The following is a 72,089-nucleotide window of genomic DNA, read 5'->3' as shown; positions in this document are numbered from 1 at the left end:
TTGCCATGGCAACACACTTTCAAAAAGAGTTATGTTCTCATTGGCTTTTTTGTTCAGTATGGGAATACGGATGTCCATGCCAAATTTCAAATGTTTTTGACAAAGTAAAATTTTTTGGATTCCATTCAAAATTTCAAGGGGTGCTGTGGAACAACGGATTGTCTCAGTTATGTAAATTATATATCATTAGGTTTAGATCATCAGTGTGACCAAAATTTATATTAATGCCGGTTTACAGGACACTGCATTTTTGAGTTAAGTGCAAGTAAATACTTTTTAAAAAAGGCCATTTTTGTTTGCATGTTGGCCACACCCACATTTAATGACGCATCAAAATCCAAAGAGTAGCCTATAATCCCACATGGGTCTAGTTCATTTTGACCAATTTGCAAGGTTCTTGAATGAACATCCATGGTGTAAAAAATTCAAACGTGAGAGTTAAAATTTTGAAAAAAATGGGTTCCGCCCACAATGGTCGACTTCCTGTAGGTTTTAGGGTGAAGTCATAGTATAATTTTTTACTTGTCTTGACATGTTCTATGTTTGTATCAAATTTCATTTGTCTATGAAGAAAAAGGTCTCTCATTGCCATAATGTTTTTTGATTTTTGACGTGGCACTATTGAGTGTTGCCAATCTTGAATTTTAGGCCATGGTTTGATTAGTGTAGAGCATCTATTTAGTCTACAACAAAGTCCAGTACTCTGAACCCCATTCATTTCAATGACACATTTATTATGTTACCACGGTAACATGGTTGCAGATAGAGGTATGTTCTCTTTTTGTTCAGTTTGTTAAGCCAGATGTCCATGCCGAATTTCAAATTTTTGAGTTTTTTGGTCCTATTCAAAAGTTCAAGGGGGCGCTGTGGAGCAATATAATGTCTGACCTATGTAAATTGTATATCATTGCACTCAGAACAAGATTTTGAACAAAATATATATTAATGCTGGGAAATAGGACACTGCATGTTTGAGTTACTTAAAACTTCAAAAAACATCTTTTTTCTTTGCAGGCTGGCCACACCCACATTTTATGACTTGAAAAATTCAGGAGAGTAGCCTATATTCTCACATGGGTCTAGTTCATTTTGACCAATTAGCAAGTTTCTTGAATTGTTTGTGTTGAAAACTGTGCGAGGAGATGTCCTGACTGCGAGGGTGTGTGCTTTTGTCAATTCCGGGTTTAATCCAATATGGCCGACTTCCTGTACATTTTTGGGTATGGCCATAATATAATTTTTGTCATGTTCTGACATGTTCTATTTGTTGATACAAGTTTCAGATTTTTACGTTGACTTTTTTCCAGGTCGGGCTCCCATTGGTCCAAAGAAAATGAAAGTTTGAGGGGGCGCTACCGAGTTGTCTTTTTGTTATTTTTTGTCAGGGTCTTCACTGATGAGTAGAGCTCGTGGAGTTCTAATTTTTGATACCACTCACGGCCATGTCGGGGCATGTTTACTACTTGATTTTTCTGGGCTCCGGATGCGGTTTTACTGATAATAATAATAATAGAATTTTTTTTTCCACCCATTATTTTTCTCCTAAACCAGTGGTTCTTAACCTTGTTGGAGGTACTGAACCCCACCAGTTTAATATGCACATTCACTGAACCCTTCTTTATTGAAAAATAAAATAAAAATTTTTTCAAATTCAAGCCATATGTATGTTTTACTGGTGCACAAAATAAACCGTGCATTAACATCACTGTGTTCAAAGAATAAAACCAATACAATGCATGAAATCACAACAAATTACATACATACCTTTTCACAAAGACATGACCTTTTTTAATACTACCACAGTGAAATTATTTTAATTTTGTATTGTATTATGTATCCCAATAATGAACTTATTGTATTTATGCATTTATTATTTTTAACATTTTAACACATACCTGTCACCTAAATCCATCACACTAGAATAATAATGAATATTTACTGCAAATCAGTGTGACTTCTGCTGTTGCCTTTGAGAGACCAGTTCAAAAATGCATGACTTCACCTTGACAAGTGCCACTCTCATGTCATTTTCACAGCAAAGTCTGTTCCTTTTCTTCGTTTTTATGTCATTTTATGTTTTTATGCCGTTCGAAGTGACAGTATTCGAAATGACAGTATTCAATGACCAATACACACTGAGAGGAATCTGTATCTGCACACCCAGCTGCTCTATTACTGTACATTTATATATCATATCAAAACACAATATATATATAATGTGTATTTGTAAATAAAATATATTCAAAACAAGTGGTATAGGTCAAAATAAATATATATTTCCAAACCACACACTGCAAACAGTGAATAAACACACTGGAAACTAAAAATACACTGTACATGTGACAGCATGACAGTCATTCTGTGACACAGGTTGGAGGATCGAGTCCCGCTCGGACCAACTTCTGTCATTGTGTCCTTAGGCAAGACACTTCACCCAAGTGGTGTGTGCGTGATGATTGGTGGTGGTTGGAGGGGGAGCGCAGATTGGCTTTAGCTAATGCTAATGATTACACATAATACACATTTGACCCACAATTAAGTCAATAGCAGAATAAACCACGCTTACCGTTCAGGAACAGCATCCAGTCCATCAAATCATAAGGTCCTCTGCTCCTGAGTCCATCATGAGATCTTCACTCGGTTCCACGAACCGCTCCGGGTCCGAGATGCCTCTAGTTTAACTTGTACAAATATCCGCAGTGTCCTCGGTCGCGTACTTCCTTTGTTTTGTCCGTTTCCTCATGTTTAAAACGCAAAATTGCTGTAAAACAGTGCGTAAAATTACGCAATTACAGATATTTGCCCCAGGGCGGGCCGTCGGAACGTTCAGGGGTTAAACACTTAGAATGTTTAGCGAGTCTTCACTCCATATCGGCCACATCGGCTAAAACACTGGGAGCGGCGCATGAGGACGCCTGTCAATGACGTTGATAAACTGCGCAAATACGTATGTGAATCACATAATTGTCTGGAGCAGCTCGTCCCCGGTCACACTCACTGACTCACATTGAAAAATAGCGCAGAATGAATTGTTGTGTGTTTATTTTATTTTCAACTCCAGTTCGATTTTTTTGTGTGCAGCACAGATTTTCTGTTCGTGGAGACCGTGTCAGCAGTGCGCAATTGCGCACGCGCGCAGCTTGGAGGGAACAGTGTTAGACAGACACAGCAAAGGGTGCATTTGTCGAATTAGGACACGGCCAGCATCTGGAGACACTCGCAGTCCGCAAATCATATGAGTCGGGTGCGTGTCTTGACCTCCGCCAAACCCCTGGGACTGACTCACCGAACCCCTAGGGTTCGATCGAACCCAGGTTAAGAACCACTGTCCTAAACCATAAGAGATAGAAAGATGTGACTTTCTCACATTGTGCCCCATCACAAATAAGGCCCCTGTGAATTTTTTTCATAAGTCCACGACAAATGGATTGTCTTCTATGAATTTTTGAAAATGAAATTTGAAGAGAGCGCTAGAGACATAAACGCTGTATTGGCGTTTTTCCAACAATAAATATGTGAAAGAGAAATATTTTACCATGACCACACCCAAAGTCATATTCAAAATGTAATTGATAATCTTTAATCACACATGAGTTTAGTGAGATTTGGACAAATTTGAAGTGGTTGTAATGAAAACTGTGCGAGAAGATGTCCTGAATGTGAGGGTGTGCACTTTTGTCATTCCCAGGTTTGATCCAATATGGCTGACTTCTTGTACTTTTTAGGGCGGGGCCATAGTATCATTTTTGTCATGTTCTATATTTTTATGTGACTTTTAGATTTTTACTTTTTTTTTTTTCCAAGTCGGGCTTACATTGGCCTCATGAAAAACAAAGTTTGAGGTGGCGCTACCAAGTCGTCTTTTGTTATTTTTTCTCTGAGTCTTCGGTGACAATTAGAGCTCGTCGAGTTCTAATTTTTGAAACCACTCACTGGCATGTCGGGGCGTGTTCACTACTTGATTTTTGCCATTTTCCGGATTTCAGACACGGTTTTAATGAGTCCCTCACCGAGACGATGTCCCAGGCTCGGGCCTAACAAGCTAACCGCTGTCATGGTAACCAGACACATTCCCTGTTTTCTAATAGTTGCATATATAAGCCCCATTCCGATTTTCTGCCATTTTCTCTCTGCACTCGGAGAGAGAAGCTAAGCTAAGCTAACTAGCTAATAGCATCAAGCTAATCGGGTAACTCTTCGTTTGTTTTTCAGCAGATCTTGAACTCAACAGGCCTCAAGTTCAACCACTTCAGCTCTCAGCATGTCCCAGGTCAGATGACTTTACTTTTTTACTATACTTTACCCACATTTAGACATGTAATTTATGTACAAAATATTAAATATATAATATATTCCATTTAACGCTAGTAGTTTTTAGCTAACTGCGAGAGTCAAATGTTGTTCTCTTGATGTCCCTGCAAATTGGGTAGCGTTGGCCACAAATTGTACTAATGAGATTAATAGTAACCCAAGAAATTTGTCAAGTAGCAAAGAGTATTTATATGAAGTATTTGGGGAAACTGCTACTGAAGAGCAGTGCAAGAATCACAAATGTTCGTGTTGTTAACATAAAGCTTTTGTCACTTGTTGACTGTTATTTCAAACTAAATTTTACTTACGTAGGGGTGAAGATATGTACTACACATCTCTGCTTATAGACTTCCTCACTGTGGGACGAGTAACCAAAACTGTATACTCCAGTACTGTTACTTCAAACGTTAGATGTGCTCATAGAAGTTTGTTTTTCAGGGGTTGTGGTCGTTGATGGATGTTTGGTCACAGGACGGACTGTTTACATCTCGGAGGAGCCGTCTGTCGGAGGAGCCTATAATCCCACATGGACCTAGTTCATTTTGTCCAGTTTGCAAGTTTCTTCAATAAAAATTTACAGTGTAAAAAATTCAAATGTGAGAGTTACAATTTTGAACAAATTGGGTTCTGCCCACAATGGCCGACATCCTGTAGGGTTTAGGGTGAAGTCATAATATGATTTTTGACTTGTCTTGACATGTTCTATGTTTGTATCAAATTTCATTTGTCTACAATGAAAAAGGTCTCTCATTGCCGTAATGTATTTTGATTTTTGAGGTGGAGCTATTGACTCATTTTGAAACATAAATATTTTTGCACATGAAAATACAAACTTTTGCCAATCTTGAATTTTAGGCCATAGTTTGATTAGTGTAGAGCATCTATTTAATCTACAACAAAGTCCAGTACTCTGAACCCCATGTATTTCAATGCTTTTTTGTTCAGTTTGTCAAGCCAGATGTCCATGCCGAATTTCAAATGTTTTTGACAAAGTAATTTTTTGGTCCTATTCAAAAGTTCAAGGGGGCGCTGTGGAGCAATACAATGTCTGACCTATGAAAATTTATATCATTACATTAAGAACAAGATTTTGAACCAAACGTATATTAATGCTGGGAAATAGGACACTGCATGTTTGAGTTACGGGCCATTTAAAACTTCAAAAAACGTCTTTTTTCTTTGCAGGTTGGCCACACCCACATTTTATAACTTTAAAAAATTCAGGAGAGTAGCCTATAATCCCACATGGGTCTAGCTCATTTTGACCAATTTGCAAGTTTCTTGAATGATAATCCAAAGCGCAAAAAATTTAAATGTGAGAGGTAAAATTTTGAAAAAATTGGGTTCTACTCACAATTCCAACTTACTGTAGGGTTTAGGGTGGGGTCATAATATAATTTTTTTACTTGTCTTGACATGTTCTATGTTTGTATTAAATTTCATTTGTCTACGATGAAAAAGGTCTCTCATTGCTGTAATGTATTTTGATTTTTGAGGTGGAGCTATTGAGTCATTTTGAAAGATAAATTTTTTTGAACATCAAAATAATACATTTTTTTTACCAACCTTGAATTTTGGGTCCAATAAAATTGACTTTTCCTTAACATTCAAGGGGTCAAAAATGACTTAAATCTGACAATAATAATAATAATGATAATAATAATGGATTTTTTTTCCCCACCCATTATTTTTCTCCCAAACCATAACAGCTACAGTCATGTGAATTTCTCACATTGTGCCCAATCACAAATAAGACCCCTGTGAATTTTTTCGTAAGTCCACGACAAATAGATTGTCTTCTATGAAAATTAAATTTCAAGAGGGCGCTAGAGAGTCATTTTGTGAGAGAGTGCCTTGATTTACACATCATTGCGTTCAGCTCACAAATGAACATAAATGCTGTATTAGCTTTTTCTCAACAAAAAATGTGTGAAAGAGAAATATTTTATTGAAATATTCCGAAAATTGTGATTTTGTTGAAAATTCACCCTGACCACACCCAAAGTCATATTCAAAATGTAATTGACAATATTCCATCACACATGGGTTTAGTGGGATTTGGACAAATTTGAAGTTGAAAGTGAGGGTGTGCACTTTTGTCATTCCTGGGTTTGATCCAATATGGCCGACTTCTTAGATTAGACATTTTAGATGTGTTAGATCTTTGATTTTTGCCATTTTCCAGGTTTTGGAAGCAGTTTTAATGAGTCCCTCGCTGGGACGTTGTCCCATGATCGGGCCTAATAATGCATTGGATTTATATAGCGTCTTTCATAGCACCCACAATGTAGTGTATAATTTATTCAGTCCACAGTCACCGGTGACACATTGGGGCAGACTGACAGAAGCAAGACTGCCAATCTGTGCCATCACCACCAACTATCCCATATACACCACATTCATACTAGGCCATGTCAGTTTCCACTAGAGCTATTGCTACCCCACTGTGGCACCTGGAATTCCCAGCAATCTCCCATCCAAGCACTAACCAGCCCCCGCCGTGCTTAGTTTACGACATCTGGCGAGATGAGGCACTGAAAGGCAGGTATTTGAGCTATTTCTAACATTTGAATAATAATGTAGTTAAATGGCCACTGTCAGTGATGTACAGTACCTTTCTTTTTTCTTTCTTTCTTCTGTTTTTTTGGCAGGGACTGTGTACACATTCATTAATCTTAGAAAAGAAAAGATGATTTATGCCAGATTTAGCTACTGCTGCTTTCCATCTGCAGTCCCTGGGCAGGTGAACACACATTAAAGATACACATTTCATTACAATTATGAGACTAACTTGGTTCATCATTAACATTAGCAGTAAAAAAAAATACAAAGTCACAATTTCCAATACAGTATGTTTCCTACAGTTCACACAAATATTAAAAATCATTGTGTGCAAGTTTTAACAGTGAACACAGAGCAGTGCAAATTAACTAGACAGATCATCTTAAATGTGCTTTTTCAAATTTCTAGTAAAACGATTAAGATCTACAGACAGTTTCAGACAGTCTGAAGCTGATTCCACTGTCTGATGGTTTTGAAAGAAAAGGCGACTGAGCAAAGGTCGAGGATCTTTTTTGAAACTAAGCGATTACGGTTCGCAGAGGAAGTGGATCGGGTAGTTTGTTTGAAATAGAGTTTAATACATGTTTACAAAGGAGGTCGAGCTGAATTATTATTAGTTTCCTGGGTTTGAATTCAGAATTATATTGTCAAAACTGATCAATTTGTATTTGTACCAATATCACAGTCAAGTGAAGCGGGTTGTGCGCACTCGGGAGATGCTTTACAAACACAGAAGGAAAAATCACCCCCAAAAAATTACATAAAGTTCAGTTTTGTTTTGTTTTGTTTTGTTTTGGACCATGAAACTAAAAACGGTCTAGGGATCAATTTAAGGAATTCAGAATCACAGAAAAATGATTTATACAAAAACATACATCTTAAACGTAGCTTTGTGCGGCTACATCACTCCCAAAAGGCCCTCGCCGTCTTCACCTAGGCCCAATTAGAGCGCAGCGCCAGTGACAAGTCAAGCATTACCGCCTTCCCAGGGAGCCCGGAAACATCCACTGTTGTTTATTTCAATTGCAAAAAGCGCATTAGAATTCCCTTTCAACGCTGCCGTTTAATAAGTGCCAAAACAATGTAAGCAGCATGGCCAATATATGTACAATTAGGATTACCCAGAGCCACTATTCACAGTTCAAGTCGCTGCGGCGCTTGTCAAACTGAGCCCCAACTTCCACGAGGCTTTTAAAAGATTTGCAATTAAGTCAAGCCATGGCCATAGGAAGAACAATGCTCCAATGCCATCTGCCCCCTCCTCCCAAGTCCTTTCCATTATTTTAACAAGCCAAACAACAGCTATGTGGTAATAGATTTTTCCCTAGTCTTCCGGTGCTCAGCTTGTTGTCAGCCCGTTGATTAACAGGGACTTAATTAGAAACAAATGGCTCTTTAGCATTGGTATTCTCAGCGCTGATAGAACTTATAGTGTCATTTTGAGGGAGTATTGCCGCTATAGTTTTTGTTATAGTAATTAAAAACATGATTTGATCTCTGTCTGTGTGTTTAACCATTAAATATGTGTATTATTGTGCAACCGGATAAAATGCGTTAATGGTTGGAACTAAAACCTCAACCCAGGCATCGAAAACGTGTCAACTTAAAAAGAGGGTATTGGCAAATTGGACTTTTTGGAACTTTTTCATCAAAAACGTGCCTGAAGAGGTTGTATATGTCATCCATTGCATGTTTGAGTCATCTTGTGATCTCTCTATTTGAGGGAGTCAGAAGTGAAAGTGAAACTAATAATTAATATGTTGGCTTCAAAACAATTAAAAGGTAACATGGCGATCTAAATGTGGTATGTGTTAGCAATACCTTGTAGAAGTTTAAGGACTTTTTTTAAATAAAGGAAAAATAACTGTATAAAGACGTGGGCTAAGGGAGTGTGACGACGCCTGCAGAGTCGGCTACAGTTAAATGAAGCTACTCGAGGCTAGTGGTTATAGCAGCGAATTTGGTTCCTTTTTGGAAATTCCGACTGCATCATCATAGTATCATAGCAACCAAAGAGCCAATCTGGGGCGAAATGGTTGAAAGTAACATCCCTTTCTGCCCACATCGCTGGTTTAGCAGGGAGTGGGCTCTTAGCAACGCTGTCAATCAAACCTGTTGTTAATGCTAACAGGATCATCCTCAGGGAAAGAAGGCACCTGATTTATCTCTTGTTAATATTCATATCTTGGGTTACGGACACAATAATGAAATAAAAATACCGGGATCATGTTAATACAAACATTTTAAGGCCAAAGTGACTAAACAGACAGTAGCAGTTACAGAGAGAGTGGCGATAGTTTTGCAATAGAAAGTGAATTGGAGCCAGAATCAATGGAGCCCAATGCGTGGCCATGCTCCCTTCCTAGCTAAAAACGTGGTGGCTAGCAGTTTAGCTATGTCCATTTATATATACAGAAAAATGTTGAGTCACCGTCATAAGATAATGTAGACTTATTTTGGGAAGTTGTGTTATGAGACTGGCAGAACAATAATGAAATTACGTTTGTTTGTTTTCGTCTGTTGGGCTGTTTCATAGATAATTACGCTGTAACCTTCCAGTCAAAATGTTTTTACAAGGCTCATTTCTCTCAACCAAAATGATTTCAAAATTTATCTCGTCAGTGTATGCTTTTGAAATGTAAAGTAGGCTAGTGTGACTGTCCTGAACAGATAAAACTGAAAAGGGATATTAAACACATACACATTTTCAATCATTTGCATGCATTAAAAGTTTTCTATAAAATCATCCATTAGGGACAATGTAAAGGTCTCTTTTGTGAACTTTAAGCCATGTTTGCGATGAAGAAACAACATTATTACATAGATGAGAAAATAGTGTAATACAAGCTACATGTTTTTTCATTTGTTTGTTTTTATTGATTCCCTGATAAACACATCTGTTAAATAGGGGGGACATAACACTTTGTATATTGCATCTCTTGTAATTAATATGTATGTGATCATTCAGGAAGCAAACATGTTTATATAACAGGATGCGCACAGAACCAGCAGATGTTTGTGCTGTAGATGTGTGTATAGATTTCTTACACTGTTGACCAAGAGACGCTTGATTCACATCGACAGACAGTAAATGGATCTGACCATTCCAGTGACCTCCCACGTTTTCCCGTGAGGCTCAACCACCACTATACTTTTAAATGTCAATAAAACCCAATAGTACGACTCACAATGTATTTCTACCTGATATTTCTGTGCCTTTGTCAACATCAGCTCCATCCGTCATCCAACATCTTCAAAACCTGTATAAGTGCGAGACAGCATGTAAGGGCCCTTCTCCTGATTAATTGTTCTAAAGGCTCTTACCAGATTTCAAATACCTCCGTCTTCTCCAGACCTATCAGGCTGCTACCTTGTCAAACAAATTGCCTCTGTAGCTATTAATATAAACTCTAGGGAAGGTCCATTAGACATTTGTACGCAGCCAATTTGATGTTTGTTTTGCAGCCGGGGTCAAAAAACAATTTGTCAATACATACATACGTTACAGAGGCAAATTTGGAGCCAAGTTCCATATTTGGAAATCCGACCTCGAGTATCATAGCAACCAAGGAGCCAATCCGGAGTGAGGCTGTTGAAGGTAATGGCAGCACTGGTTTAGCAGGGAGGATTTTTCAAGTGGAGGGTCTGCAACCTGTCTCCATGGAGAAGTTACTGTGTTGTAATCCTCAGTATAGCTTTTAAATGATCTGTCTCCATGGTGACAAAGCAGCTGACGCCACCCGGCCAAGTAATAGGTCAGATCTGGGGATAGGCGAGCTTGCTTCTAATAATGCATGTTTTTCAAGGTATTTTGGCGCAGTAAAATCACCCAACATTCAATAAATACAAGATCGATATGTGTAATGCCATACTGTGTAACATTCCAGACAAAGCAACAACATTTTCATATAGGAACCTTGAAGCCACAACACTCATTTATTTGTGTCTGTCTCCTTTTGCAATAGTTTTACCATATACCTCAGCAATATACCTTAGCAACTCTGCATTAGTTTTACGTTGATTTGAATGAGATAAACTTATTTGAGGTTTTAAATTATGGAGCGCAGCAGGGTTTTTTTTATGATGAAGGCCTGTTGAAAATGAAAAGAGAGACGTGCGCTGTTCCTCACTGACTGCTGGTTCACTCCCACGCACTCGTCCCACACAGTTCTAATCTATTCAGAGCTCACTATGTGATAATATCTTCAGGACCTGCCAGTTAATGATACACTTGTGAGTCTGAGCGCATTAGAGACACACAGTGAAAAGAGCGTATACCACCATTTGGCCATCAGAAATGTCCTACTTTATATCACACCTAAATTAACACATTTTTATTCATATAGTGTGAATTTTCTGTCATGTTTTTTTTTTTTTTTTTAAGATGTAGTATGTCACTTGTCTGGTTGAGGGTTTTCCACTATTTATCTAGGGCTGAAAAATACATTGAAAAACAGGCATTCATGGAGTATGTAGGGCAGCCTTTCCAAAGACCTGACCTGTAATTTGGTTTAGTGAGGTCACCTGTTTGACTCCATGGACAGTCTCCATCAGAAAAGTTACACAGTGCACCTTTATGTCAAGAGCTGGTGATTATAGATGTTTAAACTGAAAATATATCTCCATATCTCCAGATCTTGAGTTTGGATTATTCAGAATTACTTTATCTGGAGGATTTTACTTATTGTATTGGTGGTATTAGTATGTCAATATACTATGTAGCAGATGAGGTTGTCTGTTTAACCCCAGCTCTAGTGCAGCATATTGTAGTTGTGTCTTTTGGCAAAACACTCCAACCATCTATGTGAATGTGATATGTAGACCTGTCACGGTAATCACTTTATTGACTAGCTGGAACTATATTTTTTGGGGTTAATATTTACATTTTCCTTGCACTACTGGGACATTTTAAACAATTTTTTGGTTATATGATAAGATTTGAGATGTAATAGGTAGAATTAATAACTTCTAAGACTCATTTCAGACGTAAACTAAGTATTTAAGTGTTCCTTTCTGCTTTTTATTGTAGATTTAGAATAGTTTTTGTGGTTTAAATCTGCTCTTGGGTGGTGTAAACTAGTTTCAGTATTATCGTTTATCATCTATATTTACTCCAGCCATTTATCGCACTTGAAAACGTGTTATCGTGACGGGCCTAGTAAGTGTTGGTCAGAAAGCTCATTGGTTTGTCTGGTTTAGCTGTGATCACGGAAGTATGGAGAGTGATAGAATAATGGCTACAGTTGAGCTTTGAGAGACTCGTCGAGGTTGTAAAGAGCGTGATAAATCCAATGCTTTCGAAGTATTATTGCTAACAGTGAATGTAGATTAGCGCGGCTTACCTTTGTGGCACAGACGTTACTCAGTAGCTACAGTAATTGAAAAAGTTTTACTCCACAGCAAAAGTCCTTTTTAACTTGAGCTGTATCTTTATTCGCTCATATTTAGCGTTTGATTTGAGTTTTTTTTTTTAATCCACCTACTCCAGTTGTGAGAGCTCTTCATCATTAGGCTGTAAGTGACTCTTTATCTGATTTGTGAGCCAAGTTCACTGAGCAATCACGAGATTAAAACTTCGGGGACATGAGGCCTTGTCGCCCTTTCCCGTGTAGGAGTGGTGTTTTTGAAGTCGTTTTGGCCTTCTCAGAACCTTTATTCTTTAAACAGCATCCTATTTAGAAGGTTTAGAAGAACCACTTTGCATAATAGGCCATTTCATTTACCCACGCAAACTGCTTTCCTTTCATCTGCATCAATCACAGGATAATCTAGTTTAGTCGCTATTTCAAAGACTTAACAGCAATTTACGGCATCTAACTAAACCTTCAGTAAACGTCCTTAGTGATTTTATTGTCCAAGAAGTGTTCATTTCGAGATTTGTGACAGGTTTTTAATGATAATCATGAGTTACCGCCAAATAAATCAAATCAGTGTGCGACTGGTTCACTGTGGCCCATCCTAAACTTAAATTTAGTGACTTTAAAAAGCAATTCTGTGAGATTATGAATTTTAAAAGGCCCATATTACTCTATTTTCTGATTTATGTTTTAATATTGTTTCCTCATCACAAACATACCTGGACTTTCATTTCATTTTTCACTTTTCTCAAACTGAAAACACTCTGTTCCACCTTGTGATGTCATCTTGTAAAACAGGAAGTGCTCCGTTGTGTTTTTAAACTCGCATATATCTTAGAGTCATTTGGATGATTTCAGCCGTGGAATTGCCGATCTCTACTGAACAAAAGTTAAAAGGAGCTGTTAATTTGAAAACTACCACTTCATGACATCACAAGGTGGAACGGAGAATTTTGAGCTTTGGAAATGTAAAAACACAACTTTAGGTACGTTAGTGATGAAGTAACAGCGTTCTAAAAGGGGTTAAAGGTCACAAGAGTCAATTTTGCGTAAGATAGGACCTTTGAGGTAAGCTACGTAACTTTTAACCACCTTCTTGTCTCCATAAAGATGGTATTACTTTGTCTGAAATGTTTTACAGTATAGCATTAAACTTATCTATTGCATGGAGACAAGCAGGTGACACCACTACGTCAAGTTACAGGTCAGATCTATGTAGTAGCGATCCTGCTCACAGAATGCACATTTTTCACAATATTAAAAACAACCATTATTTTAAAAGTCAAGATGCCAGTTTAATGCCATAGTGTGGAGCATTCCAGGCAAAGCAATAACAGCTTCATCATTCAAGCAGATGACAAATCCTCCACTAGAAAAGCTACATATTACACCTGTGATGAAAAGGTTTGAGAAAGGTATTTTTTCTTTTGGTTCTGAGTTTTATTCAACACCTTTTTAGTCTGTAAGATCCCACCATTTTCAAAGCTAATTTCCTCCACTTGGCGCATTAGAAGTGCAGAAATCTCTGTTTCAGCAGTGTGCCCGGGGTGGTGGGGGACCTGTCTGTTGCCTGCTGGAGGACCTCCTCACAGCCCTGTATTAGCGTCAAGGCGGTCAATACTTTCCATTTAGACGATGAATAGATTTAGGTAATTGAAGCTCTGGGGTTTGCCTGCTCTGCTCAATCATTTATCTAAACAGTTAAACACCTGTTGTAAGTCTCCCCGGCGACATGTAAACACAAGGTTGTTAATGAAAAAGAGACAGAAAGAGAAAGAACTAAGATGTTTACTATGGTGCGCTGTCATTTTTTACATTTATCATACTTTCATTAATAGTATATGACATAAATACAGACAGATGACATTACTGAATGTTTAATCTGGACTTTAATAACAATATGTCTACCCCACAGACTGTGTATGTGAGTGGACTTGGCTAACCTGCTAGCCAGTTATAGCGACTCCAAATCTGATGCTATAACTGCTAGTCTCGATGAGCTTTGTATAACTGGAGCCAAACGCTATGGGTGATGTCACACTCTCTTAGTCCACTTCTTTATATAGTATCCAAATACTTGACCTCTTCATGAAGAAAAAAACATGTATCCATGCTTGGGACAAACCCAAATTGACTCCTTATGGCCTAATCCCAGTTTATAGACATATACTATTGTCAGCTATTGTTGTCCCCTCCTCAAAAAATATACCTGAATACCTGAAATATACCTGTATTTTGCTTTATTCACACTTGTTTTATTAACCCTGTTTACAAGGTTGTGCTGTTTCAATTTTCCCTGGATTGTTACATCATAGATCAGAAAAAAAAACTCATGCTCAGTTTTTAAACAATCCATCATCAGACTCAGGCATTTCTGTCATCAAAATGTGTCCACAACAAATGCATGGCTCTATTAGCATAGCAGCTACATAGCCTAATGACAGCAGAAAGTTTTCCCATTTGACATTATATTAAGTGTGACAAAAAGCATGTTTAAAAGATAATTAAAGCCACAATAATGCATAATGTGTCCGTTTTAAACAAAAATACAGCTGCAAATTGTGCTGCAGTGGCTCAGAGGTAGGGCACAGAATGTTTGTGTGTGCTTTTACATGGAAGATGAGTGACATAATTTCAATTACCAGATGCAACAGAGTGGTCAGAGTGTATAATTAATATGGATGGGACAAGATCTTGTGCCACAAGATTCACAAGACAAAATTGCCACAAGATTGTGCAAACATGAGGAAATAATCTTGTGAGATGTTGTTTGCATTTGGTCGTCAAGTCTATGGTGGACATGCATTTAGAATTTCTGTGGCGTGTTTTCAAATGGCAGTGTGGCGTAAATATGCATCTTGAGTGTTGTAGTAATAAAAAAGTGTAACTCAAACGTGCGTGAATGAAACAAAACACAACTCCGAGTATATTTTTGATGAAGTAACAGCATTATGACATTGCTTAAAAATCACTATAGTCCATTTTGCATAATACGGGAGCTTTAATGATTCATTCGCAGCAGGAAAAAATAGCCAACATGTACTACATGTATCACTTATTTGTATCCTCCATCATTTGCCTTCATTACGGTGCATGCTTCTGACGTAAATTCACTGAGGTTTCATGAATTAGTTAGTGATTTTTCTTCCATCCCGCTGTATTTCTATAGCACCTGCAGCCTAAGCCACGCCCCCCAGTGCTCCCCTTTTCAAGCTCAGTGAGTGACTAAAAGCAGCAATTAGCTCAAGTCATTTCCATCTCCTGGCTTTATACGTGGCAAAGAAACGTCTATATCCCATCTGCTTGTTTTATCAATTGCACTTTGTGTCATCCTTTTAACAAAAGAGCCAAGTATCTGTCTTGTTTCTTTACTTTTTCTAAGATAGATATGAGATGGAGAGAAAGTATTTTTATGTGTAATTTGGTGAGTGTTTAACGCCTTAGAGAAATGGGGTAATTCCACCGTGATGCTATAAGCTAAAAGCTCTAGACAGTTTGCTTTGATCCTGCAAAACGTCCTTTTTGTTGTGAGAATCCCTCCAAGAATTACATAAAGATGACAAGTAGATGCCTTGAGATTAACATAGATTTTTACTGAACTCTTACAAATACAGTGTTTCTATCCAGGAAGTTGAAATACCAGCTAAAACTGCCTTTCCAAACAACAGGCAGATAATGATGGGAAAGTAAAGTAAACAGACTTTGTAGACTGTTTTTGCTTGTTTTGAGCTGGTGTAAAGTTGAAATATCACTGGTTCAAAGTTAAATGTTTTTGAGCCAGTGAACCCAGTTACATGAGATTGGATATGCTATGAAAAAGAGACAAAAATCTTTGAGGGTTTTGAGGGATTAAAGGGCCCATATCACGCTATTCTCTGATATATGTTATAATGTTGTTTCCTCATCACAAACAGACCTGGAGTTGTGTTTTGTTTCATTCACACATGTTTAACGCACAAACCCTGCATATTTAACCCAAGTTCTTCACTTAAACAGAAAAACACTCTGTGCCACCTTGTGATGTCATGTGGTAATACAGGAAGTGCTACGCTGTGTTTGTAAACTCCATACACCTTCACTAGAACCATTTGGATAATTTCAGCTCTGGAATTGCCACTCTCTACGAAACTAAAAGTAAAAAGAAAAACTACTATTTTATGACATCACAAGGTGGAACGGAGCATTTTGAACTTTGGAGATGTGGACAGACTAATAATAAAAGGTTACTTAAACATGTGTAAATGAAAGGTAACAGCATTAGAACATGTCTTAAAGCTCACAAGAATCAATTTTGCGTAATACAGGACCTTTAATCTACTTGAAAATTCGCTTCCTAATGTGGAATCTGACACTACCATTTCTGTTCTTGCGGATTAGGTGACCATATATTGTCCTGTTATATAAATACTTGAAAAATGAAATGAAAAGAGGTTTAGTAAATACATTGTTGTTGAGTCCCACAACAACATCTGTACATTTTTGGATTTCTTGATAATCCACCTATAGGTAACAAGATGTTGTATTTGATATAGATACATTCTAGACACAGATTTTGTTTTTATGTTCCAAAAAGTCTTCAATAAATCAACTAATGACAGACATAAACCAGGTCTTTGTTGTAGAATCCATGTTTACGTGTATACTGAGAGTGCTCTATACCCACAGACTGACGCACTCTGCATTTCAAACAAGCAGAAAGTGGCCACAGACGCAGGCCATTGTGACGAGTGGTCCGTCATGTTTGACAGAGCCTATTTTTACATGCAAAAGTCATTATTATGCACACTCATTGTTCTAACCTGAATCAATGAGTAACACAGGCGGAGGTGAATGAAGAGAGAGCCACCTGTTGTGTGACATTTGATGGTTCATAAAACAGCCTGTCGTTTTCAAGTTTACCTCACTTCAGCGCTTGGTTAATGGGTAGTGTGGTATTTATGGGGCACTGCGTAACTTCCTTGGTGCGGGGTATGCCTTGTTTCCATGGAGATGGTATTGCTTTGCTTGGAATATTCCACATTATGCCATTAAACAGTTCTTTATTTATGAAAGGTCCTATATTATGCTAAATGTACTCGTGTGAGCTTTACACCATGTTATAATAATGTTACCTCTTCAAAAACATACCAGGAGTTGTTTTTTGTTTCGTTCACCCAAATTTTAGGAACTTTTGTTATTAGTCTGTCTACATCTCCAACACTCAAAATGCTCTGTTCTACCTTGCGATGTCATGAAGAGGTAGTTTTCAAGTTAACAACTACTTTTTACCTTTTGTGCATGAAGTCATCCTAAATATGCAGGATTTGTGTGCGTGTGAATGAAACAAAACACAACTCCTGGTATGTTTGTGATGAGGAAACATTATAACATAGACCCTGGGCCCTTTAAATTGCAGATGTTTTATTGCTAACAATCAAACTTGTGCAAACACGCATCCAAATCCAACCTAACTCTGTCTACTGGCATCACACCTGCTCGTCTTTAGGCAGACAGATGTTTAATACCATACTCAGGAACAGCAGTAGCATCTCCATGGAGACGAGCACTTGATCTACCCTCCATCCAAAAATCTACATCACGCAACTTTACAATTCTGTCATCCAAAGTGCCCAAAAATGGACTTATGTACTTACTTTTTTTACTTTTTATTTTTATTGAAACAGCGCACCCATGAAAAGGCGACTTTGAGTACTCTCTGAGAGCTCTCCCTGTATAAAAAAGAGAAATAAAAATAAATAACAGTGAACTAATGAAAAAATGTTCTATGTTATGGGCAACTTTTATTAAACTGCATACAACCAGCATGACAGATTTGCAGTATCATTTCATCTCAGTGTGACGGCAATAGCCCCATTAAACATAACTGCTAACACACACTTACAAACGACTTCTTTTACCAAACTTTCACGACTCGCAAAATTATTGAAAAACAGTATCTGCGTCCCGTTATGACAAAGCACATATACATCGGGAATAGTTTTTGCGCCCAAACGAGCTGAAATGAAAGTGCTCCTAGCAAAAACTATTAAAGGTAATGTTTATCTTCCAATGGGCACGTGTCATTTGAGTTTAGATTTTAATTTGGCCGCACAAAAACGAGGTGTACGCCGCAGGATGTATGGTTTAGTTTGCTCATTAACTTAATTAAAAGTATTCAAAAGAAAAATCCTCCAGGCGGCTCTCATTCATTAGCTGCTCCAGTGAATATTGTCCAAACTGGGATCTGTGGCGATTGGTCAATTAGATTTTAATTACTTTAAATTTACTACATATGCTGCTTGGGTTGGTTTAACCTGTCAATCATCTTACTAGTACTAACCAGTGAGTCTCGTATTATTAATGAGTTACGCCGTAGTGACTTCTGCATATTTAGTTTTCAAGGTTGGATGGATTGAAAAAAACTGTGCACAAGATGACAGACAGAGACAGAGATGTTGGTAAAAAGAGGAGGATGACGAATTATAATGAGTCAAAAACATCCGTGTGCATTATATAAGTATTTCGATCACCGTGTTACCGTGTTTTATTGTTTTGAAAATGCTATATTTGCCAAAAATAACGTATTAAAATGAGTTAGTTTCAGTTTTGCTTTTGACACTCTGAACCCCCTTCCCCTTGCCTTTCCTCTGTGCTGTGTCACTCCCCCTTCAGAGCGCCATCACAACACAATCGGCGTACATCCCGCTAATGAAATTCCTACACATCGCGTCAGGTTTGTGAAGTTGTAGTGTATCGACTGAACTTTTTTTTTCTGCACTCTTCTCTTTTAATGTAACTTTTATGATGATTATTTACGTTTGATTTGTTTTTTTATTCTAATTTTAATGTCTGTCTTATTCTCTAAAGCACTTTTAATGAATTAGTGCCGTACAAAAAAACCTGCCTTATCTTGCATTGCCAGTATAACATAAGCATGTGGGCGGAGCTTTGTACAAGAGGTATGGGCTCGTACTGCTAACAGTAAGGAGGGTTTGAATAGTGCCTAGGAGAGATCACTAAATTGCTCAGACATGCATGGATGACATATAAAACCTCTTCAGGCATGTTTTTGATGAGGGAACAACATTATAAGAAGGATTAAAACTTAAAATCCACCTGAAGAAGAAATGTAAATACCAATGGGACGTGAACCGTAGTTTTAGAATCACTGGTGAAGAAACATGCGTCCAAAGTCTTCACTGCTTTACTCTTTACTATATCAGACCATACTGGCACATGATGTAACAAGAGGAAACGCATTTACCATTTGCATCAGCTCCAGGTTTGTGAAGTTGTAGTATAATGTTTTGTATCCTGCTCTTGTATATTGTGGGCTGAGCTTTGTACACAAGACCTGGGCTCGTACTGCTAACCATAAGGACAGTTTGAATAGTGCCTAGGAGAGATCACTAAATTACTCAAACATGCATGGATGACATATAAAACCTCGTCAGGCATGTTTTTGATGAGGGAACAACATTATAACATGGCAGAACGCTCCAAAAAGTCCATTTTGCATAATACCCCCTCTTTAAACAAGGACTAAAACTAAAAATCCAAATGTAATTACCGATGGGACGTGGACGATAGTTTGAGGAGCGTTGATGAAGAAACATACGTCCAAAGTCTTCACTGCTATACTCTATACTATATCAGACCATACTGGCACATGATGTAACAAGAGGAAACGCATTTACCATTTGCATCAGCTGCAGTTCAAAGTGCAATGTTAAGAAGGATACATGGTCAAAAGATTATGACAACACTCATTTCAAAATCTAGTGGTTATTCTCTTCAGGAGATGCTTTACCCTCTGCATGGATATTTCAGAGTGTTCTTGTCCCTATAGTCACTTAACAGTTATTACTCTTTTGCTGCTTTAATTTTTAATCTGTGCATCATTAAATATGTATTTAACTGCACATTTTCTGAAGACCTAGCATTTTGGAGTAACTTCTATTGCAAAAAGAAATTAGTGAGAGAAAAATAAAAGCTTGGAATTACGCTATGCGTCAAAAAGCTGGTCCCAAAATTGCACACACACTCCTATTTTTTAATCAGAGTTTACATGGCAATTCTTCAGACTGAAAGTTTCCATTTTGGAGTAATCGAAGCAGCCACACCTTTTGCTGTAATAACGTTCTGTAGAAATCAAATAGCAAGACAGAATTTCTTTGTTAATGTCACACAGATGAGCCCGGCATGAGTAAAGACTTCATAACTTTACAGAGAAAGAGAGTTTAAACTTTAAACAGTCCCAAAGCAGAAATGAATGTAACATATAACCCAGAAGATATATGTAATGTGATTTGTAACATTGGTTTTCTTCATGGGGCAAACCAGGGCAGTGGTGGAAGAAATACTCGATTTTGTTACGTGAGTAAAAGAACAGAAACTGGAGCAAGAAATACTCAAGTAAAAGTAAATGTATCACATGATCTTTATCACAAAGTTTTAAAGTGCCTGTTTAAAAATGTACTTAAAGAGTAAAGAGTAGATTTTGAGATCTTATAAGGCTTCAGATGTAGTAATTTTGATAAAAATTTGTGCTGAATTGAATCAATCATTTTTTCTAGCTTTTTACATTTGTATATTTTTATTTGCTCAGACTATGAACGTGCTAAAAATAAACCCCTCAGCCTTTTCAGCAGGTCTCAAACAACCATAAAAAATACTTTTACTTTTCAGTCCTGTTCAACAATGCAGTGAAGGAGAAAGTACAGATACTTGGTCTCAAATGTAGTGAAGTAAAAGTAAAACATATCCAGTTTAAACTTTACGTAAGTGCAAATTTTAAGTTTTAGGCTTCTTTCCCTGAGGTCCCTCTCCCTAGCGTTAGCAACAGGTTTGATTGACAGCGTTGCTAAGCGCCCGCTCCCTGCTGAACCAGCGTATACAAGTGTTTAATTATGCCTTAAATATATTTTTGCTCTTTGTTATTATATTATATTGTGATGTGGGAGCTACTGTGTCCAAATCATTCCCCTTGTGGATCAGTAAAGTTAGTCTAAATTTAAGTCTAAGTATCTTAAATTTGCAATAAAGTTATTCAGTTTCCTCTCCATTTCAATCACTATTACAATCATGCTTCTATAATTCTAGGTCCAAAACTTCATCTCTACTTCCCATCTTTAAGCCATGCAGACTTTCCTTCCATTCTCTCTATAGTTTTGTTTTCTTTTTTGTTTTTATTTTGCTTTTTAAAATTGTATTTCCCTGCACTTCTAACCATAAAATCACAGAATTCTCAAACACCAAGCCATTAGTTTAATTGCTAACACCATAGTCCGCACTTCCAGTTTACAGTTTTTCAGTTCTGGAAATGGTTTAAAAAACAAACAAACAAACAAAAAACCAAAAAAAAAAAAAAACCCAACAAAACTCAAAATGCTATGAACACATTCTTTGAGGACATAATTATACATTGTAATGAAAGGTTTCTTGGAGATAAAAGCCTCCTTTGTAGTTTGTGTTCTAAATATGCCAGATACACACATGCAGGCCTTAGTGTTGTTCTGCAGCTGGCGAAGGATTGTGGGAAAAATGCCTGACCGTTGACCTGGATTGGTTGTTTGATGCTGTTGGCTCTGCTTCGGGAAAAGGGACATCGTGTGCCTCAGAAGATGCCATTAGACCAATAGCTGTGCAGCATTTCTAAGTAAAATATGGTAAAAATTGAAGAACACAACTCTATCCTTTTAACCGAGCGAAGGGGGTTCTTGTCTGTTTGAATCAAGGAAAAAATTTAAGTTGATGTGTCACATGCAGGCAACGTTACGCGTCCCAGATAGGCTTCTTTGCAAAAAACACTACAGTATGAATGGGGTGGAGACAGGGCAGAGACGTTCGGCGAGTTGTGTCCATGTGAGACGCGTTATAAAATTAATTTGACCCAAGCAATTTGAATTTTGACTCTTAAAGAAGACCTATTTAGCTTGTGTCTGCTGTATAGTTATAATCTATGACCCTCGTGGATCATTATGTTACAATTTGCAATAAAACAACTACGAAAACTGCAAAAGTGTCCAATGGGAGCTGACGTCGCCATAAACGTCATGACAACAAAGAGTATGGACAGCTGCAGATCACACTAGCGAGCATTTGTACCAAAATAACTACATGACTCTGCCAAATCCTGCATGTATCACCGATTAAGAAAACAAAATTAAAGAACAAAGTCAATACATCACACTGGGCGTGTGGTGTGCAGGTAGCGGTGAAAACAGGGCTTGATCGGCAAAACGGCGTCTTGAAAATAAGCGATTTAAAGATTGCTGAAGCATGCACGAATCACTCCAAAAACAACTTTAAGAAGCTAAATGAGAAACACAACTATAACATGGCTAAAAGCTTTGAAAGCTTGATTTTGCATAATGGGAATGGTTTAAAATTTCTCAAACATTACATTTTAGATATCTTGCATACAAAAAAAGTAAGAAAAAAAAATCTCAGAACTCACTACACATGGCTTTTTGATGACTGCTTATAACAGTTGTGAGGAATTTAAGCTGTAAATATACTGTAATGATCTGATATTTTGTGATTTTCTGTTGTTTTGCTTGTATTTTGGCGTGGGTTACGACCTACAGTAGCTCTTGTGTTCAGAAAATAAACAACCAGAAGAAATTTGTTGCGTTTCCTTCCACCAGAACACTACAATATTCTTATCAAGGTCTCATAAAAACATTTCCCACTTATTTTTAAAGCCTTATAAACATTTCTCTAACCTTATTTTGTGTGTTTTTTCCATTCATTTGAGTAGTTTGTATCACACAACGCTGCGTTCGCTTTGCCGTTTTGGTACCCAACTCACTCACCCCCGCGTCTCTCTCATTGTCTTTCTTTCGTTGTCAGGCGTTCATTATTTCGTATTTTGCAAACTATTTTCGATTAAAACTGAACGAAATTTGCCAAAGAGTTGCAAACTTGAATCCATAATCATAAGTTATTATAAACCAATTATATTTCCAGATGCATGGCGGGCATTACAAACCTCTTCCGTGGTTCAAATAATAAGCTGTCTTCAGAAATGCATTAGACTGTGACACCTTGAAAATTGCTCGAGTGGAGTAGATTTGTTTTTGACTGTCCCGCTGATAATGGCGTTACCCATCCATTGTCACCGCCATGATTGCGTATCCACGGCGACGATAGAGACTAAACTAATTTCAATTTTGTTATGGATAATGCCACCTGATTTTCAACCGCTGAATCTCTGTTAAAAAAAAACAAAAAAAAACATCGATCAAGGCATTCACATAAATCATCTGTGACAGGATCATGAAAGCAGAGCGGGTGGTGAAGTGCGGCCATTTTAGGGGCCAGAGACTGTATATAAATGGAAATAGGTAACCCGCAACACTAGCCGCCGTGTTCCAGATAGCAAGTGAGCGTGGATGCGCTTCCAGCTCCATCGAATCTGGATTCAATTCACCTTCCATTGAAAAGCTGTTGCCCCTCTCTCCGTACCTGCTGCTATCGGGCTCATCATTTTGGTCTTAAAATGTTCATATTAATCCACTCTACATGATCCTGGTGTTTTTATTTCACTATTGTGTCCGTCGGTCAAGATATAAACATTAAGAACAGACAAATCAGACGCCTTCTTTCTCCAAGGTCGCTCCAGCTAGCATTAGCAACAGAATGAAGGACAGCGTTGCTAAGTGCCTGCCAGTAAAGTACTGTATTTAAAGTATAAATTTTAGGTATCTTTACTTAAGAAGATTTTTAAAGTGGATACTTTTTACTTTTACTTCACTACAGAGAAGGCATCTGTACTTTCTACTCCACCACATTTTTGTATTTTTTATTATTGTTTCAGACCTGCTGAAAAGGCTGTGGGTTTATTTTTAGCATGTTCATAGTTTGAGCAAACAAAAAAAAAAAAAAAAAAAAAAAAAGATCAATTCAATCTTTTCTGGTGAACAAAATTCAGCACAAATATTTATCAAAATCACTACATTTCAAGCCTCATAAGATCTCAAAATCTGCACAAAATACTTTTACTCTTTACTCTTTAAGTACATTTTTCAACGGGTACTTTAATACTGTACCTAAGTAGATTTTTTCATGTGATACTTTTACTTTTACTTGAGTATTTCATTGCTCTTGTGGCTGTACTTTTACTTAAGTAATAAAACAGAAATACTTCTTTCACCAGTGCTTTTGACAACATCATCTTCTGCTCAGCTGCCCTGAGGGAGAAACACAAAGCTCATGTGGCGGTGCACATTTTCTGAAAATGTGTGATTTTTTGAAAAAATGCTGTTGGCAGAATATAGATAAATGAAAATAGAAATGTTCTCAGCTTCAAATGCAGCACAATGCAGAATCTGTCAAACGTGTATGAATCTATCAAAATACAACTAATACAGCCAGTCAAACCATTAGAACACAGCAGCTCATAAAAGTGTGTGAAGTCTCCATTTACATGAACTTATATGTGTGTAAACAGACCGGGACATGGATGGACTGAGTGTGCGTCCTGTGTTAGAGATGCTGGAGAGAGAGAAAACAAGAGAGTCAGAGGGAGGAGGGCAGAGACAGACAGAGACAGAGAGGCAGAGATAGAGGGAGAGAGAGAAAGAAGGAGAGAGAGAAGAATGAGATTGTGAACAAGATACTGTACAGGAGAAAGAGAAACTGAGAGAGGGGCAGAGACAGACAGAGACAGAGAGGTAGAGACAGAGAGACAGCGAGAAAGAATGAGAGAGAGAACGAGAGAGAATGGGACAGCACACGAGGGGAGAGCGGTAGAGATGGAGGCAGAGAGGAAGAAGGAGAGAGAGAGAACGTGATAGCGTACAAGAGGTGGGAGTCAAAACAGTGTGTAAGAGAGAGAGAGAGACAAGGAGAGGAAGGGAGGCAGAGACAGACAGAGGCAGAGTGGTTGAGATAGAGGAAGAGAAAAAGAGAGAGAGAGAACGAGATAGCGTACTGGGATGGATGGAGTGAGAGAGACAAAGGAAAGGGATAGTGTACAAAGGTGGGAGAGTCAGAAGGAGGTGGGGCATAAACAGAGACAGAGGGAGCAAGAGAGACAGAGGGAGGAGGCCAGAGACAGACAGCAAGAGTGGTAGAGGTAAAGGGAGAGAGCGAATAAAGGAGAGAGAGAATGAGATAGCATACAAGAGGCAGGAGTCAGAAACACAGAGAGAGCGAGAGAGAGAGTCAGGGAGAGATAGAGGGAGAAAGGGGGTGAGGGAGAATGACAGAGGGAGGGAGCAGAGTCAGACAGCAAGAGAGTGGGAGAGATGGAGGGCGAGAGAGAAAGAAGGAGAGAGAGAGTAGGAGATAGCGTACACGAGGGGGGAGTCAGAAACAGAGAGGGGAGGGCAGGGAGAGAAAGAGGGAGAGCGGGGAAAAAGAAAGAGACAAAGCCAGAGAAAGAGAGAGCTGGATAGATATAGAGAGACAGAGAGATAGATACGTCACGCTTGTTTGAATGGGATCTGCTGTGAGCGCTGATCTGCGGCTGCCTCCAGGGCCCATCTCCTGATTCATGAAAACGCACAGGACGATTGGTCACAAAGAATCAATGCTGCACCTGCCATGTACTTACTCAAGTTGATTCAGACCAGGACATGCTGCGCTGGCCGGACACAGGAAAGAGTCTGACCAGTATCAGGATCTACTACAAACAAACAGCTGATTTAAAGAGTTAAGGGCCCTATATTACGCAAAATTGACTCCTGTGAGCTTTTAGCCATGTTATAATGTTGTTAGCTCATCAAAAACAAAGCTGGAGTTGTGTTTTGTTTCACTCACACATGTTTGAGTAACCCTGCATTATTAGAAATAGCCTAATATGGCCCCTTTAAGTTCAGTGAAGTGGCGTAAGTAGGTTTGGTTTGGTCCTGCTCTTGTCCTGGTTTAGTCCTGGTCCAGGTTTAGGTCCCAATTCACCACATCATCCTCGTCCTCCCACATCTGCTCTGGCTTCCCATAAAACAAACAAATCAGCTTCTCCTCACCACATTCAAAGCTATTCTTAACCTTGCTCCACTATATCTCTCCTATCTCATCCACACTGCCACTCCCTCTCGTTCTCCCGGCTCCTCCTCCTCTCTCCATCTCTCTGTTCCGTCCCACTCGACCTCCGCAGCATCAGCTCCCTTCCTCTCTTCATATCCCGACTCAAAACTGACCTGTTCACGCAATTATTAGTAGTATTATTATAAGGTCCAAAGTGCTGCTTTAAAAAGTGGTTTCTTGGTAGATATTATCATCACTAATTAGATGCTTTGTGTGTCCTACAAGTCAGAGCTAAAGTTACTGTGTAAAGTTCATGCTTAATTAGAGACCTTTGTAATAATTATAATTATAGCTGAGGTAAAATGACAGATGTAAGCATTATGCAAGTGAGATTTCATTTTAAAACATACACTTTGCTCCAATTGAAACTGAAACCATTCACTTAATAAAAGCTTTCTACTGGAGGGTTTGTTACCTGGGTCTGTCCATGGAGAAGTCATTGCTTTTGCCTTAAATGTTCCACACTATGACATTAAATCATCCATCCATCTTCTTTTGCTGATTCGGAGCCGGGTCACGGGGGCAAAAGTCCAAACAGGGACTCCCAGACTTCCCACACCCCAGACACTTCCTCCAGTTCCTCCGAGGGGATGTTCCTAGGGGTCTCCCTCTGGTGGGACATGCCCAGAACTCCTCCCTTCTCCTCGCATCACTCGTGAACAAGACCCTCCCAGACTCCCACCTTTTTCCAGTCGAGAACCATGGCCTCAGATTTGGAGGAGTTGATTCTCATTCCAGTCGCTTCGCATTCGGCTGTGAACCTCCCCAGTGCATTTTGCAGGTCCTGGTTCGATGAAGCCATCAAGACAACATCACCTGCAAACAGCATGAGATCCTGTGGTCCCCAAACCGGACCCCCTCTGGCCCCTGACTGCACCTATAAATTCTGTCCATAAAACAATGAACAGAACCGGTGACAAAGGGCAGCCCTGGAGGAGTCCAACCTGCTCTGAGGTCTGACTTACTGTCGGTAATGTGAATACAGCTCCTGCTTAAATAATATCTATCGCAAATATGAGCTAGATATGTTTTAATGTCATATTATGAAACATTGCAGGTAAGTAGCAGACCTTTCAACTGAATTGTAACATAGTGCACTTTTAAATCCATCAACTTTTTAATTATTATTGTGAGAATTCAGCTAGAATTTAGTCAGCAGGCTGGTATAAGTGAGCAGTTTGGTCAACCACATCATTGGGGATGAGTTTGGACACTTGTTTTGGACACTTCTCTGGAGCATTCTTAGGGGGTATTTGAGCATGTCCCACAAGAAAAGGAAGAACTGCCAGTTCTGGACACTGGTCTGGCCTGGGACAGTTTGATTTCTCATGGAGGATGTCACTGGCAAAACAAAGTCTGAGCTCCAATAGACAGCTGCTCAACTCAGAGAAAGACTGAAACTCTTAAAACTCGCCATTATTACAGTCCTATTCATATGTTCATATTCTCTTGTTAATAGATGCCATTTTGAGGACTTTTGCTCATTCAAAATATACAGTATTTTGCATAGTTAATCATCTAGTTTTGTTGTCTGGTTTAGTTAATCATCATGGATACTTACTTCATAGTATTTTTGCATTTGGTTATTTCTTTTTAAAATCAACCCTCAAAATATTCCATAGAAAATATATTTTGCATCTGGGTTACAAAGAATCTGCTATAAAGAAATAAAAATATGAAAATAAAACTGAATGACATTCATTAGCTGTATCCCTGTGTTCCAGTTTCTCATTTACAGGCGCCATTTTGAGGACTTGCACTTCATAAACATAGATTTTTCATCGCTATGGCAACAGTGCTAATGATCCATCCCCGTGAAACTCATGTATGCTTAACACCAACGAAAAATGAGCATATGTTTAGTGTCTCTGATGCAGTAGACCTCATTCATAATCACGGTGGCACCTGCCCTTGAAGAACACAGCTCCTAATAGCTCTGTGCATTGATACAGTGGTTCCTTTGCACACCATCATCTCTTGTTTATTCCCTCATCAGTATTTTTCTGACGTTATCGACCTCATTTGCCTCAATCTGAAGCGATATTGACTAAAGCTGGAGGCATTTTGTTATCACCGTGACGACCGGCTTTATAAACTTTCACCCTAGAGTAATAATGCCACAAATTAATATAGCAAATCATGTTTCGGTGCACAACATTTCTTCACACAATGCCGCAGAGCCAGAGGAATAGGAGGAAAAAGCTTCTTATAGTCAAAGAGGCATGGGGACAGGTTTTAGCAACAACAATGTAAAGTAAATTGAAGCCCCAGAGAGGAGTCTAGGAGCTTTTTCAGTTCAATTGGTCACATTGACAAAGGCAGCACCTTTCTAAAGATTGGAGATGTAATGAAACAACTGTGCTATGGCTAGACTGGTTAAGCTGAGCAATACTGCAGTGGGTTTTCATGTTTTTGGATGGGGACAGGGACTTGTTACTACTACAGGCTATGGTCTAGGGATATGCGGTACTACTGAGCAATGAAACTAATCCTTTCTCTCCGTACTGGATTATGGGGATGTGGTACATGCAGACTTCAGACTACTTTGAAACCATTGGATCCACTCTTTCATTCTGCCCTTCGTTTTATTACAGGCGACGGATTTCAAACTCATCACTGTATTCTGTATGAAAAAGTGGGTTGGCCATCGCTATCTGAGAACAGCACTGTGATGAAATGCATCTATAAGGTGCTGCTTCAAAAACTGCCAGAATATCTCACCTGCTTGTGAATCACTGATACCGGAACATTTTATACCAGATCACCTGACTGCATAAGACTAAGGACTAACACCAAAGCTGAGACGGGAAATAGGACTTTTAGCTGTTTTGCATCACAAAAATGGAATACACTTCAAGGAAAAGCAAAACTAGAGTCGCTGGTGACACAATCAGAATTTAATAATATCATAACAAACTTTTATACACATATCTGCAGCTGTTTTTAAGGTGTTGTATGGACTTGTTTTAATTTTTTTTGTTTTTTTCTGTACACCCTTGAAAAAAAGAGAGGGGGGCTCTCAGTGTGTTCCCCTGTATAAACAAAAGATAAATAAATAATTAGTCAAATTAGAGAAACTATAGAGAAGATAGTATATTTATTTGTCCCATAATTCCAATGTTGCAGCCATAGACAGTAGTGAGTGGACGAAAAGAGTGTGGCGTCACCCACAGCGTTTCTCTCCTGTCAAATGAAGTTCATTGAGGCTAGCAGTTATGAGGCAACTTCCATACTTTGAATTCTGACCGCAAGTATCATAGCAACCAAAGAGCCAATCCAGAGCAGGGAGTGCGTGCTTAGCAACGCTGTCAATCAAACCTGTTGCTAACACTAGTGGGAGTGACGTTGGGGAAAGAAGGCATCTGATTTGTCTGTTATTAATGTTCATATCTTGATTTATGGACACAACAGCAAAATAAAAATACCAGGATCATTTTAATATTAAAATGACCAGCCTGACAGCAGCAGTTACATAGAGAGGGGTGACAGTTTTTCAATAGAAAATGAATTGGAGTCGATGAAGCCGGAAGTGCCATGCTCACTGTATATATACATTTATATATACAGTCTATGGTTGCAATGCACAGTTCAAGAACAGCAAGACAATAGAAATAGGCACTCAAAAATCAACATATGTATTAAATATGTGTCATTACACTTCTTCAATATTTTCAGTGTTTTATTTAGTTTTAATTATTTGACTTGTGGATCAAAGTTTTTGTTTTTGAAAGGTCATATGTCACTCTTCAGCAGGTGTGTCTGCCACCAAAGAGAAGTTTTTGTTTTGCATGTTATGATCCACAGTATGGCAATAAAATGATCTATCTCCATGGAGACAAGCAGTAGCGTCACAAAGTTAAGTTACAGGTCAGATCTGTACATAGATGAGCCCATTTCTTTTATAAATTAATGTATTTTGGACCAATAAGAACACCCTTAAACGAAAAAAAGATAGATATGTTTACGTAACACTGCGGAACATACCAGGCAATACTACAATATCATGGAGACCAGCAGGTGTCAGACTTTAGCGCACCTAAAGTTTATTTTTCTGTTGTCTAAGCAAGGATCAAAATGACATTTCAATATTGATCCTTACAACCCAACAGAAAAAGCATTTACCCTTGCATTTTACATTCAAACAGGCGATGAATAAGGAACAAGCACGTAAAATGAACAGTTTTCAAACATGTCACCATGGTTACAGCAATGTTTTCAAATAGCATTATATTGTGATGTTTACAGTCTCACAGAGCATTGTAAACAACACACTGTCTGATTTATACAAACTACCAACATGGCCGACACGCCTCTTTGCTCCGCCCAATCATGAAACGTCTATTGAACCGGCCTTAAAAGCAATGCGTGCATAGGTTCCTGGTAACTATAAACTTTAATTACCTTGTTTAGAAGCTGGCAATAAACATTTGAAAGAGGTAACCCAGAGCGGGGCCTTGTGCAAACCAATCCACTTTTTGAAGGAAGTCATAAACGCGACACGGTCATTGGAGAAGCACCATTGTATTTGGGACCACTGCGTTCATGTTCCGATGGGAAATGGTGCTGTAAGTAGGAAGGCTCTGTCAAAAGAAAAAAACGTCTGCATCTTATTTATGGAACATCAATAATATAGATGTTCCGTCAGCGACTTGCTCCTTTGATTAACTCACTTCATTCGGATGGGCTTGTTTCGGTCCCAGCTCCGATCAATGACCGTTCTCCTTGTGTTAAAGAGTCACATGATCCTCGCCTGTGTTTTTGTCACATGAACAAACTCATTCATGGTATCGGAGGTTTAGGTTGAGAAAATGTATGAAGGGGGGTATTTTTCAGGAAACATTTAAATTTCTAAGTCATAAAATGAGTTTTTCTCATATTAGTCCCTAGTAGTTTCCTACCTACTTGTTTTCTATCTTAATATTTCTATTTGTGATTTTGTAGCGGTTTGTTGTTTGTTTGTTTTTTTGTTGTTTTTTTAATTACATTTTTTGTTTGTTTTTTTAGGATACATTTAAATTTCTAAGTAACAAAATGTGGTTTGCTCAAATTAATACATGTTATTTCCTAATCTACTTGTTTTCTACCTTAATTTTAACATTCCTATTTGTGATTTGTAGTGATTTGTTGTTGTTGGGTTTTTTTTGTTTTTTTTAGGCAAGGCAAGGCAAGGCAAGTTTATTTGTATAGCACAATTCGTACACAAGGTATCGGTAATTCAAAGTGCTTTACAGAATAAGAAAGACATTAAAATCACACAAATCAAACATAAATAATCACAAATAATCATCATAAAATTAACATTAAAAGATACATTTAAATGTGTACGTAATAAAATGTTCTTTGCTAAAATTAGCTTGTGTTCTTTCCTACTCTGCTTCTTTTCTATCTTCATTTTAATGTTTCTATTTGCAATTTTGTAGTTATTTGTTGTGTTTTGTTAAAAAATGCTTCTTAAAAAAAATCAGAATACATGATTTTTAGCAATTATTAACTGGCACTGTAACCAAAATATTTCCCTTAAAGCAAGAACAGGTGTTTTTCCATATACTGCACACAATAATCGCACTTAAATAAACTTTTTTTTTTTTTTTTTGGTAATTTTTATGTTCCAAAGTTAATCGCTCACTTTCAGATTTGACACAAAAAAGGCAATAAATCTAAAATAAAACACGCTGATTTTAAATTAGACTAATAGTGTCTTTGCAGTGTCTTTTATTAAACAAGTATTGCGTGTCACTTGGACAGTATGTGTGAGGACCTCGTCATAATGATCCATTCTTCTCAGAGCAGGAGGACGGGCCGCTCATAAGGCTGAGATACACAGGCACAGCACATCTCCTGGGGATAGTTAAGCTCGGGCTCTGACAGTGATTGTCAGTTACAGTTAATGTGATGGATGGGTGCAGTCCTGAGAGCGACCAGAGAGGCAGCGACGAGAGGCATAGACCGCGCTTCAAAGTCTATTTAGTGGTAATGAGCCAACGCAGGCTTTAGGAAGGCTCCGGTACGGTGGAAAATACACAGGATGGTCATAAATCAGTGAGGGAACAACATATGTAACAGGATGTGTCAGTGAATCTATAAGAACGCAGGGACTGATACGAGCCAAGAATTCATCAGCTTTATATTGGAAGCTACTTTGTCAACTTTATAAGAGTAAAAATGTGAAGTTGTACGTCTTTAAATATTCCAAATTATAAAGTTGAAAGATGCAGGGCGATGGCAGTGGCTCAGTGGTTCAGCATTTGCACTCAAACCTAAAGTTCAGTTGTTTTATCCACACTACAGCCAGAAGCATATGGTCGTGTCCTTGAGCAAGACACTTCACCCACAATTGTGTGAATTTATTTATGTGACGGAGATGTGTCTCGGTGCTGCGCTAGACCCACACTGTCGGCTCAGTCCTTGTCATCTTGGCCTATGATATGAGTGGTATAATACTCCCTACAACAGAAGCATAGCCAGACCAGACTGGACTAGACTGAAATGGACAGTACTACACCACTGTCGGCTCAGTCCTTGTTATCTTGGCCTATGACTATCAGCGGTATAATACTCCCTACAACAGACCAGACTGGACAAGACTGGCATGGACAGTACTATACCTCGACTCCAGGCTCATACCTCTTTTTCAAACTCTCAAACCACTTAATTTTATTCTACAACAGACGCTTGTTCAGAACTAGGGCCAAAGGCACAGATTGGCTGCCACACTTCTGTTTTATGAGTTATCACCACCAAATGTTAATATTTATATTTCAGGGTGGACCAGACGGGGTATTCATCACAAACTTTAAAGATGACATTATCTATTTAGTATTTAACTATCATCATTACTTTACATTTCTTTCACTGTAATCCACATATTGATCTGAGGCAGTTTTGATAATAGAAACGGCCATTGACTTTCTGTTCAAAACTGTGGAACTAAGAAACCCAGTCTCCTTAAAGTGGCATTTCAACAATCAAGCAAACAGCAGATTAACTTTTTTTTAAATTTTATTAAATAATTGCATGTACGTACAGAGTAGTTAGCAGAGATAGGGGGTATTTGTAAACAGACCTTTGCAGGGCCTTCAAATCTTACATACAGGTGATTACTCATGATTACTCACTACATGACTACTCAAACAAAAGCAAATATGCGTTAATCAAAATACAACTTACTTTTCTTTCATTAATAAAATATAAAAACAATGCCATCAAGTTAAACATACAAGAAATGAATGGAAAGGCGCAGAAAGAAATGGTACCTTATGTTATCTGCCCCCTTTTCTAAACAGTACTTTAACACTGAGAGTTACTTTAAAAATTTCATTTATATTACAAACATGAATCCAACTTTGTTTTGTTTTTGTTTACTGACTTAATGAGCTGGTTTTATGTATTTCTTAAATGTCATTATTGACCCTTGTCCAGACTATTCCATAAATGAGCTCCTTTCACAGCAGTGTTTCATTCCATAGACTTAGTTCTGAATCTGTTGGTTTTTTTTTAACTGCTTCTTTTAGATTGTAGTGACTTGGTCTTATCTCAGTCTTTGAATGTTTACAGGTAAATACACTGCACTTTGCTTCACACAGTACTTTGAGGATACTTAAGTCAACAATATCATGAATTTTTAATACTTTAACTTTGACAGATAATGGTTTAGAAGGCTCTCTATCATGACTGCTGTTGATAATTCTCATAACTCTTTTCTGCAAACTAAATCATGTTGACTGATGGAGATCCACCATTATAACACTATACAAACCTGTTAAGTCGGTTTTACATATGCGAGAATGTCCTCTTTAGTAAAAAACATACGGTAAATGGTCAGATATAGCACTTTTCTACCTTCTTCTAGGCACTTTACTTGATGTAAAGTGCCTAGAGTGCCCATCCAACCTTCGGATCAGTGGACAAACACTCTACCAACTGAGCTACTGTCACCCATTGGTACACTATATGGAAAAGCCTGAAGTTAAAAGATGTTTTCGTGTGCTTTAATGGCTTCGGGAATCTATGTTTACGCAGTTTCAAAGCTAATGATGCAAATTTCTTGACACAGCTCCTTGTTACTGTTCATCGTTGTTTGGAAAACCCCAAAACTCAGGTAATCGTTTCCTGTGCGTGTATCTTTTTGGTGTATAAAATAAACACAATATAGATTTACAAAAATACCTTGGTGAGGGAAAAAGCATTCACTAATAGGCTTTTCTGGGTTTTGCTATGTCCAAAGGCGCCTCATCCATTTATCCAAGCCCAAACTCTTCTCAACAGAGGTCAAATATTCTTGCTTCATTAGTCACCTTTTCTTTTCCTTTCACACTCAAAACACGTCCCCCACGGAGGAGACACAGCCAGTTGTTCCACATGACCACAAACAAATACGAGTAAAAATTTCAGCTCCTTCACGGGTCATTTCACCTGTGCATGATTTAAAGGGAAAGGAGCCAGGAAACGGCGTGTGCTTTTGGATGGCTAATAGATGGATTTTTATCTCAACTGTTGCAGCCTGCTCGCATGTTGAGGTGGTCCCTGGCAGACTCATTATTGGGAACAAAGCACAACTAATATTGAAAACCGCAGCGTGTTATCTTGTCACAACGTATTAACACCAGATGGCTGTGGGTTATGAAGCGCATCACGGTGGATATCGTTGGGGTGAATAAGTAGAAAGAAAAAAGTAAATTTGGGGTACTAACTTAACTCGCTCTTTATACACATACGCCCTCTTGTGGTCGGATGTGTTCGCAATTTCCATGTATTTTAGCTGTTTTAACTATACTTACACGGCTGCTGCTTATCCTTGTTATTCTGATCATGAGAAATACCTTTAATTTATATATTTATTTATTATTGGGCGACAGTAGCTCAGTGGGTAGCCGCTGGTTTGTCCACCGATCCAAAGGTTGACGGTTCGAATCATTGCTTTCGACATAAACATCATTATAAAAATAAGTAGAAAGCAAGTAGTGAATTTGGTTTGCTAAATTAACTCGCTCTTTACTCACATACGCCCTCTTGTGGTTGGATATGTTAGCAATTTGCTTGTATTTTAGCTGCTTTAACTATACTTACACATCTGGTGCTTATCCTTGTTATTCTGATCATGAGAAATACCTTTAATTACTTATTTATTTATTATAGGTCGCATTTGTCCACTGACCCGAAGGTTGACAGTTCGAATCCCATTCTTGACATAAGCATCATCGGTTGAGTGGTCAGATCCACTGATCCACAGGTTGGCGGTGTGATTCCAGCTCCCACAGGTGACTCCTGTCGTTGTGTCCTTGGGTAAGACACTTAACCCACCTCGCCCGTACTGCCGGCGTGCATATGTATGAATCGGTGAGCGGTTCCTTGCTGTAAAAAGCCTTGAAAGTGGAAAAGCGCTATAGAAAAATATGGTAATTTAGTCACCAACACCAACATTGTTACTAAAAACACAGGCACATTAAGAGTGAAGGGTGATTGTGCCTCAAATGTTCCAGAGTATGGCATTCAAATAATCTTTCTCCATGGAGACTAGTAGGGAGCACGTGAAAGCCAAGTTGCACGTCATGTTTGTTCAAGAGATTTTTGAGCAATAAATACACATGTGATAAATATAGTATAATAGTATGTTTAATGCCGTACTGTGGAACATTCCAAACAAAGCAATACCATCTTCGTGGTGTTAAGCAAGTGGCAGACAAATAGGAATTTGACACAGCCTGCAAGCTTGGGGGAAAAAAGAAAATAATGCACGGTATATAACAAAACCAACAGGATGCTAAAAAAGACAGACCCAGAAAACCAATTTGAAATATTCAAATTCACCCCTCAACTGGGAGATTTCGCATTTGTTTTGGCATCTAAAACAATTCCTGTTGATTAAATATTAAAATTCACTGTGCGGTATCTATAGCAATTGAACTCATTAATTATAAATCTTATTCTAGTATTATAATGCTGCACTCGCTCTGCCCAGGATGTTACCCAGTACGTCCTGTAGAAATACAAAATCAACCTTCCTAATGAGTGCTTTGTAGTAGCTGCCTTGAGCAACTGTTCCTTTCCTGGACCTGCGCTGCATACAGCCACTAGATAAGGAGACAGGAAACTCAATGCGCCACATGCCCTAAGCCCGATAGCGTCCATTAGCATACGAGCTAGGATACGTCCATGTGAAAGGACTTATTGGGCTATAGTGGAGACGGAGATTTGTAGTCACATAGCAATGGTGCGTTCATTAAAAATAGACTGACAGCTCAAGAAACTTTGCAGTAGATCTAGTTTTGCAGTGAATGAATACTTTACTTTCATTTCAGAGATAGCATGGACTGAAGCAACCGATAACTTTGGCCACCTTTATTTTGTTTAGTACACGTTTACATAACTATGGTGAGCAAATAACATAATAACATCTTGCCAATAATAAAAAGACACAACCAGAAGAGCTGTCCTAGTACAACCTGAAGGAGCTCGCGTACCACCAATAGAACATGTACCACAGTTTGAGAAACACTGTGATAAGTTATAACATCACTGGCTGGTTATTATATCTTTGGCCTGACAGGAACAATTTTCTCTGATAATGTGGAAAATGCAGCCAATAGTATAGTAATAAAGGTTATTACATTTAAAATTAGCCAGAATTGTTACGTCATTGGTTGTTATAAATATACAGTATGACGTGGGCAGAGGGAGTTAAATTTACCTTTTGAGTCATTTTTAATGAAATTGTACTTTTCTAGAAGCATACTTTCACTTCTACTTGAGTGATATTTTTGAAGTGAAGCAAGTTTTGGTTCCGTTTCTCTCTTTGTCACTGTGAGCAAGTCTAAAAGTGACAAAAGCTTCATGCTGACAGTTTTAAATGATTTAACCATCTGCGTTTCTTGCACTATATAATATAGTATTTTTTTGTTCCTCTCATTTTTGTGTCCATCCTTTGAAAATACGAAATGGACTATAACTGGGGATAATGTTCAAAGGTTTTCCCAACATGCTTTGCGACAAATGCAAGGGTAAATGAAAGGAGGACAGGGTGACCTATCCTCACGGTGATGAAATTATTTCACTTAAGGAGATTGGTAAAGGTGATTTTCACTATTAAGTTCCATTAGAAGGAGTTTAATACTTTATCATGGGAATTAGCATTACCATTATGTCCTACCACGGGTTTATGAAGAGGTTTGGTGGAGATGCAAACGCTGCACGAATAGAAATAAGAGACAGTGTGTGGTTTGTGAACTGTATTATATGTGACACAAATACAAATGTGTATACATTACTATATGGAAAAGTAATGCAAGACAATCAAAACCTTGTTCTCACTATAATAATAATGACTGTTGGCCCGTAGAAAAATTCATATATAACTTTCTCCATGGGATGTCTGGTACCTGCTTGTCTCCATTGTGATGCTATCGCTTTGCCAGAAATGTTCTACAGTATGGCATTATACATATCTCTGTGTTTATTTAATTAGAGCTGTTTTTTGTTGCTCATAAATAGCTTGAAAAACATATTTTTTTAGTGTGAGCTTGGTCCCTTCTCAACCAGATCTGACCAGTGTGGCTCAACATCTTCTCTCCATAGAGATAGACAAGTGTAATGCCGTACTATGGAACATTACAGGGTAAGCAATCACATCTCCATAGAGATGAGGTGACATACCGTCCATCGGAAAAGGAGATACAGTGGTAGTATTTGTTGCAGAGGCATAAGAAGTAGTAAAATAGTAGTATTACTAGTAGTACAAGTATTACAGGTATTTATAGAAATTATAGTGGCACATTATGTTTAGCAGCTTGCCCACTAACCAGGGGGAGGTAGGTTTATTCTGCTTTGACTAGTGCCTATTGCTGTCAAAGCAGTAGCTCAGTTGGCAGTGTTTGTCTAGTGATCTTAGGTTGGCAGTTTGAATCCCGCTCTCGACGTAAACAGCATTGGTTCAGCTGTCAGATCCCAGCTCCCACAGATGAATGCTGTCGTTGGGCAAGACACCTAATCCACCTTGCCTCCTCCAATGTATGTGTGTGTGAATTGGTGAGAGGTTCCTTGATCTAAAGTGCTTTGAGTGTTATTTGGCTAAACACTTCACCTGCTCATAGCTTCAATAGTTGTTTTCCAAGGTGGATAGTGAGAATAATTGGAAAATCTTGAAATGTCCTTGCAATAGATTCATAATGAAAGTAGTAGTAGTAATGGGCCACAGTACTTTCACTTGCACAAACATGTTTCATTGAACTAGCTGTTTCTGACACGGGCTTGACGTATGCCCTTTGAGTCACCCTCCCCTCCGTATGCAGCTTTAATGAGGCCAAATCTGACATGTTTCAATTAGGCCAGTGTGGAGGCATGAATTATGGACAACACTAACATAAGCTCTCACATCCGTGTCAAATAAAGCCCCACTCTGATGAAAAGCATGTAAATAATATATGACAGGCCATTGTTAAGAAGTGAAGAGCCCAGCAGACGGACTGATTACATCTGATTAAGAGCAGCTTATGCGCTAATATTCACAAGCCTCTATGTGTAACAGTTAGCTCGAACCGGACGCTGTCATTGGACGAGAGGCGGGAACACTAATAAACTGCACAGATGTTTTCTGTTATAAGCTAATTAGGTCTTTGCATTAGCTTTACATTTGCTAATAGATGCTAACTATTATATCCGAGGCTGTTAGAGGTATTACTGTAAATAACATTAGACGGAATGGTTGTTAGAGGATGTGGAAAACAACATAAGGCTGTCTATTTTGCTATTAGCTATATCTTTAAAATTCCATTTATAAAGACAATTAGAAAAAAGAAATAACATATATGACAAATTAGACAGTACTAAAAGTATATTTGCCAGACCATTATATAACATAGTCCAATGAGGTTCATCTGGTCTTCTGTTAATTTGGAGGGGAGGCAAAGAGACATACGGAAAGATGCCCACGGGACAATGAACTGGGACGAGGGGTTTTTTTTACTCTCACACACCTGGGATACTGTCATGAAGAAGTCAAACTGCAGATGGCGCTGTTGTTCTGCCTCCTAACATGTTTATTTTCTATGGGGGCAACAGTGGAACAGTTGGCTCGGTGGTCTATGCGAGCTCCGGCCAGTGCATATACTGTTGCTGTGTCCTTGGGCAAGACACTTTACCCATCTTACCTATAGGGTGACCACGTGTCCCTCTTTTGATTGTCCTACACACCCATTTAGGTCTCTGCCCCCTACTCCACATATTTGGAAAGTGCCCCAGTTTTTCTTTAGAACTTTAACATTTCTATAAAAGGATATTCATGCAAAGAAAAGAATAAATAAAATGTCAAGGTTTTTTCTACGCGTTCCACCAAATTGTAGCACTTGTCCCACTTTTTCTGCGTTTCAAAGTGGTCACCTTACTTGCCTGTGAAAGTCATGAAAATGTGAGTGAATCCACAATGTAATACAAAAGCCTCTTAATGTTCCAAAGAGCGGTCAATGAACCAAAAGCATTAGCATCAAACCTAACGCACTCAGACTATCAATGTGTAACCAAGTCATTGTGTGTATAAACCTGTATATTTTCACTTCGAATATTCGTTATGAGCAGAATTTGGACAGGTTCTCAAAGTTAACCACTCCATGTGATGAGATTGACCTTCGTATCCTGCAAGCAACAATATGACAACTTTTCCAACTTCTGACTAATGCTCTCTTCCCTGTAGCTGAACAAAAATCAAATGGAACTCAGACAGTGTCATCCCAGGACCATTTTCATGAGGTACAACTCATAAGCCCAGTAGATGAACCCACCATATGGTAAGGCAGTGGGGATAGTGGACCGAGTGCACAGAAGGACACACAAATATAGAAACTTAATGGGACTCAGGTGCTGCTCAATGTTTCATCAGACCCCCCCATCTCCCTCCCCACACCCGCACACACGCATACACCCACCCACCCTCACCTCCGCCCTCATTCGCCCTTCGTCCCTCACCGAACGCCAGACCATCTCACTCATGTTCTCTACTCGTACTGGAATATTCAGTCACCCGACGGTATCCGCAGTTCATTTTATAAAGTAGCAAGAATCAACTGAGTGCATTTACAAGTAGCAGGAATTATGACCACTTATGTAAATAGGTAAATAGCAAGCCAATATTACAATTTGTCATCCAAATATATGGAAAAAGAGGTTAAAAGTTGAGCATATTTTATACGAGCAAATTCGGTAGATTAGAGAAGTCTTTTCAAAACTGCAGCTCCATAGACTGTATATATAAATGGACATAGCTAACCTGCTAGTTGTTGCTTTCCAAATAGGAAGTGAGCATGGGCGCGCTTCTGGCTCCATCGACTCTGGCTTCAATTCACTTTCTATTGAAAAACTGTCACCACCCTCTCCATAACTGCTGCTGTTTTAGTCTTAAAATGTTCATAAAACCCGCTCTACGTGATCTTAGTATTTTTATTTTGCTTTTGTGTCTGTAACCCAAGACATGAACATTAATAACAGACAAATCAGGCGCCTTCTTTCCCCGAAGTTGCTTCCGCTGGATTTAACAACAGGTTTGATTGACAGTGTTGCTAAGCACCCGCTCCCTGCTAAACCAGATTGGCTCTTTGGTTGCTATGATACTTGTGGTCGGAATTACAAATATGGAAAGACTCTAAATTAACTGCAAGCCTCTATGGGTGACGTCACACTCATTTAGTCAACTTCTTTATAGTCTCTATGCAGTTATTGGTTACTTTTGGATACTATGAGAAGTACAGTCATGCACTTCATACCTCATATTGTTACACTTGATTAATGCACATGTTCAGATGTCGTAATTGCACTATTTTAAGCACAAGTTTTGGGAGAAATATTGAGACCAAGCGTCTAGCAGCTGTTTTCAAATTGCCTAGGATGCAACACTTGTGTGGGAAGAGGAGAAGACAAAGCTATTCTTTTACAAGCCTGAGATCTGGCTATGTTTGGATGAAAAATACTAACTAAATCTAAATTGTTTTTCTGTGGCATGAAAAGTCACAGATATATTGGAGATTTCAATTATGTCAAATCTGTTCCATTGAGCTCATGGGCCTGTTTTTGTGTTGGTCCCAGGACTGAAAAAGTGAAATTGAATTTGGGAAGAAATAGCTGCAGTGTACCAAACAAGATTAATAATGTTATTTGTTATTTTCACTCTTCAAAGCCTTTTTGAGAGCACGAAAAAAAAAAAAAAAAAGAAAAGATAGTAATCCTTAGGCCAGTCATACTTATACTGTACCCCACTGTATTAAAATCCCACATGGCAGTATTCCATGGAGACACGTTCAGATAATGGAGTCGTACTGCATTTGAGATGAAAGAATTCTACAGGAAAGTAAGGAAGTTTTCTTTGGATGCAGTATGTTGTTTGTCTCTGAGCTTATTGTCGCAAAACAGCGGCAATGTAAAACACCTTTACAAAGTCCTCCAAGATCCTTGAGAATTATGAATATTTAAAATCACAGCTTGAACAAGCAAAACTCTAATCTGGTAACAAGTATAATTCCTCCCTCTTGCATGACAATGAGGACATGTTTTTCCTCTACAATCATCAACCACCCGCTGATCTCTTCTCTATGGGTGAATGTCAGATGCCTTGCCAAAAGAGTCTTGTCTTCTTCACTGACTATTATAGCCTGACAACGCCCCCTGCAGGTGAGGTTGCACACCTTCCACTGATTCAATTCGATTTCAATTTTGTTTATTTTGTGTAGCCCAAAATCACAACAGCAGTCGCCTCGCAGGGCTTCACGAAACTGCTGATGTGACCCTTCAGGTAGAGGGATACGTGAGCACGTTTCCTGTAAGAATAAAATGAATAAAAACACCCGTAATCGGATGAATTTTAGGTAGATATTTTTAATGCCATATTGTGGAACATTCCAGGCAACACTACAACATCGCCATGGAGACACGTGGTGATAGATTTACTGGTAAAGCCCCTTTAATTAGCAAGCAGTGAAGTAGTGCAACATTGGTCAATAGTAAACAGATTAACTAACATCACAGGAAACAACTGTCCCAGAGCGCCCCCTGTCCTTAGACGCGCCTTCTCGGCAAAGGAAATTGAATAAAAAACAGTTGGAAAAAAAAAAACCTTGAGGAAAACCACTCCTATGAACTAAAATGGCAATGAGTCAGTTCTAACGCTTAATATTGGAAGCATCTTTACACAGTTTGTGCCTATAATCTGTCTCCCAAGTTTCTAAAAGCCGTGTTGCCGTATCCAAACTCTATATACAGCGCTGACACAGACCCAAGGGGTAGCCACTGTATAACCCTATGTCAAGCTAGGCCTACAGCACATTTAGAAAGATTAATGAGCGAGCAAACTCCAAAACTCTCCCCAGTCTCCACCCGCGCTGCTAAGTAATCCACAGGGCTTTCTTGTTATTACCTGTGATGCTAAGTGGGTGAGTATATACATCAAAGTCTTGCATTTGATCAACATTTTGTATAATTACGACTGGGACCACACAGAGATGTAACAAAGTATAAGTGGGAATTGGCCAATTAGCTTTAAATTAGGAACTACAGCTTTTCTCCCCTTGGATTCAAGTAACATACTGTCGGTATATTGTGAAAAGATTAAAGAACAACACATAAAATTGGATTTAGAATGTCATTTAAGTTATGGTTAATATAGAGCTCAGGATCAAAGGTCAAAAAACAGATGTCAAAGAGATACATTAGCAAAAACAGTAAACAAAAACTCGGTCTCTACTAGTAAATACATTTATCATACTATAGTGCGCCAATACTTTTGAATGTATGCTAGTTTAGTATTTAGCATCTTAAAAATCACCATTGGTTTAACATTAGGCTAACTGAACATTCTTTGAGAGCTCCCCTCTAATATAAAGTAATAAGATGAAGGTCCAGTTCTAGGTGCCTAAAACCCTGGGACCCGGGACAACAGACTTTGTCCACACAATACCGATCATTAAAAACCTATTAAGATAAATAACTTGCATTATTCCTACTAAAACATGTAATAAAGCCTTTTTTCTTATTTAATAGTGGCCATGAAACAACCTATAACTGTAACTGTATAGGTTCTGTACACAGCAGCACACTAGCTAGCTCACTGTATCTCAAAGCTAACAGTCACTTTTATTAAAATCGGAAAACATACAATAAAAAAGCTAGTAAAATTCAAAATAATAAAAATAAAGACTACCTGATTGTTTTTTAAAAAAAAGAATACTTCAGTTTGTGGTGTTGTTTTATTATTTATTAGCATTTATTAGCATAAGCGTTTGCATTGAAACAGAAACATCTCTCTTTCTAAACACAAAAGTGTCCTCCAGTATAATATTAATTTTATTTGTTTCATTTTTAACATGTATTCAGTGACATCCACCCACAGCTCCCTATCCACTGCCTTATCTTTAAATATTTATTCATTTTAGCATAACTCCATAGATGCACAATTGGACAGGAAGTATTAACACTTGGGCAGGAAGTAGTGACACTAACAGTATGGCTTCCAGGCACTGCTGTGCACAGAGCCTTTTACCATGTGACCAATTATTTTAAAACGAATTATTACTCTAATGTGTATTGTGTATATTCTATTCAAAATGGCATGAATAAATATAACATTGGGTTTGAAGTTATAACACTGAGTTATTTGTCCAGCATTAAGGAGTTAAACAGAGTAAGATGTCATACAATTAGCCATGGCACCATCTGTCTTCAGCCCGCTCCCAGTGGTACGAGCCTTCATTTTTCTCGCCACCGCTGAGCAGATCAGCCTCTCCATCCCCAGAAGATCCCCACTCCCCAGCTGTCCTGTGACAACTTAATTAAATGGAAAGGCAAACAAAAAGCCAATTAAAACTTAGAGACCAGATTTTAACAGCTTTTCTCCATCCACTTCACTCAAAGATTACCAATATTGTTTTAGCAATCCTTGCTCCTAACCCTGAAACCAGGGTCTTTTGGAGGTTTTCAGTCACTTTTACCTGTATGGGATGCCATTTTGAGGACTTTTGACTATGTATATTTTGTTTTGAGATTTTAAAAAAATTTTATTTACTATGACAACATCTTTAAACCCATGCACTGGCAAATGTGATGATAAGTTATTCCGGTTGGTACTGCCATGTTTCTATTCTTGAAAATTATGGAATGCTCCTTAAGGGTGGGAAAATTGTGAAGGCTAACCACTCTGCCGCTCAAACAATGAAATGTTAACCCTACATTTGGCTTATTTTGTCATCTATTCATTTATTGATCCAAAGCAAATTCATTAATATATTTTTTCATGTTCATAGTGCCAAGTATTTGGTCAACAGTCACATTTTTATATAACAACCTGCCAACTCACCCATTCACAGTGTACACAGACGCTGGGGGCGAGGTGGGTTAGGTGCCTTGCCCAAGGACACAAAAACAGTATTTATCTGTAGGAGCTGGAATCGCACCGCCAACCTTTGAACCAGTGGACAAATGCTCTACCAACTGAACTACTCTCACCCCCTGTGTATTTTTTAACTGTATCATTTTCTTTTATAGATTTTAATTCAGATGCCATTCCTTGTCGTGGTTAAGGACTGGTAACTTGACCATTGTTATTTATGTAGATCAGTGGTCCCCAATCACCGGGCTGCGGATTGGTGCCAGTCCATTATTCATTTGCTACCGGGCCACTCAAAAACAGTAAATAATTTATAAGAGACCGCATTTTCTCCGACGTAACTTTCACCTGTCCCTCATGACACACTAGTAAGCTTGTCCGTAGATATATAATGAAAAAAGGACCTATGAACCTATGACGTATGAATGGAACCGCGACACATTTGTGAGTAAACTGGGCGAATTGAGCAAGAGGATCAGCTGTTGGAGATCGCAAATGACGGTGGTCTACTGACATTCTGAATGAAAATTAAGCCAGAATATCCTGAGCACTGAGCACCTTACTACCATTTTCAACATCCTATCTGTCTGAAATGGGCTTTTCTGCAGTCACGGCAACCAAGACAAAATTACAGAGCAGACCGGACATAAGAAACACACTGCGGGTATCATTGCCTCCCATCACTCCTCGATGGGACCACCTCATCGCAAAGAAACAAGCACAGGGCTTCCTCTGATCCAGTAGTATGGTGATTTGTATTTTTTATGCACTTAACTTAATTTTGCCATATTCATCTGCCACGCGTAGAAGACCGGTCCATGACGATAAAACCTACATTATCCCGGTCCATGGTGCAAAAAAAGGTTGGGGATCCCTGATGTAGATTAATGAATCAAGCAAAAAATGGAATAATGGTAAAACATTTTGGACATATGCATAGTCTTCTGATTCTTTTGCACCAAAGAAACCTCCTCAGTAGAAATGTACAGCTTGTAATATAATGGGCAGGGCTTCATATGGGCCTGGTTAATAATGCATTGAAAAAGAACTAAAGCTGTCAGGTCTTTATGTTATATTACAAACTGCCCCGAGGTTGTAATTAGGGTATGGTTGGATGTATATGTCACATGCCACATATATAATGCCAACCTGATTTACAACACGCGGGCACTGACTATTACATGGGCTGTGTTTTAACCTTTGGGTCTGTCGCAGCTCAAAATGCAAAACGACTTGGCTTTGTTGGAAAATACACTCAAAGTAGTTATTCCAGTGAATGTAAATACAGTATTCAAAGCGTGTACGGAGTGGCCATTCATCTTGTGGTCTTCAAAGGACTGCTGAGGACGCTCATAAAAGATTATTATGCATAGGCTTTAAAGGGCTTAAGACTCATATATAACGTACTTGGTGGCAGGAGGGGGAGGGGCTAACAGATATTAAAAGTAATACAATGAAATAAACGGTGCTGTTTTGAAACGTCATGTCCATAAGGGGTGTTTAACCTTACAGTTTGCCAGGACATTGCGAACTTAAAACAAAATTTGCTCGCATATTCGTCTCATTCAAGAGAAAATATCACTCCGTAAAAGGGGTGTAGGCAGAAGGTTAATGTTTGCTGTTTTCATTCCCACTTGTTCTTGGCTGTAAATGTCAACGCAAAGTGGGACCCTACCGACCGAGTGCTCTGGCTTCTGCTTTTTGTTTTGCTTTGTTTCTTAACCTCTCCACCCACAGCGCCCTTTGACCCTGATTATAAAAACATGTCATGACATTTTTACCACTGGTCTACAGCAGCAGCTCGTCTCTTGCGACTCATGTTATGTCGTATTTGAAGCATAGACACAGTAGAGAGATCGAGTTTTACTTTATATGTAGACTAGATTCACTTTAAAGTAGATAAATATAAAGTAAAAGACTGATCTTATGTAACTTTTCTGATGGATGTTATGTCTCAGTGGAGATTTGGTTGCTTTGCCTCGAATGTTCCACATTGAGGCATTAATCGGATTTCTCTCTGTTACCGGAACAAGTTACAGGTCAGATCTATGGAGAGATGACACCAGTGATGGAAGGTAATGAAGTCAAAGTAGTAAAGTGTAAATTTTAGGTGTCTGTACTTTACGTTTTAATTTAACTTCACTACATTTGAGCAGTGGTGGATCAAGTACTGTTTTGTTACTTAAGTAAAAGTACAGATACAGAGGTAAAAAGTTACTCAAGTAAAAGTTAAAGTATCATATGAAAAAATCTACTACTAAAAGTATTTAAGTACCAGTTTAAAAATGTACTTTAAGAGTAAAAAGTAAAAGTATTTGACACAAGTGTTAATTTGTTAAAGTGTAAATGTGGTGATATTGATAAAGAAATGATGCATATTTTAGTCAACAGTAACAATATGGATCAATTTCTTAATTTTCTTATGAATTTTGTATGTTTATTTTTGTTTGCTCAAAGTTGAAGCTTGAACTCAAAAACTTTAGTCAGGATATTACCACAAACATGGTCAAAATAACACATCAAATCATATGAAAAGGACATTTACTTTTCAGTCCTGTTCAAAAATGTAGTGGAGTAGAAAGTACAGATACCTGTTCTCAATTGTAGTGAAGTAAAAGTAAAAAGTATCCACTGTAAAATCTACTTAAGTAAAGTACAGATACCTAAGAAATCTACTTAAGAACAGTACTTTACTACTTTTACTTTGTTATGGTCCACCAGTGTGTTTGAGAGCAGGTATCAACTCCACCACATTTTTTAACTGGACTGAAAAGTTAAAGTTTTTATTATTATTATTATTATTATTATTATTATTATTATTATTATTATTTTTATTATTATTATTGGTGGAGAGCTGCTGAAAAGGCTGAGAGGTTTAGTTTGATCATGTTCATAGTTTTCAGCAAAAAAACAAACAAACCATAAAAACAGGTACAAAAAAATCCTAGCGATTCAATTGTTTCTGTTGAACAAAATTCAGCACAAACCTTTCTCAAAATCGCTACATTTGAAGCTTTATAAGACCTCAAAATCTGTGCAAAATACTTCTACTTTTTACTCTATTAGCATATTTTTAAACAGGTACTTTAATATTTTTACTTAAGTAGATTTTTTTCAGATGCTACCTTTACTTTTACTTGAGTACTTCTTCCATCACTGGACAATAGCTGTAAGAATGCATGTTTTACAAAGTATTGTTTTAAGTTAGGGGTGTCAAACACATTTTCACCAAGGGCCACACCAGGAAAATGGACACTTTCAAAGGGTCAGATGTAATGTAAAATAAATGTAACTACTTTTTTAACTTGTTCATAAACTTTCTGTATTTATTACTTATTCAATGTACAAATATTGCATGTGTATTTCCATAGACGTAAAAAATATGGCTGTATAACTTGCTATCTTGTCATACCTTTTAATTTACCTTGTTGTGGGCCACATAAAATGACATAGCGGGCCACATTTTGCCCTTGGGCCTTGAGTTTGACATATGTTTTAAATATAAAAAACCCTATAGTTGAATGAATGCATGATAAGATTAATATACCGAGATGGTCAACACATAGGAACTGCCTGGAAAACTCAACATTTTATTAAATTTTTTTCTTTACTAGTGTCATAAAACGATGATAGAAATTTTTCACATGAGACGTAGGGGTACACAGTGGCTCTAGTATCATTTTTGAGCAGGCGTGTGGTGTAGTTAATTACTTGCTTAAATTTTCCGCTCACTTCATCAGAGAAATTCAGCTGGTTTGGAGAGAACCTGGCAACGTAAAAGCTCTGACAACAAAAAGCGACCTGTTGGAGCGTTTCGTCTCACAGTCTCTAGCATTGAGGATTTGGGGGATGAGTTTTTCTGGCGAGCAGGTAAAATAGCATCATCATAATAGCAGTCATTACTTGGTCAGAGATTGGCTCGTAGGTGCTGTCTGCTAACAATCGTGCCAGTCTCAGGGTGTGATGGATGTTGTAAGGAAAGTAATTCGTTTTGGCATCTGTGATCGGCCCGAGGAATGAACGCTACATCAGGGAAGAATGATATAACCCATTTTTTAATTTCCTGCCATTGACATCTGTTTGGGGCGTTAATAAAAGACCAGTGTTTGTTTATTTTATTAAGATAGAGTGCGGTTTGGTGGAAGCCCAGTCCAGGATGTGCTTGGTTAGAGTGAAACCAATTTGGACTCACAGTAATCCTGCAGTTTGTAATATTAAATTGAGTCATTGGGTCTTCCATGTTGTTTCCACTGATAAAAAGTTTGGTTCTATATTATACTAAATGGACTCTTGTGAGCTTTAAGCCATGTTATAATGTTGTTTCCTCCTCAAAAACATATCTGGAAATGTATTTTGTTTCATTCGCACATGTTTGAGTAACTCTTTATTATTAGTCTGTCTACATCTCCAAAGCTCAAAATGCTCTGTTCCACCTTGTGATGTCATGAAGTGGTAGTTTTCCAGTTAACAACTCCTTCTACCTTTAGTTCAATAGAGACTGGAAATTCCAGGGCTGCAATTATCTAAATGATTCTAGTGAAGGTGTGTGGAGTTTAAAAACACAGTGGAGCACTTCCTGTATTACCACATGACATCACAAGGTGGAGTAGAAGAATAAATAATACAGTTATGTACACAAAGACTAAGGGAAACTGAAGGCTTATCTTAACACAATACACACTTATGGAGGGAAACGCATGGGAAATGGGACAAAACACAAGACAGGATGGACGGGTGATGGAGTCTCATCCTGGGGTAGGCCTTGGGGAGAGGGGGGGTGTTGTATATTCTATGTCATATGTGAGGGTGTGTGTGTGTGTGTGTGTGTGTATGGTATATTCTATGTCTTATGTGTGAATGTGTGTGTATCGTATATTCTGTCTTGTGTGTGCGTGTGTATGTGTGTGCATTGTATATACTATCTTATGTGTGTGTGTATCGTATATTCTGTCTTTATGTGTGTGTGTATCATATATTCTATGTCGTATGTGTGTGTGTGTGTGTATCATTTATTCTGTCTTATGTGTGTGTCTATTGTTTATTCTATGTCTTATGTGTATCGTTTATTCTATGTCTTATGTGTATCGTTTATTCTATGTCTTATGTGTGTGTGTGTATCGTTTATTCTATGTCTTATGTGTGTGTGTGTATCGTTTATTCTATGTCTTATGTGTGTGTGTATCGTATATTCTATGTCTTATGTGTGTGTGTATCGTTTATTCTGTCTTATGTGTGTGTGTATCGTTTATTCTATGTCTTATGTGTGTGTGTATCGTTTATTCTATGTCTTATGTATGTGTGTATCGTTTATTCTGTCTTATGTGTGTGTGTATCGTTTATTCTATGTCTTATGTGTGTGTGTATCGTTTATTCTATGTCTTATGTGTGTGTATTGTACATTCTATGCCTTGTGTGTATATCGTATCGTATATTCTTGTGTATGTGTATTGTATATACTAAGTCTTTTGTGTGTGTACTGTATATTCTATGCCTTATGTGAGTATGTGTGTGTATATTCTTGTGTGTGTGGATTGTATATTCTAAGTCTTGTGTGTGTGTGTGTGTGTGTACATGTATGCAATTATGCTGAAATTTGTGTTGTTTTTTTGTTCTTTTTCCATTATAATCATTGTGTCTCCCCTTTTACTTTGACGCAGTTCCTAACTCCAAACCTCAGTCTTGAATCCCACATCCCCCTCTCTTAATGTTCCTTTCTCACTTGGAATTATGCACTCCATGTTGTAAATATTGATGTTTGCAAAAAAATAAATATAAAACAAACAAAAAAGCCCCCAAAAAGCCAGGTGGAACAGAGTGTTTTCTGTTTTAGCGAAGAACTCAGTCTAAATATGCAGGGTTTGTGTGTTAAACATGTGTGAATGAAACAAAACACAAATCCAGGTCTGTTTGCGATGAGGAAACAACATTATTAGATCATAAAACAGCGTAATATATGCCCTTTAAACTAAAACAATAGTGCTTTACAATGCATCATTCATATACTGCACATAGCCACAGCTGCTATGAAGTGTCTTGCATAAGGACACAACAATAGCATGCCCTGGTTTGAGCAGGAATTAATACTGTTCAAAAACCACTTTATAATGTTATTCATTTTGGAGGCCTTCTTCTATAGAGATCAATAATCCCCACTGCTTGACGGCGTCTGTTGGTGACACAAATCCTATAGTCACAAAACCGAGGTAGGTGAAATGTCTTGCCCAAGGACACACTGATTAAAGATAAACTCTGACATTTAGTTTCATGGGAGGAAAAAGTTCATATTTCTTCATCGGAAACATATGAAGCAGGTAAACAGAAAAAAACAACAGTTACATAGAGTTACTGTATAAAATTATGACCTTATTCTACACATAACTGAGCAAGTACAAGTTAGTTTCAACCAGAGTGTTTGTTTTCTGATCCCAAGGTAGATGAATGCTGCTGTTGTGTCCTTGGGCAAGACACTTAACCCACCAGTGTCTACATGAATGTGTGTGTGAATGGGTGAGTGGTTCCTTGATGTAAAACGCTTTGTGTGCCTTGAAAGTGGAAAAGTGCCATATTACTAACCTCCACCTGCCATCACCACAACTGAAAAAAGTCTAAACCAGAAAAGTGATTTTGAATTTCTGTCACAATCAAATGAAGTCCAGTGATCTATCGTTTTTTTTTTTTTGCATGAGCTGAGATTATTGCATTGGAAAGCAGCAGGTTTGGCTCTAACAGAGAGAATGGATTGGAGGCAATTACTCTGTTTGGGCTCCGTACCTGCAGTTTTAAATGTTCAGCCTTTTCCCTGATTTACAAATATTTACATCTGAACCTGCAGCTGGCCGCGCAGAAATGAATTAACCTGTGAATGATTCATGGAGAAACCTGCGCCAGGAAACCGCTCAGCTCCGGCAGACATACCCATAAATCCCACTGTAATTTGAAGCCATTTAACAAACTAAAACAGCAAATAATCAACAAGTGATGAGATGCAAAATTGGTCATGTGTTTACGGATTTCACCATAGTGTCTGCGCCGTCGACAAGCCTGGCTGCACCCGTTCACCCCAAACAATTACCCAAGAATCCCTGCTCATTTTGTACCACTGGACATGTTTCAGCATACAGACGTCAAGCATCAAAAATATAAAAATGATGACCTTATTCTACATACAACTGAGCAAGTCAATGTTATTTTCAACCTGACTGTTTGTCGACGATACGAAAGGTTGACAGTTCGAATCCCGCTTTCGACGTAAACATTATCGGTTGAGCAGTCAGATCCACTTCCACACGCGCTTTGATTGCCTTGTGACAATTTACCATTATTCATGTGGGTTTTTATACAGCCAGATATGTAAATCACAAAATATCCGACTCTTCTGGAATGAATCAGTTCTGGAAAATTAATTTATCAATAATCTAATAGATAACAGCTGGAGTTTATTAGGACCATCAATGACTTTTTCCTCATTCATGTATTACATAAGGGACATTATAGGCAAAAATGATGATAAAACCTCTAGGCGATTTAATTATGAATCAATTATAAAAGTCTATTAAAATGCAGCGCAAGTTCTATGACATACAGTAATGTGCCGCCCCATTTACACAAGGTGAACATTTTAGGATATAACGGGAAAGGTTAATTTATGCAAGTTCAGTTTCATTTAAAAGGTAAACACAGAATATGTACAGGGTGCCATTTTGTATTTATTTCCCCACTTACCCCGGGGGCGGCAGTAGCTCAGTTGGTAGAGCGTTTGTCCACTGAGGGTTGGCGGTTCGATCCCCCGTCTCCACATAAAGATCACTGGTTGAGATGTCAGATCCACTGACCCAAAAGGTGAGGGTGCGATTCCAACTCCCACGTATGCATACTGCTGTTGTGTCCTTGAGCAAACCACTTAACCCACCTCGCCCCCGGTGTCTATGTACACTGTTGTATGAATGTGCGAGTGAACGAGTGAACGGGTGAGCGGTTCCTTGATGCTGTGAAGGTGGAAAAGTGCCATATAAAAATCTGACCATTTATCAAAGTTTTCTGAGTGTCAAATCTCTGAGTAAACTAATGATGATGTAAAGCTCCAGAAAGTCCATTATTATAAAAAATATTCAATTTTAAATACATTTTAGTCATAATTATTCCAATCAAACATGTCTCTTTCACTTAGCAGACTTGGAAGTGACTAACACTGACATCTCCCATAACAGAATGGACTGACTGAATATTAGCAAGACACCAATTAAGAGTAGAGACTTGGAAATAGTCTGTGCATTGGCTGTTGTTAATGGTCTAAGTAATGGAGGGAGGGAGGGAGGGAAAGAGAGTGAAGGAGAGAAAGCAAGGAAGGAGGAAAGGGAGCGAGAGGAGGGGGGAGAGATAGAGAGGGAGAGAGGAAGGGAGGGAGAGAGAGAGGGAGGGAGGGAGAAAACAAGGGAGGGAGAGAGAGGAGGGGGGAGAGAGAGTGAGAGGGAGCGAGAAAGGGATGGCAGAGACACAGAGAGAGAAGAGGGTGGAGACACAGAGAAAGAGAGGAGGGGGGAGAGAAGGAGGGTGGGAGAGAGACAGAGAAAGAGAGGGGAAGAAAAAAGGGAGAGAAAAGAAGGGAGGGAAAGAGGGAGACAAAACAAGTAAGGGAGAAAGAGAGGGAGGGGGGAGCGAAAAGGGACTCGAATGAGAGAGAGAAAGGAAGGGAGAGGGAGAGTGAGAGAGAGGGAGAGAGGAAGAGAATTAAGTAATGGGGAGGGGGAGAGATAGAGAGAGAGCAAAGTGCCATTACACTCTGTGCCAGGCCTTAGTCTCTTCCCAGTTCCCATTAGTCATGCTGCGTGTGTCTCCGTGTTAGACTTATGTATCAAGTTTCCCTTCATAAGTTCTCAATGAGGAAATGATTGCATTTCTACATGGTCGGTGGTGCATATTGTTAGCAAACAGTACTCCTAAATGACTTTCTGTAGCAAAACAAATGGAAAAGTAGGAAGTGTAGAAAAAAACACTATGAGGCAACACATAGTAATAGCAATAACTTCAGAAAGCATTGCACTCTTGGGCCGCACCACCTTGATGACAACAACACCAAATGATGATATAGTTTACATATTAGATATTCTTGATTCAAGCCAGTGTATATGTGCAGCTAATAAGACTGGCAAATACATTGGACTTAAACCATGCCTCAACACTGCCACCTCTTGCTCAACTTTATAAATTATCCTACTGCTAAAAGTGCACTATGCAACTTTTCTGCTGGAGGGTCTGCCATCTGCTTGTCATCGTGGAAATGTTATTGCTTTGCCAGGAATGATCCACAGTATGGCATTAAACATATATTCTTGGATTCATTCAATTGCAGGTGTTTTATTAAGAATACTACGCATTCTTCAACACAGATATAACCTGTAACTTGGCCTGGTGACATGACCAGCTTGTCTGATTGAAGATATGAGTTTAATGTCATGCTGTGGAACTTCCAGGCCAGATAATGCCATCTCCAAAAAGACAAGCAGATGGCAAACTCCTCCACCAGAAAAGTTACACAATGCACCATTAATAAGAAGCACAAATTAACTTCTGGGGAAATACATTTTAAAATTACTTTACTGGCTTTCTGTACATTTTAGCAAGGAAATATCTTTCAGATGAATCTTTTCTGCTAGCATTTGGTTTTACAGTCCTCACACTCTCAAAGACGCAAGACAGCTTTTCTTGAAGTGAGTGAGTGAGGGGGCCATCCCAGTATTTACACAGCAGAGAGCCTCCGGGCAGTAAAACCTTCTCTGCCAAGTCTATCAATGTCAGACACATAGAGATGAGGTTCTCACAGTCCAGCTCCCTGAATCCACTCGCATTGGGGGCCATGTCACTCAGGAGGACGTGTGCGTGGCCATTGGGTAACAGCTGCTGCAGTTTGCCGTGTGTGGAGGGGTCTGTGACATCATGATGGGAAATGAAGTGAGCACCATCTAGAGATGATATGTTCAACAAATCGACCCCCACCACAGTCCCACGGGGAGCGGTAGGATCTTAAACAGAGAAAGCAGCATTCATCATTTCATCATATAGTGTGACAGTGAGGCCAGTAAGTTTTTTGTTTTGTTTTTTTTTTTTACAATTTAATGTGCATCAGGTTTTACCTAATGCACAAATGCCCTTTTAATATATTGCAGGTTAAGTTGATCTGATGGAAAATATATACAGAATTCTTGGCTTAGTTTCATAAAGTCCATTTTTGGCTTTGGCCAGTGTCTGTGCATTATCCATTACATTGTGGAGGCTGCTGCCAAGAGTCTAAAGGAGGCAGACTGCACTCTGCCACCATAAAGTGTGCTTTATGGCCAGCTCTCTTAATGTAGTTTCTTACCATATCAACAAAATGGATCATTATAATTTCTTGTGCCCATTTGAATAAAGTTAAGATAATGCAACAAAATAGTTCCACAGAAATAATAAAAGCGTAATAAATGTCCCTAAAACACATTTGTTACATCTCCATCTTCTCCTCACCTGTCCCGGCTGAGTTGACCCTCTGCACCGCCACCTGGCTCCAGGCTCCGGGCGCAGCTCCACAGTCCACCACGGACTGTCCCGGCACGAGGAGCCTGAACCTGTCGTCTATCTCCAGGAGTTTGAAGGCGCTTCTGCACCGATAGTTTTGTTCGTGCGAAGCTTTAACATAAGGATCTTTGAGCTGTCGCTGGAGCCAGCGGTGCTCCGCCGCGGTCCTCGTCTTCACCTTCTTCAGGGCTGGAGTGGAGGAGTGCAGCGCCCTGTACAGAACAAACATGCTCCTCAATGTTGACATTGTGGAAAACGTGAAACCGAAACATGCTGCTGGGCTTTGCGCCTGCGCAAAAGCATGTTTCTCATTGGATAAACTCACTGTGTAACATTCAACGCGCTCCCCTTAAAACAGAGCGCGAATAGTTCCTCTTAGATTATTTTACCAAACAAATTAGACAATTTATTCAACAATGAGCTTTTCAACACGTTTAAATACCTAATCTGTTCTATGATGGCTCGAGCTGTGAAACCACCCGACATTTTGATGCCAAACTAATCAAAACTGTCCCGTTTAGTCCGCACCTCCCTCTGATGACGTTTGGCGCGCGCGGCGGTGCACGCGGTGAGATCAGGAGACTCCAGTGTGAAAGTTACATTTTCACGCTCGTTTTTCCCCCAGCTCGTTTCCAGTATTTGTAGCCCAGTCCAATACACTGCTTTAATTCAGCACAGCAGACCGCCCAGACTCCTCCAGCCGCCCCCTGTGCTCTGTGTTGTTGTGTTGCAGGATGCTGAGCCCGAAGCTGCTGACCCTGGTGCTGGTGGTGCAGCCGGGCAGAGTGCTGCTGGGGATGAAGAAGAGGGGCTTCGGGGCGGGCAAGTGGAACGGGTTTGGAGGCAAAGTGCAACCGGGAGAGAGCATTGAAGAGGCTGCAAGGAGGTACAGCTGGGTGTATCTGAATGTATTTGTAAATATAAGAATATTTCAGTGGTAGAAACTCCCTGATGAAGATGTTTTGGAGTGAAAGAAAGGAACACTCCAAGAAAAGAGAGGAGGTTTTCTTCTACTATGCAACCAAACACATGTGCAATGTAAAATAGATAGGATGTATGGACTAGCATGTTTTAGTGGTTTGAAAAAAAATAGACAAAGTGGTACAATTGGACGTCTCCTCCACAGAGTTATCGTATTTGTAAATGCAACAAGACTTAGTTTAGTGTAAGGCCATGTTGTATAACTCATAACTGAAATCAGGCCTTAATAAATGATTTACAGTGTGACTTGTCTGGTCACTTCCTCATCAGATGTTGGTTTGTTTTGGAGTGAGGAGCAGAAAAGCTGAAGGCTCAGAACATCTTCTTATTTTCCTCTGCAAAAATAAGAAACTACTCACCATTATGCAAACAAACACAAGTGACAGTGCAAAAGGAGTCTGAGGCAGCTTGTTTTGACTCGGTGGTTTAAAAACAAATTTCAAAGAGCAGCTTAAGACGAGTGGAAGTTGGTAATTACTTGTGTATCTCCAAACAGTTTTAACACGATATCTTTTTCCTCTGTTCATGGGTTTCAAATTCCTGCTATAGGTGGCATTTTGAAGACTTTTCACCATTAAACAGATCTAATATCTTATTTTAAATTGTCAATTGCTACGGCAAAGGTACAAATTTTTCATCATGCTGAATGGCTAAAACCCACAACAGACTAAGATTACTATTGGTACTGATAAGTCGTGGAAGGTAACAAAGTACAAGTAGTAAAGTACTGTACTTAAGTAGAATTTTTGGTATCTGTACTTTGAAAAGTAAATTTTAGAGTGGATTCTTTTTACTTCACTACATTTGACATCAGGTATCTGTACTTTCTACTCCACTATATTTTTGAACTGAAAAGTAAAAGTACTTTTCATACGATTTGAGGTGTTATTTTTACCATGTTTGTGGTAACATCCTGATTAAAGTTTTTGAGTTGAAGCTTTGGCTTTGACCAAGCAAAAATAAATACACAAAATTCACAAGAAAAAATAAGAAATTGATTTGTACTGTTACTGTTGACCAAAATATGTGTCATTTTTAGTCAATATCACGACATTTAACACTTAAACACAAAATTAACAACATTTGTGTCAAGTACTTTTACTTTTTTCTCTTAAAGTACATTCTTAAACAGGTACTTTTATACTTTTACACAAGTAGATTTTTTCATATATTTTTACTTGAGCAACTTTTTAGCTCTGTATTTGTACTTTTACTTACGTACTTGCGTAACAACATTGAGTACTCCATCCTCCTCTGGTCCTGACTGTGTTTGCTACTCGACACAGACTAAATTTAAACCTTAATAAATTCTTTATGAAAGGGTAGGTTATGTCGTCACCATTGCAGAATAACAAAGTTGTGTATTATTAGCCTCCAATAGCTTATCTTTTATGTAACAAACTGAGCTATTTACCGCAAAAGTGAAAACCTAAAAGTATACATGCCTTACGTCAATACTACGATGTCAACTTTAGCAGCTTTTAGTGGTGGCGATACTTCTAGTGTGGCTAATCCTTAAAGTACGATAGCTTATGAAATATTGATTGAATGTTTTTTTTTCTTTCAGAGAGCTGCTAGAGGAGAGTGGTTTGACAGTAGATGCTTTGGAGAAAATTGGAAATATCAAGTTTGAATTTGTGGGAGAAACACAGTTGCTGGACGTGCACGTTTTCAGAGCTGACACCTACAATGGAGAACCAACCGAATCAGAGGGTGAGAATTACACAAGGCTAGACCTCTGTATCCCCGGTCTAGAGGTACGAATATCTGATCAATAAACGTGATAATTTGGATCACAATGGTATCATAAGGACTAAAACATAATAAAAAATGACAAGTCTCGAAGCAAAATTACGTTTTTGTTTTAAATAATGATACTAATAATGCATTAGTTTTGTATAGACAAGGTAAGTTTATTTGTACAGTGCAATTCATACAGAAAGTAATTAAAACACAGAATAAGAAAGGCATTAAAATCACAATACAAGCCAATCAAAACATAAATAATCATCATAAAATTAACATTAAAAGAGAAGGGTGCAGAGTAAAAACCTTTCAGTCATATGCGCTGCTCAACAGAACCATTTTGAGCCTGATTTAAACCTTGTCAAAGCAGATAGCCGCACTGGAGTACACTAATAGATGCAAGGCTGCCAATCTGCGTCACCAGCCTCTCCGACTACCACCAAAACTCACACACATCACATTCATACAAGACAATGTAGGTGAAGTGTCTTGCCAAAGGATGTGATTACAGTATTGCCACTGGCGCCCCACTGTAGCACCTGGTATTTCCAGCGGTCTCCATCCAAGTACTAGGCTCAGCCCTGCATTGCTTCTGAGATCTGACAAGAGCAGGCTTTGACAAGTGTTTTTTTTTTTATTATTCAATCTTCTATAGTTCAGAAAGTAAACCTAAATGTAAAATATTTTAAAAAATCTACACATTAATGTTATCCATCTTGCATTGCCTATTCCAGACAAAGCAGTAATGTTTCCATGGAGACAAGCAGGGGGTGGACTGTGCACCAGAAAAGTGGCATGCTGTACCTGACCATAATGTAGAAGAGTGTGTCTGATGTTGTAATGCGTCATGTATTTTCAGAGATGAGGCCCCAGTGGTTTCAAACGGACCAAATCCCCTTCAGTCAGATGTGGGCCGACGACATCCTGTGGTTCCCTTTGATGCTGCAGAAGAAGAAGTTTGTGGGATACTTTAAATTTCAGGGCCATGATGTGATCTTGAGCCAAACACTGGAGGAGGTCAAAGAGCTCAAATGAACTGAGACAAAAGACTTTGAGGAAACATAGGTTTATGTTCACGGTTCTATTTGATACTGTTTCTGTAACCACGGTTTAGTACATTCTATATTATTCATTCTCTCCTCAATCAAACTACTGTAATCACAGCTGCCCTGGGACAGACCAGCTGAAGCATGGCAGGCATTTTGTGTTATGGCTGAATACATAATCATCAAAATAATACATGGGATAAGATTGGCTGATTGACTTTCAGAGGGATTAAAACTAGTGACCCTCTGGTTTGTGGGTGGACACTTATTGCACTACTGTGGCCTCAGAGGTGTGTATGTAAAAGTGTTAAAGTTCTCTGTAAGAAAAAAACACGGTTCAGTGATTTTAATGATTTATTAAAAACTGGGAAAGCGCATTTGGCAAGAGGTTTAAATACATAGTATTTACATTATGTACATGGAAATGTTTTATAAATTCTTTCAAAAAAGTGAATTACTTTTATATTTCTTCATTTGAATTCCAGCCATGTGCACACAGATATGTTTAGTTTTGAAGTATAAACTATGTAGCTCTACACTTACCCTGTGCAGTGGTGCAACTTTGTCTGACAAAGTTTATAACAAGTCAACTTATTTCCCATGGTTTTGATTCACTTTTCTACAGATATACAAATACTGAAGCTGTCTTTGGTTATTATAGTGTTATAATCATCATAGTGATGTGCTCTTTTTGTCATACCAAACACAATGCAGGCAAAATTAGTACAACAAAACACTGTCAAAATTAGACAAGTGACATTGTCTAAAAACTATAAATATGTACTTCCTGTTTATAAAAATAGTGGTGCATTTAAGTATTATTTGACAGAACAATGATCGCTTTGTCTCGGCTTAGTGTCTCTTAAAGTGTAATAGTTTATAATAGAACAACATGGAGTGTTTTGTGTGTAAATCACATATAAATCATACATCTATGTTTTTGATAAGACAATCATCTCAGCACAGCATAAATATGATTCTTTTCACTTGTGCCCTGTTGGTGTACAAACATTGCTTACATATATATGATTTCAAATTTGCAGATGTGTTAATTCAGCTTTATACAAACACTTGAGCAGCTTGTGTTTATTAATGATAGTGTCTTTAAACGGGCAGCTTCACACCGTTGTTACGACCAAAGAGACATCCGAGTTTAGGCTGCAGTTCTGTCCACACTTCCCCCATCTGAAAAAGAAAGTTATTTTTTTATCAATAAAACTTTAAAGAGAACATTTTAAAAAGATAAGGGTCAGGCCGAAATTCATTATGTCCCCTGAGAATTGATGTTTAAACGCAATGTCTCTATCTGGGATTTGCCGACTGTGAAACGTAAGCCATCTGAAATGTTAGATCAAATGATTATCTTTTTTGCAATATCGTTCATCTTTATTAGGTCTTTGTTTGACTTTACAGAAACAATTTAAGGCACTTTTTAAATTACAGGAGCGGGACAAAGTTGGTGAATCAGAGGAGAGTGTGGTGGAGAGATTGTTCCTCACCTCTCTGTGTCCTTGGACCTGCGAGTTAACAAAGGCACCGAGGATGTGGGATGTGATTGGGAGATAGCTGAAGATAAGCTGTGTTTCTTGATGAAGGCAAAAGAGGGAAAAGTAGTTACGCAGCTCCATCGTCTGAATGGCATTTTCTTGCTGTTTAAAAGGAGACAAAATTAGTATTGTGCAATCTACTACTACTACAATTGTATTATGGAACAAATATAAATGACAGTAATAGGATTGTATTTGGTTGCATAGTTTTGCAGCATTACTTTACATTTTAAAAGGGCCCATATTATGCTATGGGCCCTTTAAAACTTATATTTACATATGCAGAATATATATGTTTATATATAACACTCCACCTTGTGATGTCATGTGGTAATACAGGAAGTTCTCCACTGTGTTTAAACTCCATGCACCTTCACTAGAATCATTTGGACGATTTCAACCCTGGATTTGCCAATATTTACTGAACAAAAAAGGTAAAAAAATAGCTGTTAACTTAAACTACAGTTTCATCACAAGGTGGAATGGAGCATTTTGAGCTTTGGAGATGTAAACAGACTAATAATGCAGCATTACTCAAACGTGTGAATGAAACAAAACTCCAGGTATATTTTTGAGGAGGCAACAGCATAACATGGCTAAAAGCTCAAGTCAATTTTGCGTAACACAGGAACTTTAAGTATTGCACAATATAGAAAAGTGTGGGCAAACGATGACACAAAACTGGCTAAATCAGCGGTTATTATGCACACATCAACACTGCCTATGACAATCCTGTACATTTTGTCCTGTTAGTAGGGAGTATTGAAACCGACTAATCTTGTAAATTATGTCAAGTTTATTCATTTGTTACTCAATGTGAACTACAGATAACAGTCATATCATCTCCTCCTGTGACACGATTGGCAAAGATTATTACTGTCAATTATCCGCATCAAACATTTTGTATCAGATAGCGTCATTTTGCAGCTCAATGTGTTTTTACCTGTACTATCCTGGACTCCAGCTGCTCCACTGACGCCTGCTCTTTGGGCTGGACTGTGGCGCTCATCATCTGCCTCTTCATCATCCCGTACTTGTGCAGAGCCCTCTGGTGTTCATGAAGTACACCTTTCTCATGCCGCTCACACAGATCCTGCAGACGTACACAGCCAGGCTCAAAGACAGCACTTTCTTTCTGTGTATTCTTGTTACTGGAATAACAGCCTACGTTGGCGTGATCATTTTCATGAACAAAAATGTTTTATGTATTTTAATCATTATCCCAATCCCTCTGTGGGTACGCTAGAAGGCTGGGTAAAAACATAGGACCCTAAATTTGGCAGTCATTTGTCATAATTTCACAGTATTTTACTGGAATGACTAGTGTGCAGTCCTACCTTGAACTGTAAATTATAATTATGTAGTTTTAGAAGATAAATTGGAGAACAACATGAATATGGCAATTTAATCTTGTGTCAATGGAGCAGTGCCACCGTTTTGCTTATTTTCTCCTCCTAATCCATCAGATTAGAAATATGTTTTATATCAAGATTAGGGATGCACTGATACGACACTGTTTATCAGATATCAGCACTGATATTGAACAATTTGGTGACTCAAATATTGGCTTCCAAGATATCGGTTTAGTCGATAACCCATTTTAGATTTTACAAAGCTGTCTTGTAGTTACTTTATAGGTCTATTACTGTGCAAAGTTGACTCTTGTGAGCTTTAAGCCATGTTATAATGTCATTACGTCCTCAAAAACATACCTGGAGTTATCATTAGCTTGTCATCTCCAAACCTCAAAATGCTCTGTTCCACCTTGTGATGTCATGAAGCGGTAGTTTACAACAGCTACTTTTTACCTTTAGTGTGTTCTCCGTTTGAAAGAAGAACTCAGCCTAAATGTGCGGGGCTTGTGTGTTAAACATGTGCATGAAACAAAACAAAATATCAGAAAATGGTGCAATGTGTGCCCTTTAAGTGATAAATAACAGTTACAAAACACATTTAGATAATATTGTACCTCTTTCATTTTTTTAAAAAAGGAAATAAGTTATATTTTCAGTCTCTGCCCTAGTATTGATTGATATTTGGTATCGCTAAAGTATTGACATCTATATCAGAACAGAAAAGGCTGGATTGGTGCATCGCTAATCAAGATAATACACAAGACCATTTTTTAAGATATACATTTGTTCCCATATGATCGCCCACCCTTAGTTTGAGCTAAAACAAACCTTGTAGGACTGCAGCAAATCCAGGAACAGGTTTAATCTCTCCACCACATCATCCTCTTCTCGTCTCCCCTGCAGACATCACGAATACAAAGTCATTTTATCCCTGAGCTGCATATTTGGACGCTGCATCTGAAAACAGGTGCTGTGTTTTGAGAGAGAGGAGGTAATTTACTTGCTGAGCAGCTTTGTCCGACAACACTGCAAACTCCACAGACAAACTCTTCAGGGACTGACGTAGGGCCCCCCAGCTACTTTGGGACGACGCGAAGCAGGGAATAGTCGAAGAATCTGAGCCTAGATTACTGCGAAAGACAGAAGGCAATATTGTTGTGTCTAAACTGCCAAAACTCTCAAATCCCAAAGTCAAACAGCCATCGGAGACAACAAAAAACCTGGGGGAGGCTGAATCCCCCGAGATTATTTTTTCATAGTCCAAAAACCTACAGTTTGACAGTGTTCGCGGTGATGAAATACCTGAGCTCCTTGCCAAACAAAAGCAGATCAGTGGCGTTTTCCTTTGAGCGCTCCGCCATTTTCTCAGCCCGGTCACGAAGTTTAAAGAAGCTGTTGTGAATATTTCTAATGAGTTCTCGACTTGTGGAGAATTGAGCCTGGATGTCAGCCGGGAGATACTCCTGACAAGAGGAAATGAGGAACTTTAGTGAAAACTTTAAGAAGAAATGGATCATCAACTCCCTTGTGTGCTAAATCAGCTAATTAGAAAAGAGAAGTGGCCTAATTAAATTTGACTGGTTTAATTGTAACCAAAACACTACGTACAGAGCCCAGACGCAGAAGAGCGATAAACTCAAAAACTGTAAAACATGTTGTCCTCATCATACACTATTCAAATGTAAAGATGCACCAGCTTGACTCCATGGAGATGTTACTACTTTGATACGTTTAATGCCATACTGTGGAACATGGTAGCCAGTCTCCATGAAGATAAGCAGGTGACACCATCAAGTTATGGGTCAAATCTGTGGAGAGGCAAGCTCACCCGCAGAAAGATTGTCGTTTAAGATATTTTTGAGCAATAATAATAACAACAACAGCACCATAATGCCATACTGTGGAATGTTGAAAGCAAACCAATAACGTGGACAAAATGTATAAAATGTAGTCTTTTAAAAAAAACTATTTTAGGCATGTTATGTTTTTAAAGGCTGCCGTTTATGTAGGCCTGACACAACAATTACTATATCGACTTATCATTCAATAAAAGCTAGAACAGTATTTTGGGGCTAAATATTCATCGTTTGTACAGTTTCTTTGCAAAAATGGGGAGATTTTGGGTATTTTTGTTGTAGTACAATAAGTTTTGAGCTGTAGCAGGTTGAGTAAGTGCCTTCTATGGCCAATTATTGGTTCATTATGTTGTTTGTTTCTTGCAGCTCATGGCTTTTAATGAGACTGTCTATTTAACAATGGTGGTCTGAGATTATCTTGCGTCGTTATTGAGCGTGTCAAAACATAACATTAACACACTCATTTCGAAATTTGTTATCGTGAAAGACGTATCAGAATCTCAACTGATCCAATGTGTGTCATTTTGTAATAAAGTTAAATGGCAGATGTCAACAAGCTATTAAAGGTCTTATATTACACAAAACTGACTCTTACTTTAGCCATGTCATGTTTTTACCTAAACATACCCAGGGTTGTGTTTTGTTTCATTCACACATGTTTGAGTACCACAACTCTTTATTATTAGTCTGTCTAAATCTCCAAAGCTCAAAATGCTCTGTTCCACCTTGTGATGTCATGAAGTGGTAGATTTAACAGCTACCTTTTACCTTGAGTTCAGTAGAGATGGGCAATTCCAGAGCTGAAATGATCTAAATGATTCTAGTGAGGGTGTCTGGAGTTTAAAAACCACAGTGAAGCACTTCCTGTATTACCACATGACATCACAAGGTGGAACAGAGTGTTTTCTGTTTGAGAGAAGAACTCAGCTTAAATTTGCAGGGTTTCTGTGAATGAAACAAAAACACAACTCCAGGTCCGTTTGTGATGAGGAAACATAACATCAGAATATAGTGTAATATGGGCCCTTTAAAGTAAAAGTCGACACTATTACACTATTTGCAAAGTAAACTGTAACATTATTGCACTTAAATGCTTCTGATGGACCTCACCTTTGCCAGCGTTGCAATCCTATTGGTCATAAACTCATCCCCTGCTTTTTTGTACGTGTCTCGCAGCTTGGTCTGGACATCCTGGTAAAAAAAAGACAGGTGAAGAGGGGGTTATTGCGAAGTCAACGCCAGGACAGGAAGTCTCACATTGCTTTAAAGATTAAAAAAACAGCAGAAATCACGTACGGTGCCACTGAAGGTAAGGAAGGTTTTGACCAGCTCGTCCTCGGAGAAGAACGGATGTCGAGCAACCAAGTTAATAAACCTGCCCAGGGCGCGTCTCCGGCCTTCAATAAAGTCCCGCTCGGAGATGGAGGTCAGAACTGTACAAACATAAAACAGAAAAATGTAACACAAGTCAGTCACAAGTCACAGTTTCTTAAAGGTGATGGCGGTTTATTGGGTTTATCGACCTGTTCCAAGGTTACACAGTTTTTAAAAGGAGCAAATAGGAAAAATAATCAGATGTAAACAAAATCTAGAGGAAAAAAATAAAGAGAAACAGGCACAATGCACTTCTATACTGCGCTACCTGCTTGTCATAGAGTCTTGCTTTGCCTGAAATGTTCCAGACACTCCAGAAGAAAAGTTACACAGTGAACCTTTAACTAACCAACATCCATTTTTTTCGTAAAAGGCTTTTATTACTAATTTGACTCAAATATAATACAGGCAGCATCTGACTCACACATGGAAAGAGGAAAAGTCAAGGAAGTTGCTTTGCATTTACATACCACAACTGGAACTAAACAGGGACAGACAACAAGGGACTAAACCAGGACTAGAAAAGAACCAAACCAAGTCTACATCTGGACTAAACCAGGAACAAACCAACGTGTGTGAAGTGTGAATGAAACCTAGTCCTAATGGTCACAGTATTAATAGTAGGGATCTAAGAATCAGATACTGGTATTAGATATTGCTGCCTATACGGAAAAAATTGCTGGATCGGATATCGGTTCAGTTGATATCCTGGTTAGGCATATGAATTAATGTAACAAGACACTGGCTGTACTTGGCCCAGAAAGTCTCATAATGTTTAAACTCATCATCCTTCAAGTAATTACAGAGCGACTTTATGTAATTATATCAGCTACATAACACAGTTGGACCACTTTGTCTCATTTTATGTTAGTTTAAATGGAAATAAATGCCGTTTTCAGTCTCTGTTCTGGTATCGGTTGATAAAGATACTAAAGAAGACCTACTGCGCTTTTGTCTGCTCAATGGGTGAAATATAGTGGATCGCTATGTTATAATTTGCACATTTTAAAATCGCAATATTCACCTAAAACAACTTAAGAAAAAGGCGGACTTCCATGTTTGACAGCTGCGGTGGCCAATGGGAGCTGACATCGCCTTAAACGTCAACGCAAGAAGGAGCCAGAGCCGTGCCGTTGTCAGCACCTCCGATGGATGTAGATTGTGCTATAGAGCTGCCAAATCCTACATGTATCACCGATTAAGAAAATACAATTGGAGAACGAAGTACAGTGGGCGTATGCCAGTATCCCAACGAAAACAGGAGTTGATCAACAAAATGGCGTCTTGAAAATAAGCGATTAAAAGGCTGCTCAAACATGCACAAATCCCTCCAAAAACTAAAGCTCTGGAAAGTTGATTTTGCAGAATAGGTCTGCTTTAAAGCTATAGTATCGGAATCGGTATCGAAACTGAAAAACCTGGATTGGCGCATCTCTAATTAGGCAATTTTCTCTAGTGAAAGAAAGTTAACAAAGTCATCATGTTCTCTGACATTTGAACAATTTTACCATGAACTCACAGCCTCATGACTTACACCTCATTTGTGCAATAAGATTTCTAAAGTTGCACAATCCTATAATGAACACATCTTGGGGTCAAACGCTTTACACAGAAATCTGCCAGGACACGATGTTGCTCTGAAACAGTAAGTCATTGTGAACTCCAATAGGCCTATTTTCCACCCCACTAGTCGCCTTGTTTCTTTCAGGCAGCAAATGAATGAACTGCAACAACAATTTAAAACAATAACACCTTCTGGGCCAACTATTTTACACTGACAATGGCTTACACTAATGTTGTTTATTTCACCTGAATAATAAGACGACGTACCTCCTTTTAGCATCCGCTTTGGAGGCAGCGCTGGTACGACCCTGTATGCAAACCTCTGCAGCAAAACTTCATGGAACACGTCGAAGTCACTGTATCGTCGATAAACAGATATTTTATAACGCTGTGAAGAATAAAAGTACTCATTAGACTGTTGGATGTCGTATATTGCCTTACAAAATAAAGCAAACAAGCCGCATTAAGCCATTATAAAACACAAAACACATTATAAAAAGAGTTTAAAATAGGAAAAAAATACTCTTATTGTTGTATTTTAAATTACTTTAACTGTAAATCCTACAAAATTTAAAGGGACAAAACATGAAAATAAGGCTAAATTAGGAAAAAATTAACAACACAGTCTAAAAAATATGATCAAATTAGAGTTAAAGGCGCATTATGTAACTTGGAGTACACCACTGTCGTTATGGAGATATTTTAAAACATATTTCAATAAGTTAGAATGAAATAAGTTGCCCTGCTTTGGAACATTTCAGGACAAGGAATCACAACATCTTCATGGGGACAAACAGGTGGCGTATCCTCCAATAGAAAAGTCACATAATACACCTTTAAACAAAAACAACTCACTCGCTCAACACGTCTTTTCCCTGATTACATTATACATGGGTACGTGCCTGGCTGGTGACTTGGTACTCCACATGTTTGAGGAACAGTCCCTTCTTCTCTGGGATCAATTCCACTTGGACCGTGTCCCGGGACAGGAGCTGGTCCAGGTTCTGGGACAGGGTCAGCTCGTCCTCCTGCGCAGGCTGCATCCTCAGACTGCTCAAGTCTCTGGGCTCTCCAAGATGAGGCTTAGGCAACTCTGTCACAGCACAATCACTGCTATCAAGGTCTAATATTTACTCTTCCAGTTTGAGAAAGGAAGTGAAAATAAAAGATTTCAACACTCAAAATGTGGTTTTAGTTTATATTCTTAAGTATGTTTTGGTTTATTGCCTTTATTCTGCCCCACCCACGTTTGCCTCTAAATGCTAAAACAATGTAGAAAAAAAATCCTATTGTGTTTTTTGGGGATTTTTTTCTAACTGGCATTTCAATTGCAATTACACTTAAAGTTATAAAAGAGTGCACAGTTTAAACTCATCTGAGAGAAGATAGAAATATAAACTGTTAAACAAACACAATGATCCCGTGCATTTCAGAACATAGCTGTAGAGTATTTTGAATAGGACTGGTTATAATGTTGTTTGTAGATGACATTAAGTTACTTCAGTAATTTATCTCTGACATTAGAGCCATGACAACCATCTTGCACTCTGAGGACTTCAGGAACTGTCCTGGTTTTGTCCTGGTTTTGTCCTGGTTTTGTCCTGGTTTTGTCCTGGTTTTGTCCTGGTTTTGTCCTGGTTTTGTCCTGGTTTTGTCCTGGTTTTGTCCTGGTTTTGTCCTGGTTTTGTCCTGGTTTTGTCCTGGTTTTGTCCTGGTTTTGTCCTGGTTTTGTCCTGGTTTTGTCCTGGTTTTGTCCTGGTTTTGTCCTGGTTTTGTCCTGGTTTTGTCCTGGTTTTGTCCTGGTTTTGTCCTGGTTTTGTCCTGGTTTTGTCCTGGTTTTGTCCTGGTTTTGTCCTGGTGCTCAGAGTCAGGACTAAACATGGGGAATCAGTGTTTCAGTTTTATGCAGCCAAAACCTGAAGATGTGAGACAGGCCTCTACTTTGACAATGTTTAAATCCAGGCTCAAAACAGTTCTATTCAGCTGTGCATATGACTGAAAGGTTTTTAATTCTGCACTCTTCTGTTTTAATGTTAATTTTATGATGATTATGTTTTGATTTGTTGTGATTTTAATGTCCTTCTTACTCTGTAAAGCGCTTTGAATTGCTTTGTTTACGAATTGTGCTATACAAATAAACTTGCGTGGCATAATTTCTATCTTTGCGCTTTGCCAAATGAGACCATTCATTGTGCTTTCAATTCAGTTAAGTGTAATCTTGCACTGTGGCCTTTATTTTATTATGTCTATTATATCGAATTCCACTGGCATAATGCTGGTCATGTGGTTCATGTGATCTGCCATTCATGTATTTGTTCCATTTTGTTCCAGAGATGGCCCAACTGAAATTAAATGGATTAAAACAAATGTAGCTGGAACAATACATTTTGGAGCTCAGTATTAAACATGTGTACATTTTTTTTAGCACAGTTGGGAAGTTGTTGTTTATTTTTTAGGTATATGATAAGATTTGAGCTGTAGAAGGTCAAATGGATAACTTCTATGACTCAGTACAGATGCAAACTAAGTACTAAAGTGTTTCATTCTGCTATTTATTTATTGCAGCTCATGTGTTTTAACTGTATTGGAGATTTAAAATAGTAGCTTCAATGAGTTTCAATATTATCGTTTATCATCTATATATACTTCAGCAATATATTGCACTATGTGACAGGCCTAGATGTAGAAAAGTAATTCTCGGACTGGCAGGAAGTGGCATGCAGCAGCCACCTGAAATAACAGGGAGGCCTTAAATAAAGACAGAAGGTTGGATTTTCTCAGACCAGCGAAATGAAAACCTCATTGAAAACCATATAACCGTGTACGCCCCCTGTCATCTCTATACTGAGGGATCTGTGGAGCTAACCTACATACAAAACACCAAACCAGAAATATATCAAAACATCACCACGCAGCAATGTCTGGGAATACAAATTTAACTTCACTGGTTTAAAAGGGCATTCTCCACAGTTCTATATTATTATAACCACAATAAGGAGCAGAGCAATAAAAGACAAGAAAGGAGTTATATTGGTACCAGTGGTGGATGAAGTACTCAGTTTTGTTACATAAGTAAAAGGTACAGATACAGAGGTAAAAAGTTACTCAAGTAGAAGCATTTAGGTGATACTTTTAGTTTTACTTAAAGTACATTTAAACGGGTACTTAAAAAATTCTACTTAAGAGTAAAAATTAAAAGTATTTCACACAAGTGTTGTTCATTTGTAAAGTGTAAATGTAAAGATTCCGATTTAACAATGATACATACTTTGGTCAACAGCAACAATAATCAATTTCTTAATTTTTCCTATGAATTTTGTGTATTTATTTTTGTTTGCTCAAAGCCGAAGCTTGAACTCAAAAACTTTAGTCAGGATGTTTCCACGAACATGGTAAAAATAACCCCGCAGATCATACGAGAAGTACTTTTTACTTTTCAGTCCTGTTAAAATGTAGTGGAGTAGAAAGTAAAGATACTGCTCTCAAATGTAATGAAGTAAAAGTAAAAAGTGGCCACTGTAAAATTTACTTGTGTACAGATGACTTAAAATTCTACTTTAGTCCAGTACTTTACTACTTGTGCTTCGTTACTTTCCACCACTGTTGGATACTACAGTTGAAACAGACGACTGAGGACGTTTCCTTTGCTGAACGTGGCCAATTACAAAAGTACTCATTAACCAAAACATTTGGTGTGGCTGTAACTTACCCAAAATGCAGTTTTCCAACAGTTTGGGGCTTGGTTGCTTTCCTTGCTGAGCCAATGCGATGAGAGCCAGAGCTTTGTAGAGGGCGAGCTTGTTCAGGTATCCGTCTGTGCACTCAACATGTTCAACAATCTGAGGAGGACAATGACACAGAGTCGCAGAGGTCAGTTTTACACAAGATTCAACTCTAGTGTGGACACATTCCTCCCTCAGAAAGTGCAAACTCAACACAAAAGACTGGTGTGCCGGGAAACCAGGAAACAGGCAACTTATACTGGACAATAAGTCTTTAAAATAACACTTCAAACAAGATATGCTTAGAAGCCTATCAGAGAATTCAGATAATGGGAAGTTTGACGTAATATTATCCAGAGAAACAACAAAATAAAAATAAAACATCATTCTTAAGCTTTAAAACTTTATAGTAGTAATTTTGCTGTTGTAAAAATCTCACCTGGCCTATGACTGGCTTGGAGAGTTCAGTCTTTTGGAGTAATCGATGAAAAACTTCCAACTGCACTTTCTCATGTGTCCTACTGTGGATGGCCTCATACACTTCTCTGTAATAGGCAGGAACTGAGCCTAAAAGAGGAACAATATCTATTTATATCTTCATCTAAACCACTTTTCCCCAAGAAATCACTAGTTTCTTCACAGGAAGCGTATTGCGTAAAAACCTCCCACAAAGACCGTTATGTTCCTCACCATGTTGTTTTAAATCGTAAATAAGACACGGGCACACAATTTTATGCCATCTGAAAACTTTTAAGGTCGTTTTGACAGAGTTGTAGCTGCCAAAAACTGAATGTGAGTAATTGTACATTCAGAACTTTTGGGCATCCTCTCCTCAGTTGCTCCTGCGTAACTGCGCCTGGTCTGGATGACAGGTTTACATGTCACGTGGCAACAAAAACATCTTAACTTTTAATGAGAGGTCTGTCCGCGTGCTTGCATGGTCGAATAACAGCACTGTGATCTAAAAGAGGAAATCTACACGTGGTTTTTAAGCTCTGACAACTTATTTTGACGTTAAAGTTACGCGTAAAAGTGGTTTCTTCGTGGCACGAGATGGACATGAGCGAGCATCCTTCAAAACAAGCTTAGTTCAAATGTAAAACAGTTCATTTAAAATCTAAAACACATCTAAAGACTTAGTGGAAAAGACAGAATACGTGCCTAAACCTGCCCATTTAACATCCCATAGCGTTTTCTCACGTTACCTTCGTGTATCTCCACTGCCATGGCTCTGACTGTCATGTGAGCACGAGAGCACCTCCATGTGATTTCCTGCAGAAAAGAAAAAACAAGTAAATTATTTCTTAAAGTTGTAGCGGGCGTTGGTTGAAGTCCAAGCTCGAGACATAGTGGTAAAATTGTCGCTTACACGCAGAGACAGGTATTGCACCAGTCACTGCAGCCATTTTGATGCGTTAAGATGAACTTTTTATGAGGAAAAGCAAGTCCAAGTCGCCTCAAAAACCACTTGTTGATCTGCCCCAGTTTCCTTCCTTGTTTCACCTGTTCCACTGGTTTTAATAAGATCCTCTGGGCACATTTCATGATTTTACTGTGAAAGTGAAAGTTTATTAAATTAGGCCAAGTGATTGAGACCAGGTGTATCTTATTGAAACATGAAGAAAAAACTCCAACATGTCATAAACAGAATATATTGCCTGTAGGCTTCAATATTCAAATTTTAGTTTTGGAAAAGCATGCTAAACTAAATAATAATGATAAAAACAACAACAACAATAATTTTAAAATA

At 38.4% G+C, this 72,089-nt stretch overlaps 3 protein-coding genes across 3 annotated transcripts; 1 reads left to right on the top strand and 2 right to left on the bottom strand.

The window, feature by feature from the left end:
- Positions 1–53,347: 53,347 nt before the first annotated feature.
- On the bottom strand, positions 53,348–55,407 carry mrm2 (mitochondrial rRNA methyltransferase 2). Its single transcript, XM_033971170.2, has 2 exons — positions 55,099–55,407; positions 53,348–54,617 (listed from the first exon to the last, which is right to left on the bottom strand). The coding sequence occupies exons 1-2, from the start codon at positions 55,394–55,396 to the stop codon at positions 54,187–54,189; spliced, it is 729 nt and encodes a 242-aa protein (XP_033827061.1). The 5' UTR covers positions 55,397–55,407; the 3' UTR covers positions 53,348–54,186.
- Positions 55,408–55,707: 300 nt separating this feature from the next.
- nudt1 (nudix (nucleoside diphosphate linked moiety X)-type motif 1) lies at positions 55,708–59,365 on the top strand. The gene is made up of 3 exons (XM_033971139.2): positions 55,708–56,035; positions 57,698–57,843; positions 58,736–59,365. The coding sequence occupies exons 1-3, from the start codon at positions 55,884–55,886 to the stop codon at positions 58,909–58,911; spliced, it is 474 nt and encodes a 157-aa protein (XP_033827030.1). The 5' UTR covers positions 55,708–55,883; the 3' UTR covers positions 58,912–59,365.
- Positions 59,366–59,628: 263 nt separating this feature from the next.
- snx8a (sorting nexin 8a) lies at positions 59,629–71,886 on the bottom strand. Its single transcript, XM_033971137.2, has 14 exons — positions 71,709–71,886; positions 71,545–71,611; positions 70,779–70,906; positions 70,327–70,456; positions 67,520–67,710; positions 66,885–67,005; positions 64,977–65,113; positions 64,791–64,871; positions 63,127–63,287; positions 62,825–62,954; positions 62,653–62,721; positions 61,413–61,562; positions 60,422–60,571; positions 59,629–60,107 (listed from the first exon to the last, which is right to left on the bottom strand). Exons 2-14 carry the CDS (start codon positions 71,579–71,581, stop codon positions 60,027–60,029), a joined length of 1,566 nt encoding a protein of 521 aa, XP_033827028.1. The 5' UTR covers positions 71,582–71,611; positions 71,709–71,886; the 3' UTR covers positions 59,629–60,026.
- Between the last annotated feature and the right edge of the window lie 203 nt (positions 71,887–72,089).

This window comes from Periophthalmus magnuspinnatus, chromosome 8 (assembly GCF_009829125.3).
Source record: "Periophthalmus magnuspinnatus isolate fPerMag1 chromosome 8, fPerMag1.2.pri, whole genome shotgun sequence".
Taxonomy (NCBI): Eukaryota; Metazoa; Chordata; class Actinopteri; order Gobiiformes; family Gobiidae; genus Periophthalmus; species Periophthalmus magnuspinnatus.
This window is presented reverse-complemented; position numbering and strand designations above follow the sequence as displayed.

Excerpts from the sequence above, each read along its gene's own strand:
- mrm2 (XM_033971170.2), bottom strand. The coding sequence starts at position 55,396 with ATGTCAACATTGAGGAGCATGTTTGTTCTGTACAGGGCGCTGCACTCC. Across the intron at positions 54,618-55,098 it reads GGTCAACTCAGCCGGGACAG|ATCCTACCGCTCCCCGTGGG; the intron begins GTGAGGAGAAGA and ends TCTCTGTTTAAG.
- nudt1 (XM_033971139.2), top strand. The coding sequence starts at position 55,884 with ATGCTGAGCCCGAAGCTGCTGACCCTGGTGCTGGTGGTGCAGCCGGGC. Across the intron at positions 56,036-57,697 it reads ATTGAAGAGGCTGCAAGGAG|AGAGCTGCTAGAGGAGAGTG; the intron begins GTACAGCTGGGT and ends TTTTTCTTTCAG. Across the intron at positions 57,844-58,735 it reads AGAACCAACCGAATCAGAGG|AGATGAGGCCCCAGTGGTTT; the intron begins GTGAGAATTACA and ends ATGTATTTTCAG.
- snx8a (XM_033971137.2), bottom strand. The coding sequence starts at position 71,581 with ATGACAGTCAGAGCCATGGCAGTGGAGATACACGAAG. Across the intron at positions 67,006-67,519 it reads AGTACCAAGTCACCAGCCAG|CGTTATAAAATATCTGTTTA; the intron begins GCACGTACCCAT and ends TATTCTTCACAG. Across the intron at positions 65,114-66,884 it reads AAAGCGGATGCTAAAAGGAG|TTCTGACCTCCATCTCCGAG; the intron begins GTACGTCGTCTT and ends ATGTTTGTACAG.